The 72,089-nt window shown below is 39.2% G+C and overlaps 1 protein-coding gene across 1 annotated transcript; it reads right to left on the bottom strand.

The window, feature by feature from the left end:
* Positions 1 to 19,221: 19,221 nt before the first annotated feature.
* Positions 19,222 to 62,707, bottom strand: LOC124272834 (putative per-hexamer repeat protein 5). The gene is made up of 4 exons (XM_046708056.1): positions 62,658 to 62,707; positions 61,433 to 61,506; positions 54,131 to 54,250; positions 19,222 to 19,775 (listed from the first exon to the last, which is right to left on the bottom strand). The coding sequence occupies exons 1-4, from the start codon at positions 62,705 to 62,707 to the stop codon at positions 19,222 to 19,224; spliced, it is 798 nt and encodes a 265-aa protein (XP_046564012.1).
* Positions 62,708 to 72,089: the final 9,382 nt, after the last annotated feature.

Raw genomic sequence — 72,089 nt, 5'->3', positions numbered from 1 at the left:
ACTGAACTGTAGGTGACCTCTACTCTACAAGCAACATGGTAGTAACTGAACTGTAGGTGACCTGTACTTGACAAGCAACATGGTAGTAACTGAACTGTAGGTGACCAGTACTTTGACAAGCAAAACGGTAGTAACTGAACTGTGGGTGACCAGTACTTGACAAGCAACATGGTAGTAACTGAATTCTAGGTTACCAGTAATAGTCAAGCAGCATGGTAGTAACTGAACTGTAGGTGACCAGTACTTGACAAGCAACATGGTAGTAACTGAACTGTAGGTGACCAGTACTTGACAAGCAAAACGGTAGTAACTGAACTGTAGGTGACCAGTACTTGAGAAGCAAAACGGTAGTAACTGAACTGTGGGTGACCAGTACTTGACAAGCAACATGGTAGTAACTGAATTCTAGGTTACCAGTAATAGTCAAGCAGCATGGTAGTAACTGAACTGTAGGTGACCAGTACTTGACAAGCAACATGGTAGTAACTGAATTGTGGGTGACCAGTACTTGACAAGCAACATGGCAGTAACTGAACTGTAGGTGACCAGTACTTGACAATCAACATGGCAGTAACTGAAATGTAGGTGACCTGTACTTCACAAGCAACACGGTAGTAACTGAACTGTAGGTGAGCAGTACTTGACAAGCAGCATGGCAGTAACTGAACTGTAGGTGACCAGTACTTGACAATCAACATGGCAGTAACTGAAATGTAGGTGACCTGTACTTCACAAGCAACACGGTAGTAACTGAACTGTAGGTGAGCAGTACTTGACAAGCAGCATGGCAGTAACTGAACTGTAGGTGACCTGTACTTCACAAGCAACTTGGTAGTAACTGAAGTGTAGGTGACCTATACTTGACAATCAACATGGTAGTCACTGAACTCTAGGTGAACAGCACTTGGCAAGCAACATGGTAGTAACTGAACTGTAGGTGACCAGTACTTGACAAGCAACATGGAAGTAACTGAATTGTATGTGACCTGTACTTCACAAGCAACATGGTAGTAACTGAACTTGGGGTGAGCAGTACTTGACAAGCAACATGGTAGTAACTAAATTTCAGGTGACCAGTACTTGACAAGCAGCATGGTAGTAACCGAACTCTACGTGAACAGTTCTTGACAAGCAACATGGTAGTAACTGAACTGTAGGTGACCAGTACTTGATAAACAACATGGCAGTACCTGAACTGTAGGTGACCTGTACTTCACAAGCAACATGGTAGTAACTGAACTGTAGGTGACCAGTACCTGACAAGCAGCATGGTAGTAACTGAACTCTACGTGAACAGTTCTTGACAAGCAACATGGCAGTAGCTGAACGTTAGGCGACCTGTACTTGACAAGCAACATGGTAGTAACTAACCTGTAGGTGACCAGTACTTGACAAGTAACATGGAAGTACTGAACTCTATGTAACCAGTACTTGTCAAGCAGCATGGCAGTAACTGAACTGTAGGTGACCTCTACTCGACAAGCAACATGGTAGTAACTGAACTTTTGGTGACCAGTACTTGACAAGCAACACGGTAGTAACTGAACTGTAGGTGACCAGTACTTGACAAGCAATATGGCAGTAACTGAACTGTAGGTGACCTTTACTTGACAAGCAACATGGCAGTAACTGAACTGTAGGTGACCAGTACTTGACAAGCAATATGGCAGTAACTTAACTGTAGGTTACCAGTACTTGACACGTAACATGGCAGTAACTGAACTGTAGGTATCCAGTACTTGAGAAGCAACATGGTAGTAACTGAACTGTAGGTGACCGGTACTTGACAAGCAACATGGAAGTAATTGAACTCTAGGTGACCAGTACTTGACAAGCAACATGGTAGTAACTGAACTGTAGGTGACCAGTACTTGACAAGCAACATGGAAGTAACTGAACTGTAGGTGACCAGTACTTGACAAGCAACATGGTTTTAATTGAACTGTAGGTGACCAGTACTTGTGAAGCAGCATAGTAGTAACTCAACTGTAGGTGATCTGTACTTGACAAGCAACATGGTTTTAATTGAACTGTAGGTGACCTGTACTTGACAAGCAACATGGTAGTAACTGAACTGTAGGTGACCTCTACTCTACAAGCAACATGGTAGTAACTGAACTGTAGGTGACCTGTACTTGACAAGCAACATGGTAGTAACTGAACTGTAGGTGACCAGTACTTGACAAGGAAAACGGTAGTAACTGAACTGTGGGTGACCAGTACTTGACAAGCAACATGGTAGTAACTGAATTCTAGGTTACCAGTAATAGTCAAGCAGCATGGTAGTAACTGAACTGTAGGTGACCAGTACTTGACAAGCAACATGGTAGTGACTGAACTGTAGGTGACCTCTACTCTACAAGCAACATGGTAGTAACTGAACTGTAGGTGACCTGTACTTGACAAGCAACATGGTAGTAACTGAACTGTAGGTGACCAGTACTTGACAAGCAAAACGGTAGTAACTGAACTGTGGGTGACCAGTACTTGACAAGCAACATGGTAGTAACTGAATTCTAGGTTACCAGTAATAGTCAAGCAGCATGGTAGTAACTGAACTGTAGGTGACCAGTACTTGACAAGCAACATGGTAGTAACTGAACTGTAGGTGACCAGTACTTGACAAGCAAAACGGTAGTAACTGAACTGTAGGTGACCAGTACTTGAGAAGCAAAACGGTAGTAACTGAACTGTGGGTGACCAGTACTTGACAAGCAACATGGTAGTAACTGAATTCTAGGTTACCAGTAATAGTCAAGCAGCATGGTAGTAACTGAACTGTAGGTGACCAGTACTTGACAAGCAACATGGTAGTAACTGAACTGTATGTGACCAGTACTTGACAAGCAGCATGGTAGTAACTGAACTGTAGGTGACCAGTACTTGACAAGCAACATGGCAGTAACTGAACTGTAGGTGACCAGTACTTGACAAGCAACATGGCAGTAACTGAACTGTAGGTGACCTGTACTTGACAAGAAACATGGCAGTAACTGAACTGTAGGTGACCAGTACTTCACAAGCAACACGGTAGTAACTGAACTGTATGTGACCAGTACTTGACAAGCAACATGGTAGTAACTGAACTGTAGGTGAACAGTACTTGACAAGCAACATGGTAGTAACTGAACTGTAGGTGACCAGTACTTGACAAGCAACATGGTAGTAACTGAACTGTAGGTGACCAGTACTTGATACGTAACATGGTAGTAACTGAACTGTGAGTGACCAGTACTTGAGAAGCAACATTGTAGTAACTGAATTCTAGGTCACCAGTACTTTTCAAGCAGCATGGTAGTAACTGAATTCTAGGTTACCAGTACTTTTCAAGCAGCATGGTAGTAACTGAACTGTAGGTGACCAGTACGTGACAAGCAACACGGTAGTAACTGAACTGTAGTTGACCAGTACTTGGCAAGCAATATGGCAGTAACTGAACTGTAGGTGACCTGTACTTGACACGTAACATGGTAGTAACTGAACTGTAGGTGACCAGTACTTGACACGTAACATGGTAGTAACTGAACTGTGGGTGACCTGTACTTGACAAGCAACATGGTAGTAACTGAATTCTAGGTTACCAGTACTTGTCAAGCAGCATGGTAGTAACTGAGCTGTAGGTGACCAGTACTTGACAAGCAACATGGCAGTAACTGACCTGTAGGGGACCAGTACTTGACAAGCCACATGGCAGTAACTGAACTGTATGTAGCCAGTACTTGACAAGCAACATGGAAGTAATTGAACTCTAGGTGACCAGTATTTGACAAGCAACATGGTAGTAACTTAACTGTAGGTGACCTGTACTTCAAAAGCAACATGGCAGTAACTGAACTTCAGGTGACCTGTACTTGACAAGCAACATGGTAGTAACTGAACTGTAGGTGACCAGTACTTGACAAGCAACATGGCAGTAACTGAACTGTAGGTGACCTGTACTTGCCAAGCAACATGGAGGTAACTGGGCTGTAGGTGACCAGTACTTGACAAGCAACATGGCAGTAACTGAACTGTAGGTGACCTGTACTTGACAAGCAACATCGCAGTAACTGAACTGTAGGTGACCTATACTTGACAAGGAAGATGCAATTAACTGAACTGTAGGTGACCAGTACTTGACAAGCAACATGGTAGTAACTGAACTGTAGGTGACCAGTACTTCACAAGCAACATGGTAGTAACTGAACTGTAGGTGACCAGTACTTGACAGGCAACATGGCAGTAACTCAACTGTAGGTGACCTATACTTGAGAAGGAAGATGGTATTAACTGAACTGTAGGTGACCTGTACTTGACAAGCAACATGGTAGTAACTGAACTGTAGGTGACCAGTACTTGAGAAGCAACATGGCAGTAACGCAACTGTAGGTGACCTATACTTGACAAGCAAGATGGTATTAAACTGAACTGTAAGTGACCTGTACTTGACAAGCAACATGGTAGTAACTGAACTGTAGGTGACCAGTACTTCACAAGCAACATGGTAGTAACTGAACTGTAGGTGACCAGTACTTGACAAGCAACATGGCAGTAACTGAACTCTAGGTGACCTGTACTTGACACGTAACATGGTAGTAACTGAACTGTATGTGACCAGTACTTGAGAAGGGGCGGTGGGGTAGCCTAATGGTTAAAGCGTTGGCTCGTCACGCCGAAGACCCAGGTTCGAAACCCCACATGGGCACAATGTGTGAAGCCCATTTCTGGTGTCCCCCGCCGTGATGTTGCTGGAATATTGCTAAAAGCGGCGTAAAACCAAACTCAGTGAGTCAGTCAGTACTTGACAAGCAACATGGTAGTAACTGAACTGTAGGTGACCAGTACTTGACAAGCAACACGGCAGTAACTGAACTGTAGGTGACCTGTACCTCACAAGCAACACGGTAGTAACTGAACTGTAGGTGACCAGTACTTGACAAGCAACACGGTAGTAACTGAACTGTAGTTGACCAGTACTTGACACGTAGCATGGCAGTAACTGAACTGTAGGTGACCAGTACTTGACAAGCAACACGGTAGTAACTAAACTGTAGTTGACCAGTACTTGACACGTAACATGGCAGTAACTGAACTGTAGGTGACCAGTACTTGACAAGCAACACGGTAGTAACTGAACTGTAGGTGACCAGTACTTGACACGTAACATGGCAGAAACTGAACTGTAGGGTCCAGTACTTGACAAGCAACACGGTAGTAACTGAACTGTAGGTGACCAGTACTTGACAAGCAACATGGTAGTAACTGAACTGTAGGTGACCAGTACTTGACAAGCAACACGGTAGTAACTGAACTGTAGTTGACCAGTACTTGACACGTAACATGGCAGTAACTGAACTGTAGGTGACCAGTACTTGACAAGCAACACGGTAGTAACTGAACTGTAGGTGACCAGTACTTGAGAAGCAACATGGTAGTAACTGAACTGACCAGTGGATAGGAGGAACAGGTACATGTGTATAGGTGTATGGTACCATAGGGGCGTGTCACGCTTAGAAACAGCGTTAGAAAGACATATAGGTATATAGACCCTACTCTAGTACTATATAAAAGGAAAGGGATGTAACGACGGAACCACCCCCTCCTCAATCTAAGTTAGATTTCACCATCGTAAACTATTTTTAGGCCCCGTCGAGGCCTACGGATCAAAAGCGAGATGATTTCCCTACAAAATGAGCTATAAATAGTCATAATCGGATATTATTTCAAAAGTTATACGCCACGACTCACCGAAAACAGCTACCTCCGCAATTCCAAGCCAAAATCATGGATCACCCAAGACAGCGAAAACTCACCTATTAAATTCGTTTATTAATTCCAGCCACGTTGACAGCACCTATGTAGGGCTAGATTCGATCGACCCGTGGAATGGCGCTGCCGATCGAATCTAGCCCTACATAGGTGCTGTCAACGTGGCTGGAATTAATAAACGAATTTAATAGGTGAGTTTTCGCTGTCTTGGGTGATCCATGATTTTGGCTTGGAATTGCGGAGGTAGCTGTTTTCGGTGAGTCGTGGCGTATAACTTTTGAAATAATATCCGATTATGACTATTTATAGCTCATTTTGTAGGGAAATCATCTCGCTTTTGAACCGTAGGCCTCGATGGGGCCTTAAAAATAGTTTACGTGGTGAAATCTAACTTAGATTGAGGAGGGGGTGGTTCCGTCGTTACATCCCTTTCCTTTTATATAGTACTAGGGTAGGGTCTACATACCTATATGTCTTTCTAACGCTGTTTCTAAGCGTGACACGCCCCTGTGTATGGTACGGAGTTAATGAACGACTACAGCAGATATCGTGATCCTTGTGGGCACGGACATGAAGCAGGGTACGCTGAACATTGAACACTCCGGGGAAAGGGCATTGAAGAAAATATTTCTATCTGGGATATTTTGTTGTGATATATTGATTTTGAACTGTAAGCTGTGTAAGATACATGTGTTAAATCCGCATCTTTATCAGAAACTGACATATTGACAGCTAAAACCTTCTTGGTATGGATCCTGGTCGTTTCATCCCCAAGTAGTTTTAGCAGGGTCGTGTCAAGCGGGTTCTTTCATTCAAATTCCAAACTAGGTCAAATCATCCCATACTAGGAGTTGTTTCACCCCTAATCAAGAGTTGTTTCACCCCTTATCAAGAGTTGTTTCACCCCTAATCAAGAGCTGTTTCACCCCTTATCAAGAGTTGTTTCACCCCTAATCAAGAGTTGTGTCACCCCTAATCAAGAGTTGTTCAAGAGTTGTCTCACCCTCAATCAAAAGTTGTTTCACCACTAATCAAGAGTTGTGTCACCCCTAATCAAGAGTTGTTTCACCCCTAATCAAAAGTTGTTTCACCCCTAATCAAGAGTTGTCTCACCCTCCATCAAAAGCTGTTTCACCCCTAATCAAGAGTTCTTTCACCCCTAATCAAAAGTTGTTTCACCCCTTATCAAGAGTTGTCTCAGCCTCCATCAAAAGCTGTTTCACCCCTAATCAAGAGTTGTTTCACCCCTAATCAAAAGCTGTTTCACCTCTAATCAAGAGTTGTTTCACCCCTAATCAAGAGTTGTTTCACCCCTTATCAATAGTTGTTCACCACTAATCAAGTGTTGTTTCACCCTAATCAAGAGTTGTTTCACCCTAATCAAAAGCTGTTTAACCCCTAATCAAAAGTTGTTTCACCCCTAATCAAAAGTTGTTTCACCCCTTATCAAGAGTTGTCTCACCCTCCATCAAAAGCTGTTTCACCCCTAATCAAGAGTTGTTTCACCCCTAATCAAAAGCTGTTTCACCCCTAATCAAGAGTTGTTTCACCCCTAATCAAAAGTTGTTTCACCCCTAATCAAGAGTTGTTTCACCCTAATCAAGAGTTGTTTCACCCTAATCAAAAGCTGTTTAACCCCTAATCAAGAGTTGTTTCACCCCTAATCAAAAGTTGTTTCACCCCTTATCAAGAGTTGTCTCACCCTTAAAGGAAAAGCTGTTTCACCCCTAATCAAGAGTTGTTTCACCCCTAATCAAAAGTTGTTTCACCCAAGTACCCTAATCAAGAGTTGTTTCACCCTAATCAAGAGTTGTTTCACCCTAATCAAGAGTTGTTTCACCTTCTAATCAAAAGCTGTTTCACCTACCTTGTTTCACCCCTAATCAAGAGTTGTTTTCACCCTAATCAAAAGCTGTTTCACCCCTAATCAAAAGTTGTTTCACCCCTAATCAAGAGTTGTTTCACCCTAATCAAGAGTTGTTTCACCCTAATCAAGAGTTGTTTAACCCCTAATCAAGAGTTGTTTCACCCCTAATCAAAAGTTGTTTCACCCCTTATCAAGAGTTGTCTCACCCTTAAAGGAAAAGCTGTTTCACCCCTAATCAAGAGTTGTTTCACCCCTTATCAATAGTTGTTCACCACTAATCACGTGTTGTTTCACCCTAATCAAGAGTTGTTTCACCCTAATCAAAAGCTGTTTAACCCCTAATCAAAAGTTGTTTCACCCCTAATCAAAACTTGTTTCACCCCTTATCAAAAGTTGTTTCACCCCTAATCAAGAGTTGTTTCACCCTAATCAAAAGCTGTTTAACCCCTAATCAAGAGTTGTTTCACCCCTAATCAAAAGTTGCTTCACCCCTAAATCAAGAGTTGTTTTACCCCTAATCAAGAATTTTTTCACCCTAATCAAAATTTTATTCACCCCTAATCAAGAATTGTTTCACCCAACTAATTGAGTACATATGTAGAATGGTATTAATGCTTAAATCTGTTAAATCTATTTATGCAATGTTGTTACAACAGTCAGGTAAATGTTACTGTGTCTGTATTGAGAAGACACACATGACTTAAGCTTATATCTCATCTAATCTCATCTCATCACGCTTAAAACTTAAATGAACATATAAATAAGTCAACATTGAGTTAGACATTACACTTGCATTCTGCCAAGGTGACTGCATGTTTTGGGATCTGCCTCAGCTGCAAGAAGAAAGCAAGACCGCGTCAAGACGTCATCGCCATCAACACAGAATATGTGGTACAGGTAATACTTAGGCCTGCATATTAGTACAGCCAATGTAAACTGATAAAATTATTCAAACAATCTGAATATGTTGTTTCGACACTATACATAGATGAATAAAATATTGAAACAATTTTACAGTTGATAATAATAATTATTATTTGCTGGGTGAAACAACCTATAAACGGTGAAACTGTATAGGGTGAAACAACCAGGGTGAAACAGCTTCGAGTGAAACTGTGCTAAACGTGTTTGAAGTGGACGAACCCGTTATCTTTAGTATAGCGCACTGCTGACGGAACCACGTAACGCTCCGCAGACATCAACGTATTGTGGCAGGCGGTACATTTTGATAAAATTCATATTGAAATGTTAATCAAAATATGTAGGGTAAGATCCTTTCTACGATTTCAGTTTGAGAGTGTCTTTGCTTGTGTCTCAACAACCGGTGCACATTGTCGTGAACTATCGCCTTCATGTTGTCACGACAATGCTTTGAAACACTGAAACAGCACTCGCTGGTTTCCGCTCTGAAATTGAATCCTCGTAAAGATGGCGGAGGCAGCCAATGTATTGTCCTATTTGCGACCAAATACTACTTGCCCATGTCTCTGTCTAATTGAAACTAGACGCAAGGCTTTGAAATCACATAATCTTTAGTCAATATTTTGGCAACGGCTGTCGGCCCATCTTTAAGTCTGCTGCACGCACAACCAACTAGGAATAGAGAGTGTTGGCCTTTGAAGTCATTGAAGATGTCAGTATGGACATAACATACCCTTCTCTGTCCGCTATTACAGAGGAAATGTTTTATGATTAACAATAAATCGCTCTACTTGCAACATTATGTGAATGTGGCGTATGGAGGGGTACAGAGCAATGGAGCAGACATTTGCCCTGCATGTGGCGTGTTGCCGTGTGTTGGTTTTCTATTAGGCTTTCAGATTATTGCAGAATCCTGTGTGTTTATTTTTAGGCAATTGAAAATATTAACTCAGACAATCGCCAAACATGGATGAGACGATTTAGTATAGAGGTTTCATGTCCGTGAAAATTGGTCATCAAACAAAGCCGAAGTGTTTCCTAGAAAACACAACAACTTTTATTAAAAGAGAGATCACGGCCGGGACGTCGGTTGCGAATTGATTTATTTGTGTGGCCCGAATCCCGCTTGTCATTACTTTGCTAAGAATTATCAAACATATCAACAATACTTAAATCTATTGCAAACCTAAATATTATGTCTTCTTGAAATTAACTTTAGTTCAAACAGGCGTTTGAGGCGGAACTATCAAGCGTAGTCTTGTCACCCGACAGCTGCTCGTCTGAGACGTCGGGACATGTCATTGTCACCCTCAATACCATAACAGAGCAGTTACTACTAGTGAAGTTTTTTAAGGTTCAAAGATCAGTGGATAAACAATATTTGATTGAGAACGTTCACACGGCTATTGTATGCTGTGAACCGATGTTATCCCACTCCCGTGACATAAGCAAATAGTTAGATTTCTAACACTTTCAGTCTCGACTAACAGCAGGCGATCAAGAAGATATTATCGCTCCACAACTATTGTTGCCCACTTTAAATACGCTTCACTCGAAACAACTTTCCTAACAACTAAACAATAACTTTGGATACTAATTACATCTTGGATACAAATCTCTGTTGAGTTCTTAGCCGTATATTGTTGTACACCTCACTTAGTTGCATCTGAGAAGGCAAATTCCACTTTTGTCTGCATCCAGATTGGGCCAATTACTGTCATGGAGCCCCCACGGAGGACGCCAACCGGCTATTGAACTATTGCTTGTGTGTAGTTTGACTGTGAGGTATGTGTGCGTGTTTCTAATCGCAACAGGATCTGCTGGATCTTGATCCATGAAACTGCCTTCAACTGAGATCGGACATCGAGATAACAAGGTGTCATGCACTGCACACGACACTGTACATTTACAACACAGATACATTGTCATTCGTCAACATACAGACATACATTTACAACACAGATACATTGTCATCAGTTAACATACATATATACATTTACAACACAGATACATTGTCATCAGTCAACATACAGACATACATTTACAACACAGATACATTGTCATCAGTCAACATACAGACATACATTTACAGCACAGATACATTGTCATCAGTCAACATACAGACATACATTTACAACACAGATACACAGTCATCAGTCAACATACATATATACATTTACAACACAGATACATTGTCATCAGTCAACATACAGATACACATTTACAACACAGATACATGGTCATCAATCCACATACAGACATATATTTACAACACAGATACATTGTAATCAGTCAACATACAGACATACATTTACAGCACAGATACATTGTCATCAGTCAACATACAGACATACATTTACAACACAGATACACAGTCATCAGTCAACATACATATATACATTTACAACACAGATACATTGTCATCAGTCAACATACAGATACACATTTACAACACAGATACATGGTCATCAATCCACATACAGACATATATTTACAACACAGATACATTGTAATCAGCCAGCATAAAGACATACATTTACATCACAGATACATTGTAATCAGCCAGCATACAGACATACATTTACATCACAGATACATTGTAATCAGCCAGCATACAGACATACATTTACATCACAGATACACTGCCATCAGCCAGCATACAGACATACATTTACATCACAGATACATTGTAATCAGCCAGCATACAGACATACATTTACATCACAGATACACTGCCATCAGCCAGCATACAGACATAGATTTACATCACAGATACATTGTAATCAGCCAGCATACAGACATACATTTACAACACAGATACACTGCCATCAGCCAGCATACAAACATACATTTACAACACAGTATAAATGTAGAATAATCGTGTCATTTGTACACCGATGATATCGGAACAAGGTAAACTCATTACAAGGCCAAGTATATATTTTTTTCAAATAAAAAAGAGTTTGGGCAGTAAGGGCCGATTCAAGCATATATATAACATAGAGATATATTTGAGCTGGGAATCAGCTATAAAACACATGCACTGAATACCTGTACCCTGCAAGGCAATCTGCTCTGTCATCGCGTTTTACCTGTGAAATATGCCTGGAAGGCACGCAACCTTTTACTTAACGGAAATAAGTCAGTGATTTGCGTCAGATATTGTGTCGACTACTAACAGTCGTGGTTGAAAATTGCCTATCACAATGCTAACAATCTTGTTCTATAAATATATTTCCGTCAATGGCACGTTTAATTGTAGGAACATAACTTTATATAAAACAGCGCGTAACAAATGGAAGCTGCAAGATCAGTGTATATCTAGTATGTGCAGGTGTGTGGACTCATTCTTTCTGTGCATGCAGCTAAAGAAATTAGTATGTATGTGTGCGTGCGTGCGTGCGTGCGTGCGTAGGTAGGTAACGTAGGTAGGTTGGTAGGTACGTATGTAGGTACGTGGTTGGATGGTTGGATGGATGGACAATTACATTTCTATGTTAACGGAATTGTTTTAAACATAGTACAGTTGAACACACCACCAAATACTGATAAACGAACAGACTACAAAATATTTTTCAAATGAAAAAAACACAAAATTTGTGCATTTGAACACAGAACAAAAATATATAGACGAACGTGGCATTTAATACAATATACGTGAGCAAGCACAAATAGAACATGGTACATGTTAAAAACACTTAGTATAGTGTACATGATCAAGCACCAATTATAACATACGTGAATAGACACTGACTATCATATTGTTTGTGTTCACTAAGTGTAATATACGTGAATAGACACTGACTATCATATTGTTTGTGTTCACCAAGTGTAATATACGTGAATAAAAACTGATTAACATATTGTTTGTTTTCACCAAGTGTAATATACGTGAATAGACACTGACTATCATATTGTTTGTCTTCACCAAGTGTAATATACGTGAATAAACACTGACTACCATATTGTTTGTGATCACTACGTGTAATATACGTGAATAGACACTGACTGTCATATTGTTTGTGTTCATCAAGTGTAATATACGTGAATACACACTGACTATCATATTGTTTGTGTTCACCAAGTGTAATATATGTGAATAATCACTGAATATCATATTGTTTGTATTCACCAAGTGTAATATACGTGAATAGACACTGACTGTCATATTGTTTGTGTTCACCAAGTGTAATATACATGAATAGATACTGAATATCATATTGTTTGTGTTCACCAAGTGTAATATGCGTGAATAGACATTGACTATCATATTGTTTGTGTTCACCAAGCGTAATATACGTGAATAAATACTGACTATCATATTGTTTGTGTTAAACAAGTGTAATATACGTGAATAGACACTGACTATCATTTTGTTGTGTTCACTCAGTGTAATATAAGTGAATAGGCACTGACTATCATATTGTTTGTGTTCATCAAGTCTAATATAAGTGAATAAACACTGACTATCATAATGTTTGTGTTCACTAAGTGTAATATAAGTGAATAAACACTGAATATCATATTGTTTGTGTTCTCCAAGTGTAATATAAAATGAATAAACACTGAATATCATATTGTTTGTGATGACTAAGTATAATATAAGTGAACAAACAAAGAATACCATATTGTTTGTGTTCACCAAGTGTAATATACGTGAATAATCACTGAATATCATATTGTTTGTGTTCATCAAGTGTAATATAAGTGAATAAACATTGAATATCATATTGATTGTGATCACTAAGTGTAATATACGTGAATAATCACTGAATTTCACATTGTTTGTGTTCTCCAAGTGTAATATACGTGAATAATCACTGAATATCATATTGTTTGTGTTCACCAAGTGTAATATACGTGCATAATCACTGAATATCATATTGTTTGTGTTCACCAAGTGCAATATACGTGAATTAACAAAGAATATCATATTGATTGTGATCACTAAGTGTAATATACGTGAATAAACAAAGAATACCACATTGTTTGTTTTAAACAAGTGTAATATACGTGAATAAACACTGAATATCATATTGATTGTGATCACCAAGTGTTATATACGTGAATAATCACTGAATATCATATTGTTTGTGTTCATCAAGTGTAATATACGTGAATAAACACAGAATATCATATTGTTTGTTTTAACCAAGTGTAATATACGTGAATAAACACTGACTATCATAATGTTTGTGTTCACTAAGTGTAATATACGTGAATAAACACTGAATATCATATTGTTTGTGTTCTCCAAGTGTAATATACGTGAATAATCACTGAATATCATATTGTTTGTGTGAAAAAGTGTAATATAAAATGAATAAACACTGAATATCATATTGTTTGTGATGACTAAGTATAATATACGTGAATAAACAAAGAATACCATATTGTTTGTGATCACCAAGTGTAATATGCGTGAATAGACATTGACTATCATATTGTTTGTGTTCACCAAGTGTAATATGCGTGAATAGACATTGACTATCATATTGTTTGTGTTCACCAAGTGTAATATACGTGAATAGATACTGAATATCATATTGTTCGTGTTCACTAAGTGTAATATATGTGCATAAACACTGTCTATCATATTGTTTGTTTTCACTAAGTGTAATATAAGTGAATAAACCCTGAATTTCATATTGATTGTGTTCTCAAAGTGCAATATACGTGTATAAACACTAAATATCATATTGTTTGTGTTCACTAAGTGTAATATACGTGAATAAACACTGAATAACATATTGTTTGTGTTCACCAAGTGTAATATACATGAATAAACACTGAATATCATATTGATTCTTTTCTGCAATTGTAACATACGTGAAGAAACACTGAATAACATATTGTTTGTGTTCACCAAGTGTAATATACGTGAATAGACACTAAATTTCATATTCTTTGTGTTCACCAAGTGTAATATGCGTATATAAACACTTAATATCATCTTGTTTTTGTCCACTAATTGTAATATAAATGAATAAACACTGAATATCATATTGATTGTGTTCACTAAGTGTAATATACGTGAATAGACACTGAATATCATATTGTTTGTGTTAACCAAGTGTAACATAAAATGAATAAACACTGAATATCATATTGATTGTATTTTCCAAGTGTAATATATGTGAATAAACACTGAAAATAATATTGTTTGTGATGACTAAGAGTAATATACGTGAATAATCACTGAATATCATATTGTTTGTGTTCACCAAGTGTAATATACGTGAATAATCACTGAATATCATATTGTTTGTGTTAACCAAGTATAATATACGTGAATAATCATTGAATATCATATTGTTTGTGTTCACCAAGTGTAATGTACGTGAATGAACACTGAATATCATATTGATTGTGATCACTAAGTGTAATATACGTGAATAAACACAGAATATCATATTGTTTGTCTTCACCAAGTGTAATATACGTGCATAAACACTGAATATCATATTGTTTGTGATCACTAAGTGTAATATACGTGAATAAACACTGAATATCATATTGTTCGTCTTCACCAAGTGTAATATACGTGAATAATCACTGAATATCATATTGTTCGTGTTCACTAAGTGTAATATATGTGAATAAACACTGACTATCATATTTTTTGTGATCACTAAGTCTAATATATGTGAATAAACACTGACTATCATATTGTTTGTGTTCACCAAGTGTTATATACTTGAATAAACACTGAATATCATATTGTTTTTGTTCACTAAGTGTAATATAAGTGAATAAACACTGAATTTCATATTTATTGTGTCCCAAAGTGCAATATACGTGCATAAACACTGAATATCATATTGTTTGTGTTCACTAAGTGTAATATACGTGAATAAACACTGAATAACATATTTTTTGTGTTCACCAAGTGTAATATATATGAATAAACACTGAATATCATATTGATTCTTTTCTGCAATTGTGATATACGTGAATAGACACTGAATATCATATTCTTTGTGTTCACTAAGTGTAATATGCGTATATAAACACTTAATATCATATTGTTTTTGTTGACTAAGTGTAATATAAATGAACAAACACTGAATATCATATTGATTGTGTTCACCATGTGTAATATACGTGAATAAACACTGAATATCATATTGATTGTATTTTCCAAGTGTAATATATGTGAATAAACACTGAATATAATATTGTTTGTGATGACGAAGTATAATATACGTGAATAAACACTGAATATCATATTGATTGTGCTCTCCAAGTGATATATACGTGAAGAAACACTGAATATCATATTGTTTGTCTTCACCAAGTGTAATACATGTATACGTGAATAAACACTGAATATCATATTGTTTGTTTTCACTAAGTGTAATATACGTGAATAAACACTGACTATCATATTGTTTGTGATCACTAAGTGTCATATACGTGCATAAACACAGAATATCATATTGTTTGTCTTCACCAAGTGTAATATACGTGAATAAACTCTGAATATCATATTGATTGTGTTCTCCAAGTGTAATATACGTGAATAATCACTGAATATCATATTGTTTGTGTTCAGTAAGTGTAATATACGTGAATATGCACATGATCCATTTATGCGGAATATGGTGTACGATATATGATGTACGATATATGCTGTACGATATAAGTTGTACGATATATGCTGTATGGCATTTTGTTAAGGCATCTTTTTAATATATCCCGGTGTCAGGGGTTTCCGGCAATGTAAGACAAAAACGTATTTTTTTCACTTAATATCATTTTAAGTATAAATTTTACTAACATTGAATGATAAAGGATATACTTTTCTATTTCACGCAAAAATATCAAGTGTTCCCTGCAAAAATAGCGTTCATGACATTGTATCAGCGAAACTGTTGCCGCTCTCCACATTTTACAGGTATTTTGTATGGGTTTTCGACGATGATCCATACTTTTCGCTCTGCACTGCGAGGGAGTGTTGTGATCACGTGGCTTCCTATTTATATATTACCTGTCACTGGCAGACCACCGATCTCCCTGAAACTTCGCTTGCTTCTTGTTGTTATATAGGCAATTGATTTTGCATCTGAAGTGGTATTAACGATCTCGGGTAAACAATATTGACGTTTGTTTGCTTTTTATATAACTTAACTTCCGGATTTCCATTGTCAAAAGGGGAGAGGTAGGGAGACTGAGTGAGGGGAGAGGTAGGCACCCGCCCAGCCTATGAAACTGCTTGTGCACTCCGATCGTGCACGTACTCCCCCGATATAGCGCGAGCAATGCAATCGTCGAAATTACCAGAACGCCGAATTCAGCTCGCTTTGGGGTATATGGTGTACGATATATGTTGTATGGCATTTGTTAAGGCATCTTTCTTCTATATATGTTGTACGATATATGCTGTACGGAATGTTGTTAGGGCATCTTTCTTCTACATATGGATCTATGTTCGACATATGGTGTACGATATATGTTGTGTGAAGATGGAACAGATGGAGTCGACAAAGTGAAGGTAAAGGAACAAAGTGGAAAGACAAAGTCGACAGATGAAGTCAAAGAGACAAAGTGAAAATCAAAGGAACAAATTAAGTCGATCTCGAGAACTACGTGAATCTCGAAGAAGTAAAGGAAAATCAAAGAGACAAAGGTAAGTCGACAAAGTAAAGATAAAGTCGTCGACAAAATTAAAGTAAAGAACAAAGTGAAGTCGACAAAGTAAAGGGAAAATCGAACAATGAAGATAAAGGAAGATGAAATCAAAGGTAAAATGAAGTCTGGAAAGTCGAACAAAGTGAAGTCAGAACAAAGTCGAAGTCGAACGAAGATGGACAAGTGAAGTGAAATTAAAGAACGTCGAAGTCGTCGGACAAAGTCGAAGTCGATGAAGTCGACAAAGTCGTCGAAAGTCGGGAACAGGAAGTCGAAGTCGGAGACAAAGTCGTCGTCGAAGACAAGTGAAAGGTCGAAGATCTGGAAAGTCCGGAGACTGAGAGTCGGACTAGGTGAGGGGAGAGGTAAGGGAGACTGGGTGAGGGGAGGTAAGGTAAGGGAGGACTGGGTCGGAGGTGAGGGGAGAGAGAGTGGGGAGACTGAGTGAGTGGGGGAGAAGGGAGACTGAGTGAGGGAGAGGTAGGGAGACTGAGTGAGTGGAGTGGAGGAGTTAGGGAGACTGAGTGAGTGGAGAGGTAGTGAGGCTGAGTGAGTGGAGAGGTAGGGAGACTGAGTGAGTGGAGAGGTAGGGAGGCTGAGTGAGTGGAGAGTTATGGAGTCTGAGTGAGTGGAGAGGTATTGAGGCTGAGTGAGTTGTGAGTTAGGGAGGCTGAGTGTGTAGAGAGGTAAGGAGACTGGGTTAGTGGAGAGGTACGAAGGCTGAGTGAGGGGAGAGGATGGCAGTCTAACACTAACACCTGTCAATGGGATAACACTTCACACATTTTCGGTCAATGGGAAAACACACGTCACACCTTTCGGGTCATTGTGATAACACACGTCACACATTTCCGGTCAATGGGAAAACACACGTCACATATTACCATGTCACCGATATAGAGTGACATGTATTGAACCAAGCCTTTTTTTTGTCACCGTGAACCTTTGTTATAAGGATTATGTAATTTGCTCACAAAAAAATCCTCAATATTGATTCATATCGTGCTTCGGTTCAAATAGATCGTTCTCTTCTTTGTACATTTATGATATAATATAATCCCAGGAAGCCGGATAGTGGAGTTGATGGCCAAGCTGCACATTAGGTAACTATCATATTATCCTGGATTATATTAGTAACATGATTGTCGTCAACAGCTACATTCCTTTACCAATCTAGTTGAGGAATTAAGTGTTTCCCACAATATAATGAATAACTGAACGTGGTGCCATTACAGTGAAGCTAAGTGCCTCATGATTGCCCAGCCAAATTGTTAAAGCGCGTTGTCAAATACTTTCTAGCCTTTTTCACGCTATACGATTACTTGGGAGAGTTTAGGCGAATTGCTATCAGTACACAAGTCAATAAAATAAACATTTCCGTAATGGAATCTGATAAATCTTTAAAGCTAACAATTGTCTATCAATTACAATTATTTCGAGAGAGCAACTTCACTATTGATTTGTTGGCTGCCGACTCCACGAGACAATACCGTTTCATTTCCGCACTCAAACCCCACGTATTCCGTCACTTGGCGTAACATGTGCTTAAACCTTGTCTTCAAAGACAGGCGCCATCGGCTATACAATAACATGGGCGATACCACGGCAAATAACACCGAACTGCCATGCATCATTGATTCCACACTGAACCAGGGAGACTTGCAGCCAAATATTTGTTGCATCCTTTTAACAATAATTCTGTTATGCTGTGATTTTGTTTTAAGCGAATTCTGTATGAAAGCTTTTGGATGAACACATATACGTTGTTCTGTGTCTAGTCCTATATCATGCTCTGTGTCTGGTCCTATATCATGCTCTGTCTCTGGTCCTATATCATGCTCTGTGTCTGGTCCTATGTCATGCTCTGTGTCTGGTACAATATCATGCTCTGTGTCTGGTCCAGTGGCTTGCTCTGTGTCCGGTCCTATATCAAGCCCTCTGTCTGGTCCTACATCAAGCTCTGTGTCTTGTCCTATATCATGCTCTGTGTCTGGTCCTATATCATGCTCTGTGTCTTGTCCTATATCATGCTCTGTCTCTATTCCTATATCATGCTATGTGTCTTGTCCTATAGCATGCCCTGTCTCTGGTCCTATATCATGCTCTGTGTTTGGTCCTATAGCATGCTCTGTGTCCCTGTTAGTGTGGGATGTTATAGCACGAGCTGGGTCTAATCCTATAGCACCCCCTGTGTCGAATCCTGTAGCACTCCCTGTGTCTAATCCTGTAGCACTCATTGTGTCTGATCCTGTAGCACTCCCTGTGTCTAATCCTGTAGCACTCCCTGTGTCTAATCCTGTAGCACTCGCTGTGTCTGATCCTGTAGGACTCCCTGTGTCTAATCCTGTAGCACTCCCTGTGTCTAATCCTGTAGCACTCGCTGTGTCTGATCCTGTAGGACTCCCTGTGTCTGATCCTGTAGCACTCCCTGTGTCTAATCCTGTAGCACTCCCTGTGTCTAATCCTGTAGCACTCGCTGTGTCTAATCCTGTAGCACCCCCTGTGTCTAATCCTGTAGCACTCGCTGTGTCTAATCCTGTAGCACTCCATGTGTCTAATCCTGTAGCACTCCCTGTGTCTAATCCTGTAGCACTCCCTCTGTCTGATCCTGTAGCACTCCCTGTGTCTTATCCTGTAGCACTCCATGTGTCTAATCCTGTAGCACTCCCTGTGTCTCATCCTGTAGCACTCCCTGTGTCTGATCCTGTAGCACTCCCTGTGTCTGATCCTGTAGCACTCCCTGTGTCTCATCCTGTAGCACTCCCTGTGTCTCATCCTGTAGCACTCCCTGTGTCTCATCCTGTAGCACTCCCTGTGTCTGATCCTGTAGCACTCCCTGTGTCTAATCCTGTAGCACTCCCTGTGTCTAATCCTGTAGCACTCCCTGTGTCTCATCCTGTAGCACTCCCTGTGTCTACTCCTGTACCACTCCATGTGTCTGATCCTGTAGCACTCCCTGTGTCTAATCATGTAACAACATTCCCTGTGTCTAATTCTGTAGCACTCGCTGTGTCTAATCCTGTAGCACTCCATGTGTCTGATCCTGTAGCACTCCCTGTGTCTAATCCTGTAGCACTCCATGTGTCTGATGCTGTAGCACTCCCTGTGTCTAATCATGTAACAACATTCCCTGTGTCTAATTCTGTAGCACTCCCTGTGTCTAATCCTGTAGCACTCCCTGTGTCTAATCCTGTAGCACTCCCTGTGTCTAATCCTGTAGCACTCCCTGTGTCTAATCCTGTAGCACTCCATGTGTCTAATCATGTAACAACATTCCCTGTGTCTAATTCTGTAGCACTCGCTGTGTCTAATCCTGTAGCACTCCATGTGTCTGATCCTGTAGCACTCCCTGTGTCTAATCATGTAACAACATTCCCTGTGTCTAATTCTGTAGCGCTCCCTGTGTCTAATCCTGTAGCACTCCCTGTGTCTAATCCTGTAGCACTCCATGTGTCTAATCCTGTAGCACTCCCTGTGTCTAATCCTGTAGCACTCCATGTGTCTAATCCTGTAGCACTCCCTGTGTCTAATCCTGTAGCCCTCCCAGTGTCTAATCCTGTAACGCTCCCTGTGTCTAATTCTGTAGCACTCCCTGTGTCTAATCCTGTAGCACTCCCTGTGTCTAATCCTGTAGCACTCTCTATGTTTAATCCTGTAGCACTCCCTGTGTCTGATCCTATATCACCCCGTGTGTCTAATCCTGTAGCACTCACTGTGTCTAATCCTGTAGCACTCTCTGTGTCTAATCATGTAGCACTCCCTGTGTCTAATCATGTAGCACTCCCTGTGTCTCATCCTCTAGCACTCCCTAAGTCTAATCATGTAGCACTCCCTCTGTCTAATCCTATAGCACCCCCTGTGTCTAATCCTGTAGCACTCACTGTGTCTAATCCTGTAGCCCTCCCTGTGTCTAATCCTATAGCACTCCCTGTGTCTAATCCTATAGCACTCCCTGTGTCTAATCCTGTAGCACTCCCTGTGTCTGAATCCTGTAGCACTCCCTGTGTCTGATCCTGTAGCAATCCCTGTGTCCAATTCTGTAGCACTCCCTCTGTCTAATCCTGTAGCACTCCCTGTGTCTGATCCTGTAGCACTCCCTGTGTCTCATCCTGTAGCACTCCCTGTGTCTAATCCTGTAGCACTCCCTGTGTCTGATCCTGTAGCACTCCCTGTGTCTGATCCTGTAGCACTCACTGTGTCTAATCCTGTAGCACTCCCTGTGTCTCATCCTGTAGCACTCACTGTGTCTCATCCTGCAGCACTCCCTGTGTCTCTTCCTGTTGCACTCCCTGTGTCTCATCCTTTTGCACTCCCTGTGTCTATCCCTTTAGCACTCCCTCTGTCTAATCCTGTAGCACTCCCTGTGTCTCATCCTGTAGCACTCCCTGTGTCTGATCCTGTAGCACTCCCTGTGTCTCATCCTGTTGCACTCCATGTGTCTCATCCTGTTGCACTCCCTGTGTCTAATCCTGTAGCACTCCCTGTGTCTCATCCTGTAGCACTCACTGTGTCTCATCCTGCAGCACTCCCTGTGTCTCTTCCTGTTGCACTCCCTGTGTCTCATCCTTTTGCACTCCCTGTGTCTATCCCTTTAGCACTCCCTCTGTCTAATCCTGTAGCACTCCCCCTGTCTATTCCTGTAGCACTCCCTGTTTCTAATCCTGTAGCACTCCCTGTGTCTGATCCTTTATCTCGCATTGTATCTCTCCCTATAGCAGACCTTGCTTTGTCTGTCAGGTCCCAAAGTAGTCCACAATGTTCTATACACATCAGCCTCTGTGTATCGCAGTAAACAAAAACTATACACATAAGTCTCTGTTTATCGCCATCAACAAAATCTATACACATCAGTCTCTGTGTATCACAATAAACAAAACTACAGACCTCAGTCTCTGTGTATCGCAATAAACAAAAACTATACACATCAGTCTCTGTTTATCGCCATCAACAAAATCTATACACATCAGTCTCTGTGTATCGCCATCAACAAAATCTATACACATCAGCCTCTGTTTATCTCAATAAACAAAATCTATACACATCAGTCTCTGTGTATCGCAATAAACAAAAACTACAGACCTCAGTCTCTGTGTATGGCAATAAACAAAAACTACAGACCTCAGTCTCTGTGTATCACAATAAAAAAAGACTATACACATCAGTCTCTGTTTATCGCAATAAACAAAAACTACAGACCTCAGTCTCTGTGTATCGCAATAAACAAAAACTACAGACCTCAGTCTCTGTTTATCGCCATCAACAAAATCTATACACATCAGTCTCTGTGTATCGCAATAAACAAAATCTATACACATCAGTCTCTGTGTATCACAATAAAAAAAGACTATACACATCAGTCTCTGTTTATCGCAATAAACAAAAACTACAGACCTCAGTCTCTGTGTATCGCAATAAACAAAAACTACAGACCTCAGTCTCTGTTTATCGCCATCAACAAAATCTATACACATCAGTCTGTGTGTATCGCAATAAACAAAATCTATACACATCAGTCTCTGTGTATCGCAGTAAACAAAAACTATACACATCAGTCTCTGTGTATCACAATAAACAAAAACTACAGACCTCAGTCTCTGTGTATCGCATTAAAAAAAAACTATAGACATCAGTCTCTGTGTATCGCAATAAACAAACACTATACACATCAGTCTCTGTGTATCACAATAAACAAAAACTACAGACCTCAGTCTCTGTGTATCGCAATAAACAAAAACTATACACATCAGTCTCTGTGTATCGCAATAAACAAAATCTATACACATCAGTCTCTGTGTATCGCCATCAACAAAATCTATACACGTCAGTCTCTGTTTATCGCCATCAACAAAATCTATAGACATCACTCTCTGTGTATCGCAGTAAACAAAAACTATACACATCAGTCTCTGTGTATCACAATAAACAAAAACTATACACATCAGTCTATGTTTATCGCAATAAACAAAAACTATACACCTCAGTCTCTGTGTATCACAATAAACAAAAACTACAGACCTCAGTCTCTGTGTATCGCATTAAAAACTATAGACATCAGTCTCTGTGTATCGCAATAAACAAAAACTACAGACCTCAGTCTCTGTGTATCGCAATACACAAAAACTATACACATCAGTCTCTGTGTATCGCCATCAACAAAATCTATACACATCAGTCTCTGTGTATCGCCATCAACAAAATCTACACAAATCAGCCTCTGTTTATCGCAATAAACAAAATCTATACACATCAGTCTCTGTGTATCGTAATAAACAAAATCTATACACATCAGTCTCTGTGTATGGCAGTAAACTAAAACTATACACATCAGTCTATTCATCGCCATAAACAAAATCTATACACATCAGTCTCTGTGCATCGCAATAAACAAAATCTATAAACATCAGTCTCTGTTTATCGCAATAAACAAAATCTATAGACATCACTCTCTGTGTATCGCAATAAACAAAAACTACAGACCTCAGTCTCTGTTTATCGCCATAAACAAAATCTATACACATCAGTCTCTGTGTATCGCAATGAACAAAATCTATACACATCAGTCTCTGTTTATCGCAGTAAACGAAAACTATACACATCACTTTCTGTGTATCGCAATAAACAAAAACTACAGACCTCAGTCTCTGTGTATCGCAATAAACAAAAACTATACACGTCAGTCTCTGTGTATCGCAATAAAGAAACTCTATACTCATTAGTCTCTGTGTATCGCAATAAACAAAATCTATAAACATCAGTCTCTTTGTATCACAATAAACAAAAATCTATACACATCAGTCTCTGTGTATCGCAATAGACAAAATCTACAGACCTCAGTCTCTGTGTATCGCAATAAACAAAATCTATACACATCAGTCTGTGTGTACTACAATAAACAAAATCTATACACATCAGTCTCTGTGTATCGCAATAAACAAAATCTACAGACCTCCGTCTCTGTGTATCGCAATAGACAAAATCTACACACATCAGTCTCTCTTTATCGCCATGAACAAAATCTATACACATCAGTCTCTGTTTATCGCCATAAACAAAATCTATACACATTAGTCTCTGTTTATCGCAATAAACAAAAACTATACACATCAGTCTCTGTGTATCGCAATAAACAAACACTATACACATCAGTCTCTGTAATTTCAACATAATAAAACTATACTCCTCAGTTTCTGTGATTTCAACATAATATAACTATACTCCTCAGTTTCTGTGATTTCAACATAATATAACTATACTCCTCAGTTTCTGTGATTTCAACATAATATAACTATTCACCTCAGTCTCTGTGATTTCAACATAATTTAACTTCACACCTCAGTCTCTGTGATTTCAACATAATATAGCTTCACACCTCAGTCTCTGTGATTCAAGATAATATAACTACACACCTCAGTCTCTGTGATTTCAACATAATATAACTTCACACCTCAGTCTCTGTGATTTCAACATAATATAACTATATACCTCAGTTTCTGTGATTTCAACATAATATAACTATTCACCTCAGTCTCTGTGATTTCAACATAATATAACTTCACACCTCAGTCTCTGTGATTCAACATAATATAACTTCACACCTCAGTCTCTGTGATTTCAACATAATATAACTATATACCTCAGTCTCTGTGATTTCAACATAATATAACTATATACCTCAGTCTCTGTGATTTCAACATAATATAAGTATACACCTCAGTCTCTGTGATGTCAACATAATATAACTTCACACCTCAGTCTCTGTGATTTCAACATAATATAACTATACACCTCAGTCTCTGTGATTTCAACATAATATAACTTCACACCCCAGTCTCTGTGATTTCAACATAATGTAACAGTACACTTCAGCTGTTGCGTGTTGTAATAAAAAATAACCGTACACTTCATTTATGTGCTGCAACAGGACCTTACTGTACATGTTAACATCTTTATATCCCAGTCAAACACATATTTCAGTCTCTCTGTGTTGCATTAAAACATAACTCGCACATTCCAGACCACTAGCGAGGAGGACTATACATAATATAGTGGAAGCCTTCAATGGAAATGAAACACCATTTGACAAAATTGTTCTGGCAAGTTAACAACCTGTACACATTGAACAATGATAACATCAACGGACAGGTAAGTATACCCTGGTATTCAGTTCAGGTAATGTTCAATAGACCTTATTCATCACAGGTGTTTTAAACTCGTCAACCTTGACAGAAAACCTGCGCTGGTGCGCACCAGAGCCTATTAACAAGTATACTTTCAAAGTGATATTGCTTTACGGGAAGTTAAATGTGTTGAGAAAGGAATTCCTGGAAGCAATCACAGCGTGACATCATTATCATTTCTCCTAGAATGGCCACAGGTCAGTTATAAGTCTCTTTCTTCCAGAAAACCTTCTGCACGAATAAGAAGAAACAAATTTGTTGAAAGCTTTGCAAATGCCCACAAAACTGATCACGTCTCAACTTACCCAGATGACTGTAACAAATAAAACAAGTTCCTATCAGAAACGCGTATGCGTCCATAGTAGAACATAGTCGAAGAGAGCTGAACAAAGTTGGACATGGTAGTCAATAGTAGAACAGAGCTGAACAAAGTTGAACATAGTAGTCCACAGCAGAACATGGTAAACAAAGTCGGACACAGTAGTTGTTGCTCAGTGGAATTGAAAACTAAAGTAACTGAAATATGAAGTATGGAAATTAAATGTTTTCCAACAGATTTCCACAGTAACGTTATAACAACAATAACCAGGGCGTTTCAAGCCATTACATGTACATATACTCAGCAGCAAAAAAAAAGCAAAGTCAGTACGAATTCAAAATTAAATAGGCACTGTAATCAAATCATTACAGAAATGGACAAAATAAGCGGATCAAAAACATTTGCTGTGTACAATATCTTGACACATCAATGAATAACTCAGCACAATTCCAAGACATTACGTGAACGTTTGCAGTCCATTCAGACTCTTGCCTTCAGCATCTAGTGTGACCACCACGAGCGGCAATAACTGCAGCACAGCGTCTATGCATGGAGTGCACCAATCGATTGATGAAGGCCATTGGCACCTTGAACCCAACTCTGAGAAAGAATTGGCGCAATAAATCAGCTGTGTTCGGCTTTGGTATGACATTATTCAGTCTCCTCTGAATTTCATGCCAAAGATGTTCAACTGGGTTTAAATCAGGACTAAGGCCTGGTCACTGCATAATGCTGACACCGTTCTGCTGTAGGAAGTCCCGTGTAGCTCTGGCAGTATGGGCCCGGGCGTTATCATGCTGGAAAATGTTGTTCCGGTGACGTGCGAAATGTGGTATGACGTGGGGTCTGAGAGCTTGGACGATGTAGCGCACTGCTGTGATGTCGCGTCCTCTCCCTGGACCAAGGTTCTGGAACACCACAGGACCCACTCTCTGTTTCAGGCATACTCCAACCCATACCATGATGCATGCACCTCCTCATGAGTCTCTTTCCATAACACATTGGTCTGAGTAACGCAGGCCACGTCGTCGCCATATTCGTGTTCTGCCATCTGCAGTTGATACGCAGTACCGACTCTCATCTGTGAACAGAACAGTTCTCCATTGCCTGTATCGCCAGTTTTGGTGTTGTAGGGAAGATTTTAGACGTTCACGCCGACGACGAGGGGTGATGATAGGTGCCACGGTAAGGTCTACGGCAATGGAGGTTCCCGCTGTTAAGACGTCGGCGTACTGTATCAGTACTGATTGGTCTTCCGTGTGTTCCCACTGTCTGGCGTGCTGTTTCGGATGCCTGCATGAAGGAATTCTGTACATGCTGTCGCATAACATGGCGGTCTTGTTGTCTTGTGGTCACCCTTGCTCTGCCAGTACGGGGGCGATCATTTGTGGTGTTGGTGGCCCGGACACGTTGCTGCAGCCTGTAGATGGTCCGAAAGTTGACCTGGAAGTGATTGGCAACGACTTGTGCAGTGTGGCCAGCTTCAAGTCTTCCTAGCGCCTGGTTCCTCTGAGCTGTCGTGAGAAGGGGCATCCTGCTGACATTTTATAGGGCTGGTCCGTGTGAACAGCACATGCAGCATGAGTAGCATGGAAAACATAGAGAACACCGTACCAGATCAGGTTACGGTTGTTTTAGATCATTTCCTGGGTTCTATTCTTTGCTCAGGCAAAGTTGGTGAAGTTGTCAAAAATATAGAATCAAAACATTAAATGAGTTTACAGTTATCCGTTGTCTGTGAAGGAAATTCCAAACTGACGTTTCTTTTGCTGCTTAGTATATATGCACAGTATGGCCGTAGAGCTGCAATAACAACACACATATTGACTAGGTTAACCAATTCCTTTTCCGAGAACAGGAAGCTGACGACACCCACCCCAGTTCCGCACCAAATGTCACCAACTTGAAAATATCTGTGCACACATTCAGCATAAGACATCGTGGCAGCACCAGATATTAAACACGTGGTCAGTTTCAATTACTATATTGATGTACATTTACAAACATAGATGTCTTTTACAATATCAGCACATCTGCCACAGGCCTCCATCAAAACTAAAGTTTACATACGATACTCGTTTAGGGAGCAAATGATGCTGTAGTGACATCACTTGCTGATATTATAGATGCTGTAGTGACATCACTTGCTTATATTATAGATGCTGTAGTGACATCACTTGCTGATATTATAGAAGCTGTAGTAGAAGAGTTTGCTGATATTATAGATGCTGTAGTGACATCACTTGCTTATATTATAGATGCTGTAGTAGAAGTGTTTGCTGATATTATAGATGCTGTAGTAGAAGTGTTTGCTGATATTATAGAAGCTGTAGAAGAAGTGTTTGCTGATATTATAGATGCTGTAGTGACATCACTTGCTTATATTATAGATGCTGTAGTAGAAGTGTTTGCTGATATTACAGAAGCTGTAGTAGAAGTGTTTGATGATATTATAGAAGCTGTAGCAGAAGTGTTTGCTGATATTATAGATGCTGTAGTGACATCACTTGCTTATATTATAGATGATGTAGTAGAAGTGTTTGCTGATATTATAGAAGCTGTAGTAGAAGTGTTTGCTGATATTACAGAAGCTGTAGAAGAAGTGTTTGCTGATATTATAGAAGCTGTAGCAGAAGTGTTTGCTGATATTATAGATGCTGTAGTGACATCACTTGCTTATATTATAGATGATGTAGTAGAAGTGTTTGCTGATATTATAGTAGCTGTAGTAGAAGTGTTTGCTGATTTTATCGAAGCTGTAGTAGAAGTGTTTGCTGATATTATAGAAGCTGTAGTAGAAGTGTTTGCTGATATTATAGATGCTGTAGTGACATCACTTGCTTATATTATAGATGCTGTAGTAGAAGTGTTTGCTGATATTATAGATGCTGTAGTAGAAGTGTTTGCTGATATTATAGAAGCTGTTGTAGAAGTGTTTGCTGATATTATAGATGCTGTAGTGACATCACTTGCTTATATTATAGATGCTGTAGTAGAAGTGTTTGCTGATATTATAGATGCTGTAGTAGAAGTGTTGGCTGATATTATGGATGCTGTAGTAGAAGTGTTTGCTGATATTATAGAAGCTGTAGTAGAAGTGTTTGCTGATATTATAGATGCTGTAGTGACATCACTTGCTTATATTATAGATGCTGCAGTAGAAGTGTTTGCTGATATTATAGAAGCTGTTGTAGAAGTGTTTGCTGATATTTTAGAAGCTGTAGTGACATCCCTTGCTGATATTATAGATGCTGTAGTAGAAGTGTTTGCTGATATTATAGAAGCTGTTGTAGAAGTGTTTGCTGATATTATAGAAGCTGTAGTAGAAGTGTTTGCTGATATTATAGATGCTGTAGAAGAAGTGTTTGCTGATATTATAGAAGCTTTAGTAGAAGTGTTTGCTGATATTATAGATGCTGTAGTGACATCACTTGCTTATATTATAGATGCTGTAGTAGAAGTGTTTGCTGATATTATAGAAGCTGTAGTAGAAGTGTTTGCTGATATTATAGAAGCTGTAGTAGAAGTGTTTGCTGATATAATAGAAGCTGTAGTAGAAGTGTTTGCTGATATTATAGATGCTGTAGTAGAAGTGTTTGCTGATATTATAGAAGCTGTAGTAGAGGTGTTTGCTGATATTATAAAAGCTGTAGTAGAAGTGTTTGCTGATATTATAGATGCTGTAGCGACATCACTTGCTTATATTATAGATGCTGTAGTAGAAGTGTCTGCTGATATTATAGAAGCTGTAGTAGAAGTGTTTGCTGATATTATAGAAGCTCTAGTAGAAGTGTTTGCTGATATTATAGATGCTGTAGTAGAAGTGTTTGCTGATATTATAGATGCTGTAGTAGAAGTGTTTGCTGATATTATAGAAGCTGTAGTAGAAGTGTTTGCTGATATTATAGATGCTGTAGTAGAAGTGTTTGCTTGATATTATAGATGCTGTAGTAGAAGTGTTTGCTGATATTATAGATGCTGTAGAAGTGTTTGCTGACATCAGATGCTGTAGTGTTTGCTGATATTATAGATGCTGTAGTAGAAGTGTTTGCTGATATTATAGAAGCTGTAGTAGAGGTGTTTGCTGATATTATAAAAGCTGTAGTAGAAGTGTTTGCTGATATTATAGATGCTGTAGCGACATCACTTGCTTATATTATAGATGCTGTAGTAGAAGTGTCTGCTGATATTATAGAAGCTGTAGTAGAAGTGTTTGCTGATATTATAGATGCTGTAGTAGAAGTGTTTGCTGATATTATAGATGCTGTAGTAGCATCATTTGCTGATATTGTAGATGCTGTAGTAGAAGTGTTTGCTGATATTATAGATGCTGTAGTAGAAGTGTTTGCTGATATTATAGAAACTGTAGTAGAAGTGTTTGCTGATTTGCTGATATTATAGATGCTGTAGTAGAATCATTTGCTGATATTATAGATGTTGTAGTAGAAGTGTTTGCTGATATTATAGAAGCTGTAGTAGAAGTGTTTGCTGATATTATAGATGCTGTAGTAGAAGTGTTTGCTGATATTATAGATGCTGTAGTAGAAGTGTTTGCTGATATTATAGATGCTATAGTAGAAGTGTTTGCTAATATAATAGAAGCTGTAGTAGAAGTGTTTGCTGATATTATAGATGCTGTAGTAGAAGTGTTTGCTGATATTATAGATGCTGTAGTAGCATCATTTGCTGATATTATAGATGCTGTAGTAGCATCATTTGCTGATATTATAGATGCTGTAGTAGAAGTGTTTGCTGATATTATAGATGCTGTAGTAGAATTGTTGGCTGATATTATAGAAGCTGTAGTAGAAGTGTTTGCTGATATTATAGAAGCTGTAGTAGCATCATTTGCTGATATTATAGATGTTGTAGTAGAAGTGTTTGCTGATATTATAGAAGCTGTAGTAGAAGTGTTTGCTGATATTATAGATGCTGTAGTAGAAGTGTTTGCTGATATTATAGAAGCTGTAGTGACATCCCTTGCTTATATTATAGATGCTGTAGTAGAAGTGTTTGCTGATATTATAGAAGCTGTTGTAGAAGTGTTTGCTGATATTATAGAAGCTGTAGTAGAAGTGTTTGCTGATATTATAGATGCTGTAGAAGAAGTGTTTGCTGATATTATAGAAGCTTTAGTAGAAGTGTTTGCTGATATTATAGATGCTGTAGAAGAAGTGTTTGCTGATATTATAGAAGCTTTAGTAGAAGTGTTTGCTGATATTATAGAAGCTGTAGTGGCATCATTTGCTGTCATGTCGGTTACTGTAGTGACATGCTGATGTTTTATGTGTATCCATGGACATTGTTGAGTCCGAAATGACACCAAGATGCCGGGCACGCCCATGGGGCATCACTTTAGTGTCACCCAAATGCAGTGATGAAGATGTATCAGTTGATGCTGTTCTGGCCAATGAACAGGAACAAAGCTTCGTTATCATTGAATATCAGATTGTTTGCAATCATCCAAACGCTGATTTCAGGAGTGCAATGCACGAGTCATTAAATGGATTCAACTCCAGACAGTGGTGAACATCTGCAACCTGTTTGACACAAAAGAAAGACTGCCGACAGGACGAACGTTCTCGAAATCATTGAGCTCAGATCCCAACTTCATTTAAAAAATTTCTCACGAACTTGTCCTGTGGAGAGAAATGAATTAATGGTGTTCCACACCGAAGTAGCCCGGTAGGCTAACTCTGACTGACTGACTGAGTTTGGTTTTACGCCGCTTTTAGTAATATTCCAGCAACATCACGGCGGGGGACACCAGAAATGGGCTTAACAAATTGTACCCATGTGGGGATTCGAACCCGGGTCTTCGGCGTGACGAGCCAACGCTTTAACCATTAGGCTACCCCACCGCCCCAGGTAGGCTAACAACAACGTAGGGCCAGGATTTAGTGGCTTTTGGTACCTTTAATCCACCATGTTTAGGGAGAGCTGTATTACTGTCCCTTTTAACTGTGTCTGGTTTTCCTTTCCAAATAAATCTAAAACATAGCTTTTGAAGTTTATCTAAAACATGATCTGGAGGATTTGGGAGTGTAGCAAATAGGTAATATCATTTAGGAAGCAAGAGTGATTTCAAAACTGTATGAGGGAGTGAGTGTTTGTCCTGACCAGGTGTTCATTTCTTTCGTAATTTGAGACAATTTATCAGAATATTTTTTTCAGAATAATTCTATGTCAAAATGAATACCTACAAGTGTAAATTTAGTGTGAGACCAGTCAAAATTCCAGTCTTTACATAATTTTAGTCGTGATGTCTTTTTTAATCCTATCCAAATTAGCTTTGTTTTTCAATATTAATTTTTAGCCCAGAGAATCTTACAAAGAACTGTAATGTACTTAAGGCAGCATAAAGACATCTTTCACAACCGTCAAGTGTCATCGTCATATCAGCAGCAAATTGGGACATAATGTATTCAGTAGTGTCAATGTTCATTCCTCTTATATGGTTATTATTATCTTTAGACACAGCAGAAATGCAACTGTACCCTTTATCAGTCATGTGAAAAGGGAGATAATCAAGAATTATGACATTACAAAATATGTTAATTCCTCTTCTTGTGGTGCTGACAAATTCTTCTCCTTTTGGTAATCTCTGCATGCACTCTTTAAGCACTATAAGGAGAGGGAGGAATGATTTTATGGACGTCAACTTCTTTATTATGAATAACACGACGTTTCGGAGTGTATGCTTGCTCCTTCATCAGGTGAAATCCACCTGATGAAGGAGCTAGCATACACTCCGAAACGTCAATAAAGAAGTTGACATCCATAAAATCTTGCTTTTCCTATGTATTCCACTTCTAAATGCCCTTCACAGATTTGATGAATGATTTTGCCTACGTTTATCCTTCTTTCATATGGATACAATGTATACCCCCACCTCCGCCCTCAACACACATACACACATACGCACATACATATATACACACACACATACATAATCACACATTACACACACTTATACACACATATACACACATATATACATACATACATACATACATACATACATACATACATACATACATACATACATACATACATACATACATACATACATACATACATACATACATACATACATACATACATACATCTGTACCTATCAACGTCACACATTGACTACTAATGTATGTATTGTACCTATAAATATGTTTAGTTATGGTGGCATCTGATGGCATTTGCAGACTGTTTCCATAGAAATATCATTGATTGTTTTGTATACCTTGTATATCAGCACCCTGATTACATGTACTGTACCTATAAATGCGTTAAAATGGTAAATAAATAAAAAGATTTAGTAGAAATGATTTTGAGTGAGCTTTTTGCATAGTATCAAATATAGCTTCGACGGATAAATGATTGAAACACTGCACACTTTAGTAACAACATCCTACTGATCTTTTCCTCTACATTATGAAGACTGCACACTTTAGTAACAACATCCTACTGATCTTGACCTCCACTTGATCAACACTACACACTTTATCAACAATATCATACGTATCTTTTTCTCCACATCATCAACACTGCACACTTTAGTAACAACTTCTTAAAGAGCTTTTCCTCCACATTATGAAGACTGCACACTTTAGTAACAACATCCTACTGATCTCTTCCTCCACATTATCAACACTGCACACTTTAGTAACAACATCTTACGTATCTTGTCCTCTACATTATCAACACTGCACACTTTAGTGACAACATCCTACTGATTTTTCCTCTACATTATCAGCACTACACACTTTATTAACAACATCATACGTATCTTTTCCTCCACATCATCAACACTGCACACTTTTGTAACAACATCCTACTGATCTTTTCCTCTACATTATCAGCACTACACACTTTATTAACAACATCCTACTGATCTTTTCCACAACATTATCAACACTGCACACCATAGTAACAACATCCTACTGATTCTTTCCTCCACATTATCAGCACTACACACTTTATTAACAACATCATACGTATCTTTTCCTCCACATCATCAACACTGCACACTAAAGTAACAACATCCTACTGATCATTTCCTCTACATTATCAGCACTACACACTTTATTAACAGCATCCTACTGATCTTTTCCACCACATTATCAACACTGCACACCATAGTAACAACATCCTACTGATTCTTTCCTCCACATTATCAGCACTACACACTTTATTAACAACATCATACGTATCTTTTCCTCCACATCATCAACACTGCACACTTTAGTAACAACATCCTACTGATCTTTTCCTCTACATTATCAGCACTACACACTTTATTAACAACATCATACGTAACTTTTCCGCCACATCATCAACACTGCACACTAAAGTAACAACATCCTACTGATCTTTTCCTCTATATTATCAGCACTACACACTTTATTAACAACATCCTACTGATCTTTTCCACCACATTATCAACACTGCACACCATAGTAACAACATCCTACTGATCTTTTCCTCCACATTATCAGCACTACACACTTTATTAACAACATCATACCGATCTTTTCCTCCACATTATCAGCACCACACACTTTATTAACAACATCATACCGATCTTTTCCTCCACATCATCAACACTGCACACATTAGTAAAAACATCATTCCGAGCTTTTCCTCCACACTATCAACACTGCACACTTTCGTAACAACATCCTACTGATCTTTTCCTCCACATTATCAGGACTACACACTTTAATAACAACATCCTACTTATCATTTCCACCACATTATCAACACTGCACACTTTAGTAACAACATCCTACTGATCTTTTCCTCCACATTATCAGCACTTCACACTTTATTAACAAGTGTTTTGAATGTTTAAACGGTTAAGAGAATTTCAGCTTTACATGATTACAGAGGACTCAGACCAGATGATTATCCAGTCAAACCATCACACTCTTTAATAACAACATCCTACTTATCATTTCCACCACATTATCAACACTGCACACTTTAGTAACAACATCCTACTGATCTTTTCCTCCATTATCAGCACTTCACACTTTATTAACAACACTGCACACTTTGAGTAACAAACATCCTTACTGATCTTTTCAGCTCCACATTATCAGCACTTCACACTTTATTAACAACATCATACCGATCTTTTCCCCCTCATTATGAGCACTGCACATTTTATTAACAACATCATACGTAACTTTTCATCCACATCATCATCACAGCACACTTTAGTAACAACATCATTCCGATCTTTTCCGCCACACTATCAACCCTGCAGACTTTAGTAACAACATCCTACTGTTCCTTTCCTCTACATTATCAGCACTACACACTTTATTAAAAACATCATACGTAATTTTCCTCCACATCATCAACACTGCACACATTAGTAACAACATCATTCCGATCTTTTCCGCCACACTATTAACACTGCACACTTTAGTAACAACATCCAACTGATCCTTTCCTCCACATTATCAACACTACACACTTTAGTAGCAACTTCCTACTGATCTTTTCCTCCACATTATTAACACTGCACACGTTAGTAACAACATCCTACTGATCTTTTCCTCCACATTATCAACATTGCACACTTTACTAATAACATCACACTGATCTTTTCCTCAACATTACCAGCACTACACATTTTATAAACAACATCATACGTATCTTTTCCTCCACATTATCAACACTGCACACTTTACTAATAACATCACACTAATCTTTTCCGCCACATTATCAACACTGCACACTTCAGTAACAACATCATACGAATCTTCTCCTCCACATTATGAAAACTGCACACTTTAGTAACAACATCTTACGTATCTTGTCCTCTTCATTATCAACACTGCACAATTTCGTAACAACATCTTACGTATCTTGTCCTCTACATTATCAACACAGCACACGTTAGTAACAAAATCCTACTGATCTTGTCCTCTACATTATCAGCACTACACACTTTATTAACAACATTATACCGATCTTGTCCTCCACATTATCAACACTGCACACTTTAGTAACAACATCATAGAGATCGTTTTCTCCACATGTTCAACACTGCACACTTAAGTAACAACATCCCTACTGATCTTTTCCTCTACATTATCAGCACTACACACTTTATTAACAATATCCTACTGATCTTTTCCTTCACATTATCAACACTGCACACTTTATTAACAACATCATACGTATCTTTTCCTCTACATTATCAACACTGCAAACCTTAGTAATAACATCCTACTGATCTTTTCCTCAACATTATCAGCACTACACACTTTATTAACAACATTATACGTATCTTTTCCTCCACATTATCAACACTGCACACTTTAGTAACAACATCCTACTGATCTTTTCCTCCACATTATCAGCACTGCACACTTTACTAATAACATCACACTGATCTTTTCCACCACATTATCAACACTGCACACTTTAGTAACAACATCATACTGATCTTGTCCTCCATATTATCAGCACTACACACTTTATTAACAATATCATACGTATCCTTTCCTCCACATTATCAACACTGCACACTTCATTAAATACATCATACGTATCTTTTAATCTACGTTATCAACACTGCAAGCCTTAGTTATAATATCGTAATGATGTTTTACTCCACACTATCAGCGCTCGAGACATTAGTAACAACATTATACCGATCTTTAACCTCTACATTATCAAAAATGCACACTTTCGTAAGAACATCCTACTTATCTTTTCCTCCACATTATCAGCACTGCACACTTTAGTAACAACATCCTACTCATCTCTTCCTCCACATTATCATAATTACACACCTTACTAACAACATCTTAAGTATCATTTCCGCCACATTATCAGCACTCCACACGTTCGTAACAACATCATACCGATCGTTTAATCCACATGTTCAACACTGCACACTTTAGTGACAACATTATACCGATCTTTTCAACACATTATCAAAACTGCACACTTTAGTAACAACATCCTACTGATCTTTTCCTCCACATTATCAGAACTACACACTTTATTAACGATATCATACGTATCTTTTCCTCCACATTATCAACACTGCACACTTTAGTAACAACATTCTACTGATCTTTTCCTCCACATTATAAACACTGCACACTTTACTAATAACATCACACTGATCTTTTCCTCCACATTATCAAAACTACACACTTTATTAACAACATCATACGTATCTTTTCCACAACATTATCAATACTGCACACTTAAGTAACAACATCATACCGATCTTTCCCACCACATTATCAACACTGCACACTTTAGTAACAACATCCTACTGATGTTCTCCTGCACATTATAAACACTGCACACTTTACTAATAACATCACACTGATCTTTTCCTCCACATTATGAAAACTACACACTTTATTAACAACATCATACGTATCTTTTAAACAGCATTATCAATACTGCACACTTAAGTAACAACATCATACCGATCTTTCCCACCACATTATCAACACTGCACAGTTTACTAATAACATCCTACTGATCTTTTCCTCCACATTATCAACACTGCACACTTTAGTAACAACATCCTACTGATCTTTTCCTGCACATTATAAACACTGCACACTTTACTAATAACATTACACTGATCTTTTCCTCTACATTATAAACACTGCACACTTTACTAATAACATCACACTGATCTTTTCCTCCACATTATAAACACTGCACACTTTACTAATAAAATCACACTGATCTTTTCCTCCTCATTATCAACACTGCACAGTTTACTAATAACATCCTACTGATCTTTTCCCCCACATTATCAACACTGCAAACTTTAGTAACAACATCCTACTGATCTTTTCCTCCACATTATCAACACTGCACACTTTACTAATAACATCACACTGATCTTTTCCTCCACATTATCAACACTGCACACTTTAGTAATAACATCCTACCGATCTTTTCCTCCACATTATCAACACTGCACACGTTCGTACCAACATCATACCGATCGTTTCCTCCACATGTTCAACACTGCACACTTTAGTGACAACATCATACCGATCTTTTCCACAACATTATCAACACTGCACACTTTAGTAAAAATATCCTACTGATCTTTTCCTACACATTATCAGCACTACACACTTTATTAACAATATCAAACGTATCTTTTCCTCTACATTATAAACACTGCACACTTTACTAATAACATCACACCGATCTTTTCCTCCACATTATCAAAACTACACACTTTATTAACAACATCATACGTATCTTTTCCACAACATTATCAATACTGCACACTTAAGTAACAACATCATACCGATCTTTTCCACCACATTATCAACACTGCACACTTTACTAATAACATCCTACTGATCTTTTCCTCCACATTATCAACACTGCACACTTTAGTAACAACATCCTACTGATCTTTTCCTGCACATTATAAACACTGCACACTTTACTAATAACTTTACACTGATCTTTTCCGCCACATTATCAACACTCCACACGTTCGTAAGAACATCCTACTTATCTTTTCCTCCACATTATCAGCACTGCACACTTTAGTAACAACATAATACCACCTTTTCTCCACGTAATCAACACTGCACACTTTGGTAAGAACATCATACTGATCTCTTCCTCCACATTATCAACACTCACACTTTACTAACAACATCTTACGTATCATTTCCGCCACATTACCAACACTGCAACACCTACTGATCTTTTCCTCGACATTATCAACACTGCACACTCGTAATAACATCGTACTTGATCTTTTCCTCCACATTATCAGCACTCACACTTTATAACAGCATCATATGTATTTTTTCCTCCTCATTATCAGCAGTGCACACTTTAGTAACAACATCATACTGATCTTTTCCTCCACATTATCAGCACTACACACTTTACTAACAACATCTTACGTATCATTTCCGCCACATTATCAGCACTGCACACTTTAGTAACAACATCCTACTGATCTTTTCCTGCAAATTATAAACACTGCACACTTTACTAATAACATTACACTGATCTTTTCCTCTACATTATTAACACTGCACACTTTACTAATAACATCACACTGATCTTTTCCTCCACATTATCAACACTGCACACTTTTGTAACAACATCCTACTGATCTTTTCCTGCACATTATAAACACTGCACACTTTACTAATAACATCACACTGATCTTTTCCTCCACATTATAAACACTGCACACTTTACTAATAACATCACACCGATCTTTTCCTCCACATTATCAACACTGCACAGTTTACTAATAACATCCTACTGATCTTTTCCCCCACATTATCAACACTGCAAACTTTAGTAACAACATCCTACTGATCTTTTCCTGCACATTATAAACACTGCACACTTTAGTAACAACATCCTACTGATCTTTTCCTCCACATTATAAACACTGCACACTTTACTAATAACATCACACTGATCTTTTCCTCCTCATTATCAACACTGCACACTTTAGTAATAACATCCTACTGATCTTTTCTTCCACATTATCAACACTACAGACTTTAGTAACAACATCCTACTGATCTTTTCCTGCACATTATAAACACTGCACACTTTAGTAACAACATCCTACTGATCTTTTCCTCCACATTATAAACACTGCACACTTTACTAATAACATCACACTGATCTTTTCCTCCACATTATCAACACTGCACACTTTAGTAATAACATCCTACCGATCTTTTCCTCCACATTATCAACACTGCACACGTTCGTACCAACATCATACCGATCGTTTCCTCCACATGTTCAACACTGCACACTTTAGTGACAACATCATACCGATCTTTTCCACAACATTATCAACACTGCACACTTTAGTAAAAATATCCTACTGATCTTTTCCTACACATTATCAGCACTACACACTTTATTAACAATATCAAACGTATCTTTTCCTCTACATTATAAACACTGCACACTTTACTAATAACATCACACCGATCTTTTCCTCCACATTATCAAAACTACACACTTTATTAACAACATCATACGTATCTTTTAACCACAACATTATCAATACTGCACACTTAAGTAACAACATCATACCGATCTTTCCCACCACATTATCAACACTGCACAGTTTACTAATAACATCCTACTGATCTTTTCCTCCACATTATCAACACTGCACACTTTAGTAACAACATCCTACTGATCTTCTCCTGCACATTATAAACACAGCACACTTTACTAATAACATCACACTGATCTTTTCCTCCACATTATGAAAACTACACACTTTATTAACAACATCATACGTATCTTTTCCACAACATTATCAATACTGCACACTTAAGTAACAACATCCTACTGATCTTTTCCTCCACATTATCAACACTGCACACTTTACTAATAACATCCTACTGATCTTTTCCTCCACATTATCAACACTGCACACTTTAGTAACAACATCCTACTGATCTTTTCCTGCACATTATAAACACTGCACACTTTACTAATAACATTACACTGATCTTTTCCGCCACATTATCAACACTCCACACGTTCGTAAGAACATCCTACTTATCTTTTCCTCCACATTATCAGCACTGCACACTTTAGTAACAACATAATACCGATCTTTTCCTCCACGTAATCAACACTGCACACTTTGGTAAGAACATCATACTGATCTCTTCCTCCACATTATCAACACTACACACTTTACTAACAACATCTTACGTATCATTTCCGCCACATTACCAACACTCCACACGTTCGTAGCAACATCCTACTGATCTTTTCCTCCACATTATCAACACTGCACACTTTCGTAATAACATCGTACTGATCTCTTCCTCCACATTATCAGCACTACACACTTTACTAACAACATCATATGTATTTTTTCCTCCTCATTATCAGCAGTGCACACTTTAGTAACAACATCATACTGATCTTTTCCTCCACATTATCAGCACTACACACTTTACTAACAACATCTTACGTATCATTTCCGCCACATTATCAGCACTGCACACTTTCGTAACAACATCCTACTGATCTTTTCCTGCACATTATAAACACTGCACACTTTACTAATAACATTACACTGATCTTTTCCTCTACATTATTAACACTGCACACTTTACTAATAACATCACACTGATCTTTTCCTCCACATTATCAACACTGCACACTTTTGTAACAACATCCTACTGATCTTTTCCTGCACATTATAAACACTGCACACTTTACTAATAACATCACACTGATCTTTTCCTCCACATTATAAACACTGCACACTTTACTAATAACATCACACTGATCTTTTCCTCCACATTATCAACACTGCACAGTTTACTAATAACATCCTACTGATCTTTTCCCCCACATTATCAACACTGCACACTTTAGTAACAACATCCTACTGATCTTTTCCTCCACATTATAAACACTGCACACTTTACTAATAACATCACACTGATCTTTTCCTCCACATTATCAACACTGCACACTTTAGTAATAACATCCTACTGATCTTTTCTTCCACATTATCAACACTACAGACTTTATTAACAACATCATACGTATCTCTTCCTCCTCATTACCAATACTGCACACGTAAGTAACAACATCCTACTGATCTCTTCCTCCACATTATCAGCACTACACACTTTATTAACAACATCATACCGATCTTTTCCTCCACATTATCAACACTGCACACGTTCGTACCAACATCATACCGATCGTTTCCTCCACATGTTCAACACAGCACACTTTAGTAACAACATCCTACTGATCTCTTCCTCCACATTATCAGCACTACACACTTTACTAACAACATCATATGTATTTTTCCTCCTCATTATCAGCAGTGCACACTTAAATAACAACATCATACTGATCTTTTCCTCCACATTATCAGCACTACACACTTTACTAACAACACCTTACGTATCATTTCCGCCACATTATCAACACTGCACTCTTTCGTAACAACATCCTACTGATCATTACCTCCACATTATCAACACTGCACACTTTAGTAACAACATCCTCCTGATCATTGTCACCACATTATCAACACTGCACACTTTAGAATAACATCCTACTGATCCTTCCCTCTACATTACCAAGACTGCACACTTTAGTAAGAACATCCAACTGATCATTTCCTCTACATTATCAACACTGGACACTTTAGCAACAACACCTTACGTATCTTTCCCTCCACATTATCAACACTGCATACTTTAGTTAGAACACCCTACCGATCTCTTCCTCCACATTATCAGCACTGAACACTTTAGTAACAAAATCATTCTGATCTTTTCCTCCACATTGTCAACACTGCACACTTTAGTAACAACACATTAAGTATCTCTTCCTCCACATTGTCAACACTGCACACTTTAGTAACAACACCTTAGGTATCCTTTACTCCACACTATCAACACTGCACACTTTAGTAACAACATCCTTCTGATCATTGTCACCACATTATCAACACTACACACTTTAGTAAGAACATCCTACTGATCCTTCCCTGTACATTATCAAAACTGCACACTTTAGTAAGAACATCCAACTGATCATTTCCTCCACATTATCAACACTGCACACTTTATTAACAACATCCAACTGATCATTTCCTCCACATTATCAACACTGCACACTTTATTAACAACATCCAACTGATCATTTCCTCTACATTATCAACACTGCACACTTTATTAACAACATCCAACTGATCATTTCCTCCACATTATCAACACTGCACACTTTTATTAACAACATCCAACTGATCATTTCCTCTACATTATCAACACTGCACACTTTATTAACAACATCCAACTGATCATTTCCTCTACATTATCAACACTGCACACTTTATTAACAACATCCAACTGATCATTTCCTCTACATTATCAACACTGCACACTTTATTAACAACATCCAACTGATCATTTCCTCTACATTATCAACACTGCACACTTTATTAACAACATCCAACTGATCATTTCCTCTACATTATCAACACTGCACATTTATTAACAACATCCTACTGATCTTTTCCTCTACATTATCAACACTGCAAACCTTAGTAATAACAACCTACTGATCTTTTCCTCCACAATATCAACACTGCACACTTTAGTAACAACATCCTACTGATCTTTTCCTCCACATCACCATCACTTCACACTTTATCAACAATATGATACGTATCTTTTCAGCTACCTTATCAACACTGCACACTTTAGTAATAACATCCTACTGATCTCTTCCTCCACATTATCAACAATGGACACTTTAGTAACAACATCATGCTGATCTTTACCTCCTGATTATCAACACTGCATAATTTAGTAACAACATTTTACGTATCTATTCCTCTACATTATCAACACTGCACACTGTATTAACAACATCCTACTGATCCTGTCCTCCACATTATCAACACTGCACACCTTATTAACAACGTCCTACTAATATTTTCCACTACATTATCAACACTGCAAACCTTAGTAATAACAACCTACTGATCTTTTCCTCCACATTATCAGCAGTGGTCACCATAGTAACAACATCATGCTGATCTTTTCCTCCACATTATCAACACTGCACACTTTAGTAAGAACACCCGATTGATCTTTTCCTACACATTATTAACACTGCATACTTTAGTAACAACATCCTTAAGATCCGTGCCCTAGATGAAAGTACTCACGTCGATGTTTTCTGTCTTTCAGTAGGTTTAAGATTTCCTAACATGTCCAGGTTACAAAGATCGATGCATGTATCAAACAGAAACTTATCTGATGTATGCTTGTCGGAGACATCCTTACTGTGATGTGTGGCCCATAGCAGAACATAGCAGGAACATAGTACACAAAATAACAAGGTATACTCATGTGGATTCATTCTCTTATCTATGAGTGTATTCCTTGGTCAAACTACTTCCCATATTCGGATACATATGTCTAAGGTCTACGAAAACTGACTAATTAATGAATACTGTTGTCTATCATAACACATTCAACAGCTGCATGTAGCGGTTTCAGACAGGTGAAAGGTTCCAACTGCCTCGAGGGATGCGCTGGAGTCTGAATAATTCACATTCCTACTCTGAGGCATGAGGACTGAATCCCTGTCTAACCACGCCAACATTGTGTTTCATGTTATAGGAGTATTCCTTGTCGCACTAATACATTTCAAATTTGTATATTACTGAATCATCCAATTCCAGACAACGATCATTGACATGCAGCACTGAAGAACGATTTCTTGATCTAATAACGCAGAGCTCAATAAATAGCAGTGCTGTTTAATTTTGATATTGATTCACTATAGAAACCGGATATTAGATAATTATATTTTGTTAACCTCTCAGTAAAACGGAAAGGATGTGGGTATCGTTCAAGTAAAATATTGACTCATCACTCAATGTATGTCAAAATATAAATGGTCTCAGCATAACATCGACTTATAACTCACTGGATTTCAAAATGACCTCAGTCATAACATCGACTTTTAACTCAATGTATGTCAAAATGACATCAGTATAACATCGACTTATAACTCACTGCATGTCAAAACGCTTTCAGCATAACATCGACTTATAACTCACAGCATGTCCTAGTGACCTCAGTATAACACCGACTAATAACTCACTGCATGTCAAAATGATCTCAGTATAACATCGACTTATAACTCACAGCATGTCAATATAATCTCACTATAACATTGACTTCACTGGATGTCAAAATGATCTCAGTATAACATCGACCTTTAACTCACTGTATGTCAAAATGACCTCAGTATAACATCGACTTATAACTCACTGCATGTCAAAATGACCTGCGTGTAACATCGACTTATAACTCACTGCATGTCCAAATGACCTCAGTATAACATCGAATTATAACTCACTGCATGTCAAAATAATTTGAGCACAACATCAGCGTTTAAGTCACTACAGCCGAGTCGGAGGCAACTGTGGACAATTTGGCAGAATCTAGAACCATAATTCAAGTCCAGGTTATTCATAATTCAGAACGATTACTTAAGGATTTATCCTTTAAAGAGCGTGCATTAGTTAATTCATCAGGTAGATTATTCCACAAATTGATTGTGTCCGGAAGGAATGATTTGACATAAGACCGGGTTCTATATGTGATTGTCTGTAAGTTAGATATATTTCTAAGATTAAAATCGTTATTTTCAGAGGCTTGAATTAGTATGAATTTGTTGAGATATTCAGGTATCATAGTTGATGATCATACCTCCGCAGTAAGCTGCATCAATAACGATTTAACAAATTGGGCCCGCAAATATCAAGTAGAATTCAACCCCGATAAGACCAAAACTATAACATGAAGCCATAAAGTCGGATCTAGTGTCACAGCAAACATACATGGAGGATACTCTTATTAATGAAGTACAAAGTCATAAACTTTTAGGAATTAATCTTCAAAGTGATTATTCGTGGAAACTAGAAATCAGTTGATCATTGGGGAAGTAAGTCCAAAGATAAAGTGCTTAAGAAGCTTAAGTACAGACTGACCAGAAATACACTTGATAGACTGTACGTGTCTTTTATCCTGCCTAGCATTGACTGCTGTTGTCATATCTGGGACAGCTATACAAACCAACAATCATTACTCGAAACGTTGCACAACTTCTATGGGGTCGTTCGTGGTACTAACCTTGCTAAAATATATAACAAAACAAATTTTCAACGTTAAAAAGAACGATGACATCGCTTCAAATTGAATTACTTTGTCCAAATGGGAAATGGTATTACACCTGAATACTGCAAGTATGCCACGTATGTATGACATATATATCTGATATATGTTCTATATATCTGAAGTGTATTTCTGTATTGCGCATACATATCAGATATATATATATATATCACGTACAGTCCACATATACACAGCATGTGTCTCAGACACGTCTCGCGTATATCTCGGACATAGTTTGCATAATCAATGACTACCTTATTTCTTTGTCGCATATATCTCTCATATATCTCATCGATTTCACGCGCATCTATCTCATGTTGACTTATCAGACATCTGACAACCTGTATAGGACATATATCATTCATGTACCACATGTATATAACGTATATATACGCACATGTTGTATCAAAGGTATCCCACGGAAATTCCAAGCATAGATTTCATACATATCTCATATTCATCTCCTATATCTCACATCTTTTGTATCTGGTAATATCGCGGATTTTTCTCAAATACATCTCACGAATTTGGCACACTTCACGCATATGCCTTATGTTGTTCTCACATAAATCTCTGAAATGTCTCACATATATCACGCATATATTTTAAATACATATCACATATACCACACATGTATCTCAAATAAATATCACATATATCACACATATATCTCGATGCGTATCTATATGACACATATATCTCAAATACATATCACAAATACATACCACATATATCACACATATATCACATATACATACCACATATATCACACATATATCTCAAATACATATCACATATATCACACATATATCTCACACATATCTCAATGCATATCACATATATCACACATATATCTCAATACATACCACATATATCACATACATATCTCAAATACATATCACATATATCACACATATACCTCACATATATCACACAGATATACCAGAGTTTACTGTTATAGTTGTCGCACTCCTCTTTACATCTCTCCTATTGAGCACACAAGCATCTCCCATATACAGTCAGATCTTTTTGTTGTTCTGAACTGTTACAGACAAGTTATAGACTGAGGTTAAATTAGCTGCTTTGACCAGTTTATTCAATGAAGGCTTTGCAGGGTATATTGAGTGGATGAGGTACTGTGACTGCCAGTAGCTAGGTGTCTTCCCTGGATTAGTTAATTCCGCCATCAGAGGGTGGAGACGCGGTGTTGAACATAACACTGGAGTGGGACCTTGAATGCAGGATAATGTCCTCGTGTTCTCCTTACAGTAAGCAGGCTTGACTGACGGCGGGGGTAAATAGGCTATTGAAGTCTTAACTCAGTCACAACAAAAACTGTCAAACCTTTACCAGACGATTAACACATAAAAGCCAGCAATGTTTAGTCTGTTCCTTGGTGCAAGATTAATTCCGGGATCAATTCGGCGGACGTGAATGTGTGAGAAGAAGGAACAGTTAATGTGTGAGAAGAAGGAAAGGTTGATGTGTGAGAAGAAGGAATAGTTAATGTGTGAGAGGAGGGATAGTTAATGTGTGAGGAGAAGGAATAGTTGATGTGTGAGAAGAAGGAATAGTTAATGTGTGAGAAGAAGGAATAGTTAATGTGTGAGAGGAGGGATAGTTAATGTGTGAGGAGAAGGAACAGTTAATGTGTAAGAAGAAGGAATGGTTATTGTGTGAGAAGAAGGAATAGTTAATGTGTAAGAAGAAGGAACAGTTAATGTGTGAGAGGAGGGATAGTTAATGTGTGAGAAAAGGAATAGTTAATGTGTGAGAGGAAGGAATGGTTATTGTGTGAGAAGAAGGAAAGGTTGATGTGTGAGAGGAGGGATAGTTAATGTGTGAGGAGAAGGAACAGTTAATGTGTGACAGGAGGGATAGTTAATGTGTAAGAAGAAGGAATAGTTGATGTGTAAGAAGAAGGAATAGTTAATGTGTGTGAAGAAGGAATAGTTAATGTGTGAGGAGAAGGAATATTTAATGTGTGAGAAGAAGGAATAGTTAATGTGTAAGAAGAAGGAATAGTTGATGTGTGAGAAGAAGGAATAGTTAATGTGTGTGAAGAAGGAATAGTTAATGTGTGTGAAGAAGGAATAGTTAATGTGTGAGAAGAAGGAATAGTTAATGTGTGAGAGGAGGGATAGTTAATGTGTGTGAAGAAGGAATAGTTGATGTGTGAGAAGAAGGAATAGTTAATGTGTGAGTTAATGAGTGAGAAGAAGGAATAGTTTATGTGTGAGAAGAAGGAAAGGTTGATGTGTGAGAGGAGGGATAGTTAATGTGTGAGGAGAAGGAATAGTTGATGTGTGAGAAGAAGGAACAGTTAATATGTGAGAGGAGGGATAGTTAATGTGTGAGAAGAAGGAATAGTTGATGTGTGAGAAGAAGCAATAGTTAATGTGTGAGAAGAAAGAATGGTTAATGTGTGAGAAGAAGGAATAGTTAATGTGTGAAAAGAAGCAAAGTTTGATTTGTGAGAGGAGGGAATAGTTAATGTGTGAGAAGAAAGAATGGTTAATGTGTGAGAAGAAGGAATAGTTAATGTGTGAGAAGAAGGAATAGTTAATGTGTAAGAAGAAGGAACAGTTAATGTGTGAGAAGAAGGAAAGGTTTATGTGTGAGAGGAGGGATACTTAATGTGTGAGAAGAAGGAATAGTTGATGTGTGAGAAGAAGGAATAGTTATTGTGTGAGAAAATGGAAAAGTTAATGTGTGAGAAGAAGGAAAGGTTGATGTGTGAGAGGAGGGATAGTTAATGTGTGAGGAGAAGGAATAGTTAATGTGTGAGAGGAGGGATAGTTAATGTGTGAGAAGAAGGAATAGTTAATGTGTGAGAAGAAGGAACAGTTAATGTGTGAGAGGAGGGATAGTTAATGTGTGAGGAGAAGGAATAGTTGATGTGTGAGAAGAAGGAATAGTTAATGTGTGAGAAGAAGGAATAGTTAATGTGTGAAAAGAAGCAAAGTTTGATGTGTGAGAGGAGGTAATAGTTAATGTGTGAGAAGAAGGAATGGTTAATGTGTGAGAAGAAGGAATAGTTAATGTGTGAGAAGAAGGAATAGTTAATGTGTAAGAAGAAGGAACAGTTAATGTGTGAGAAGAAGGAAAGGTTGATGTGTGATAGGAGGGATACTTAATGTGTGAGAAGAAGGAATAGTTGATGTGTGAGAAGAAGGAATAGTTATTGTGTGAGAAAATGGAAAAGTTAATGTGTGAGAAGAAGGAAAGGTTGATGTGTGAGAGGAGGGATAGTTAATGTGTAAGGAGAAGGTATAGTTGATGTGTGAGAAGAAGGAATGGTTAATGTGTGAGAGGAGGGATAGTAAATGTGTAAGAAGAAGGAAAGGTTAATGTGTGAGAGGAGGGATAGTTAATGTGTGAGAAGAAGGAATAGTTGATGTGTGAGAAGAAGGAATAGTTATTGAGTGAGAACATGGAATAGTTAATGTGTGAGAAGAAGGCAAGGTTGATGTGTGAGAGGAGGGATAGTTAATGTGTGAGGAGAAGGAATAGTTGACGTGTGAGAAGGAGGAATGGTTAATGTGTGGGAGGAGGGAATAGTTAATGTGTGAGAAGAAGGAATAGTTGATGTGTGAGAGGATGGATAGTTAATGTGTGTGAAGAAGGAATAGTTGATGTGTGAGAAGAAGGAATAGTTAATGTGTGAGAAGAAGGAATAGTTAATGTGTGAGAAGAAGGAATAGTTGATGTTTGAGAGGAGGGATAGTTAATGTGTGTGAAGAAGGAATAGTTGATGTGTGAGAAGAAGGAATAGTTAATGTGTGAGAAGAAGGAATAGTAAATGTGTAAGAAGAAGGAACAGTTAATGTGTGAGAAGAAGGAATAGTTAATGTGTGACAGGAGGAATAGTTAATGTGTGTGAAGAAGGAATAGTTGTTGTGTGAGAAGAAGGAATTGTTAATTTGTGAGAGGAGGGATAGTTAATGTGTGAGAAGAAGGAATAGTTAATGTGTGAGAAGAAGGAATAGTTTATGTGTGAGAGGATGGATAGTTAATGTGTGTGAAGAAGGAATAGTTAATGTGTGAGAAGAAGGAATAGTTAATGTGTGAGAAGAAGGAATAGTTAATGTGTAAGAAGAAGGAATAGTTGATGTGTGAGAAGAAGGAATAGTTAATGTGTGAGAGGAGGGATAGTTAATGTGTGAGAAGAAGGAATAGTTAATGTGTGAGAGGAAGGAATAGTTAATGTGTGAGAGGAGGGATAGTTAATGTGTGTGAAGAAGGAATATTTGTTGTGTGAGAAGAAGGAATAGTGAATGTGTGAGAGGAGGGATAGTTAATGTGTGTGAAGAAGGAATAGTTGTTGTGTGAGAAGAAGGAATAGTTAATGTGTGAGAGGAGGGATAGTTAATGTGTGTGAAGAAGGAATAGTTGTTGTGTGAGAAGAAGGAATAGTTAATGTGTGAGAGGAGGGATAGTTAATGTGTGTGAAGAAGGAATAGTTGTTGTGTGAGAAGAAGGAATAGTTAATGTGTGAGAGGAGGGATAGTTAATGTGTGAGGAGAAGGAATAGTTGATGTGTGAGAAGAAGGAATAGTTAATGTGTGAGAGGAGGGATAGTTAATGTGTGAGGAGAAGGAATAGTTGATGTGTGAGAAGAAGGAATAGTTAATGTGTTAGAAGAAGGAATAGTTAATGTGTGAGAAGAAGGAATAGTTAATGTGTTAGAAGATGGAATAGTTAATGTGTGAGAAGATGGAATAGTTAATGTGCTGATATATCACTCTACTTCTTTAAATATAAACAACATACATATCATTTCGTCATGTTGTATATCAATAAACGTGTAAAATAGAAATATAAACATTCGAGTTGTCAGACGTACAGATGGGTGACAAACATACCGTTGTTTTGCAGTAGTACACATCCTCTTCCTAGCCCCACACACACACACACACACACACACACTCAGTTAGGTTTATTAATGCGTATGTTTTGTGAAATACCCGGATACAAACATATCTACAGAGTAGTTGACAGACATATACATCTGTTATGTTCCTGTTCTTTGAGGAGATGTAAGGTTAAAGATCAATTTGTAATTATGCCCCAGCGATATGTCGGCGTCCAACAACGCGACTTCGCCCTGTCGGGTATTCTGCTATAAACATATTGGTCAAGCCAGCGCATACCTGTGGCAATGTTCACGTGACCAAGTCAATTTTCACGTTTTTCTGTTTGTGACGAACCCTTTAATTAACGCTTTATCAACGTGCTTGGGTGTACACAGCCATTATCCTGATCAAATATGTCACATTCTCAGCACAATAGAATTATAGTTTCAGCACCTCCTTGTTCTTTCTACACTCTGTCTGAAGACGCTCAGACGGTGTAAACATCAGCAGCGGGAGTCTAGCACAGACAGACTGGATTTGCTCCAACAGGACGTCCTCCAACATTGGTTTGGTAACATACAATAATGCTCCAACATTGGTTTGGTAACATACAATAATGCTCCAACATTGGTTTGGTAACATACAATAATGCTCCAACATTGGTTTGGTAACATACAATAATGCTTTATCTTCAACCTAATGCTGTTACTTTAAAAAAAATATACTAAAGGGATACCACTAGATGCCAAACAGAACCGATCAGCAACATTCTGAACAACTGAAATGAGAATTCTATCTGGACCATTTTCCACAGCGCTGATGTGTTGATGATATTACTTACAATTGCTGATATAGTATAGGGCGTGGCTTATCAGGCGTAGTTCACTAATCAATCAATTTGATTGATAGGTAGTGACGGGTGAGGTGACAGGTGAACGTCAATCAGGTCATCTTGAGGCGTATCTACATGATGAGGTCAACGGTATATGGTCCATGATAGTTACACTATGATTAGAAGCCATGCGACATGAACGTGCAAACGACATCTGGGTCCAGGCGAATGTATGTGAATGTGTGTTTGGTGCACAGAGCGACGTTTCGGTGTAGATTCTTACACTGTTATCAAGCTAAGGGAATGCCGATACAAAGTTTCGTAGAATCATTTTTGCTGTTAAACTTAAACAAAACGTTTGAATATATTGATGGTAATATGACTAGTCCCTCAAACTAAGTTTAATACAGTTAAATTAGTTAATTATGATTACTTTTAGTAAATAATCGCTCGAGGGAAACTTCAAGAAGGATCGGGTACGTGCATCGGCAAAACAATCGCGATGGGAGAGGAAGTGTGTGTGCGTGCGTGCGTGCGGGGGAAGAGCAGGTTTCGGTTGTGGTACGTTACGTTGTGTTTTATCAGGGCGAAATGAGGATGTGAAGCGGTAGTGTTGCAATTCGCGTGGAGATGGCAACATATACAGATGTTTTGTATTCGTGTGGAGGGGGCAACAAATACAAATGTTCTGTATTCGTGTGGAGGGGGCAACATATACAGATGTTCTGTATTCGTGTGGAGGGGGCAAAATATACAGATGTTCTGTATTCGTGTGGAGGGGGCAACATATACAGATGTTCTGTATTCGCGTGGAGGGGGCAACATATACAGATGTTCTGTATTCGCGTGGAGGGGGCAACATAAACAGATGTTCTGTATTCTCGGTGGCGGGCAACAGAAATAAGTGGTCTGTATTCTCGGTGGGGGGCAACATATGCAAATGTTCTGTATTCGCGTGGAGGGGGCAACATATACAAATGGTCTGTATTCGCGTGGAGGGAGAAACATATACAAATGGTCTGTATTCGCTAGGAGGGGGCAACAAATACAAATGGTCCGTATTCGCGTGAAGGGTCAACATATACAGATGTTCTGCATTCGTGTGGAGGGGGCAACGGATGCAAATGGTCTGTATTCGCGTGGAGGGGGCAACATATACAAATGGTCTGTATTCGCTTAGAGGGGGCAACATATACAGATGTTCTGTATTCTCGGTGGCGGGCAACAGATATAAGTGGTCTGTATTCGCGTGGAGGGGGCAACATATGCAAATGATCTGTACCCGTGTGGAGGGGGCAACATATACAAATGGTCTGTATTCGCTTGGAGGGGGCAACAGATACAGATGTTATGTATTCGTGTGGAGGGGGCAACGATACAAGTGGTCTGTATTCGCTTGGAGGGGGCAACAGATACAGATGTTATGTATTCGTGTGGAGGGGGCAACATAAACAAATGGTCTGCATTCGCGTGGAGGGGGCAACAGATACAGATGTTCTGTATTCGCTTGGAGGGGGCAATATATACAGGTTTTATGTATTCGCGTGGAGGGGGCAACAAATACAAATGTTCTGTATTCGCGTGGAGGGTCAACATATACAGATGTTCTGTATTCTCGGTGGCGGGCAACAGATATAAGTGGTGTGTATTCTCGGTTGGGGCAACATATACAAATGGTCTGTATTCGCGTGGAGGGGGCAACATATACAAATGGTCTGTATTCGAGTGGAGGGGGCACATATACCGATGTTTTGTATTCGTGTGAGAGGGGCAACATGTATCAATGTTATCTTTTGCGTGAAGACGACAACATAATATATCCATGTTTTGTAGTTTGCGTGAAGACATTAACCAATGTTAGACATGGTGTGAGGGCAGTCTCTCGGCATCTGCACCTACAGTGTCCACTGGAAACGTTGTATGGCATATCGAATGTAGATGCTAATTACCTTCAACACTAAGTTAACAAAGAATCGAAAACGGACCTTCCTGACTAGAACCAATAAATAAACAGCTTGTCTCGCCAGCAGAGATTCCCTTACCACGTGTGACGGCTAAGTTTATTGTAAAAGACGAAGTTGAAAGGGGTCTGAAAACATATATCCCGTTAATGCGAGTAGCAGTGAAATTCGGGTTAGATCTGTAAGAGCTCCTTGTATCGAATTAGCAACACCGACGAACCTTTGGCCCCCTAAACTGTACGCTCGCCATATATTAGCCTATTCCTACCCAGACAGTGCGAGGCTGCTTGCATTATCTAGTACGTCTTAGCTTTCGTTTTTATTTCTATTGTTGGAAAAGAAGTTGAGGAATGCTGTCCGCTGCCGTGTGTTGTCGTGACACCTAGTTGGCTGCTGACGGAGGTGTATTTTACCAACTAGAATATATCTGCAGCAATTAATCCTTCACGTCGGCTTCTGTGACACTTGGTCTATTGCTTGCAAGGGCTTTCTCGCAGCTTTTTTGTCCTTCCGAAACCATGGGAGAGTTAAGATATTGCGTTTGATGCTAGAAGTCAAGGTATGTTTTGGCAAAGGTACAGTATAGATTACAGCAAATAGGTGAGTTGTCTAATGTTGACAAGGCTTAAAGTGGAGATGTCCAGGTGGTGACATGGAACAGCAGCCCAGTGGAAGGCTAGACGCGACATGTCACTGTACAAATCAATTTCGAGACTTTTTTCTTCGAATGAATGTGTTTAGCATCAGTCTTATTCCAGGAAGACTTAGCTCAGTGTACATGACAGTGTATGTCATCTTAATCCTCCCGTGTAATGGAGGAGCACTGAGAACCCCGATATGGAAACATTACCTTTCAGGTTAAATACATGAACATAGCATCTGAATGAGTTGAGAACATACGCCAGTATCTAACGGTTTGCCTACCTTCCGTCCGGCTCTGTTATTATGAAGATTCATCAACGATCTCGCACTCTCAGCTATTTCCCGAGCATCCATAAATTTACGTGCTAATTTCAATCCATATTTAATATCGGCACTACAGCCGCCCCACTTCCAGCCTTCGGGGGCGAGTTTACCGTCCATTTTGTCTTTATCACAGCTACAGTTAGTGAGGTTCCCTAGGCTGCACGCCTGGGTGATGGCGTACGTGACTCCAGCCGAACTAATGGCGTAGCTGAAGGCAGCCTCACGACTTCCTGCAACAAGGAAAGTGTACATCATTAGGAATCAGTTAAAGTTCAAGGTTAGTATGAAGGTAACTTGCTGTGCAATACATAAGTTCATTTTACTGCTGTGTCTGGCTACATACAAAACGCTGGTGAGCTGAGATGATTTCAACGTAAACTTCATTCTAATTAATGGTTTATGTCCCCAACACACAGATACAGATGTCGCCTACGTTGGAAGCAAGGAAACTAACGGCCGTTATGTGTAACACACAACTACTTCAAGGTAATTGCATAGCAGGTGTCCTAGGTAGCCTATTTACTTGAACAATAAATTACTGAATACAGTCAAAATATCGCAGGGGTAACAAATAACATATTTACTTGAAAGGTGAATTACTGAATACAGTCAAAATATCGCTGAGGTAACAAATAACATATTTACTTGAAAGGTGAATTACTGAATACAGTCAAAATATCGCTGAGGTAACAAATAACATGTTTACTTGAAAGGTGAATTACTGAATACAGTCAAAATATCGCTGAGGTAACAAATAACATGTTTACTTGAAAGGTGAATTACTGAATACAGTCAAAATATCGCTGAGGTAACAAATAACATATTTACTTGGAAGGTGAATTACTGAATACAGTCAAAATATCGCTGAGGTAACAAATAACATATTTACTTGAAAGGTGAATTACTGAATACAGTCAAAATATCGCTGAGGTAACAAATAACATATTTACTTGAAAGGTAAATTACTGAATACAGTCAAAATATCGCTGAGGTAACAAATAACATATTTACTTGAAAGGTGAATTACTGAATACAGTCAAAATATCGCTGAGGTAACAAATAACATATTTACTTGAAAGGTGAATTACTGAATACAGTCAAAATATCGCTTACTAAATAGACTGATGACTACAGTTGAAATAGTTGAGGAAACAAGCAGGTTATTAACATATTATTTACCTTCTAATTACAGTTTTAATATGTTTCGGTTCATAGTCAATATATCGTAGATATTAAATAGCTCGCTTACATCAAATATATTCCTAACAGTTACCTGATTATTGTAGATGAAGCAATGCTCAGTTCATATGAATAAGAAACTACTGACCACAGTTATGCGACTGTATATTATACAACAACCGCTTTGTATACAAAATAAATTACTGATTATTTCCTGAACATCGAAGAATATTTTAGCATTGTCACTTTTTACATGTGTCGACAGGGGAACTAGCTCAGAATTATACGTCAAGGAAGCCGGACTTCCTCAGTTGATAAACAGTATTTACACAACGAGCAGAACACACTCAGACAATTGTGAGGTGAGCGGATTTCTAGCTCAACCTCAGGGTGTTGGCGGCACGTATGAGGTCGCCCCTATACAGGCAGTCGGAATACCGGACTGACAGACAGTATAGGTGTCAACACATAGATACTTAAAGGCAACAGTGGACAGATAAAGGAAGAGTGGCCTGGCCCTGGACTTATTGACAGCCTAGGCCAAGGGGGTGACCAATTAAGGCTATTAATTTCATACCCAGTAATTAATGAAAGTGATAGAGTGACGCTGGTTGGCTGACCATGTATAACATGGTGGTGGTGAGGATTGGAAAGGGGAAGATAAGCGTCATATGCATAATTACAACTAAGTGATGCTTGTCTAGACTACATGTGGCTTAGTCTTTGAAATTATTTGGACAGTGGCTATCCTGAATTAATCACCATGACAACTTCCCAATAATCCGTAAAGTTTAGACCCCAAGTCAAAATAATCAGAATTCAACCAAATACGGTTGAAGTTGAAGAAGAACATTGAAGAAAAGAACACAGCATACCAGTACATTATCATTGAGGACCGGGACGGTGGGATAGCCGAGTGGTTAAAGCGTTCGCTCGTCACGCCGAAGACCCCGGGTATTCCGACCCACATGACTACATTGTGTGAAGCCCATTTCTGGTGTCCCCCGCCATGATATTGCTCGAATATTGCTAAAAGCGGCGTAAAACCCCACTCACGAACTCATTATCATTAAGGACCAGTCCATAATGTGGCTGAAATCAGCTAAAAAAATATGTATAATGCCATGACCTGACCATGGCGGAGTAGATGCTATGAAGCAGAAATAACCCGACAATGGCGTGGTAGATGCTATGAAGCAGAAAGGACCTAACAATGGCGGGGTAGATGGTATGAAGCAGAAATGACCTGACAATGGCGGAGTAGATGGTATGATCAGAAATTACCTGACAATGGCGAGGTAGATGCTATGAAGCAGAAATGACCCGACAATGGCGGGGTAGATGGTATGAAGCAGAAATGACCTGACCATGGCAGAGTAGATGCTATGAAGCAGAAATAACCCGACAATGGCGTGGTAGATGCTATGAAGCAGAAAGGACCTGACAATGGCGGGGTAGATGGTATGAAGCAGAAATGACCTGACAATGGCGGAGTAGATGGTATGAAGCAGAAATTACCTGACAATGGCGAGGTAGATGCTATGAAGCAGAAATGACCCGACAATGGCGGGGTAGATGGTATGAAGCAGAAATGACCTGACCATGGCAGAGCAGATGCTATGAAGCAGAAATAACCCGACAATGGCGTGGTAGATGCTATGAAGCAGAAAGGACCTGACAATGGCGGGGTAGATGGTATGAAGCAGAAATGACCTGACAATGGCGGAGTAGATGCTATGAAGCAGAAAGGACCTGACAATGGCGGAGTAGATGATATGAAGCAGAAATAACCCGACAATGGCGTGGTAGATGCTATGAAGCAGAAATGACCTGACAATGGCGTGGTAGATGCTATGAAGCAGAAATGACCTGACAATGGCGGGGTAGATGCTATGAAGCAGAAATGACCTGACAATGGCGGGGTAGATGCTATGATCAGAAATGATCCGATAATGGCGGGGTAGATGCTATGATCAGAAATGACCTGACAATGGCGGGGTAGATGCTATGAAGCAGAAATGACCTGACAATGGCGGGGTAGATGCTATGATCAGAAATGATCTGATAATGGCGGGGTAGATGCTATGATCAGAAATGATCCGATAATGGCGAGGTAGATGCTATGATCAGAAATGATCTGATAATGGCAGGGTAGATGCTATGATCAGAAATGACCTGACAATGGCGAGGTAGATGCTATGATCAGAAATGATCTGATAATGGCGGGGTAGATGCTATGATGCAGAAATGACCTGATAATGGCAGGGTAGATGTTATGAAGCAGAAATGATCTGATAATGGCGAGGTAGATGCTATGATCAGAAATGACCTGATAATGGCAGGGTAGATGCTATGATGCAGAAATGACCTGATAATGGCAGGGTAGATGTTATGAAGCAGAAATGATCTGACAATGGCGAGGTAGATGCTATGATCAGAAATTATCTGATAATGGCGGGGTAGATGCTATGATGCAGAAATGACCTGATAATGGCGAGGTAGATGCTATGATGCAGAAATGACCTGATAATGGCAGGGTAGATGTTATGAAGCAGAAATGATCTGATAATGGCGAGGTAGATGCTATGATCAGAAATGACCTGATAATGGCAGGGTAGATGCTATGATCAGAAATGTACGGAAGCGTAGTAGGGCCACGTTGAAAAATTGTTTTGGTCTTACTATCTCCTACGTAGTACTTAATATCTCCTACGTAGGACATAGTATCTCCTACGTAGGACTTAATATCTCCTACGTATATTAAGTCGACTTAATATCTACGTAGGACTTAATATGTCCTAAGTAGGACTTAGTATCTCCTACGTAGGACATAGTATCTCCTACGTAGGACTTAGTATCTCCTACGTAGGACATGGTATCTCCTACGTAGATGTTAGTATCTCCTACGTAGGACTTAGTATCTCCTAAGTGGGTATCTCCTACGTAGGACTTAGTATCTCCTACGTAGGAGTTAGTATCTCCTACGTAGGACTTAGTATCTCCTAAGTAGGACATAGTATCTCCTACGTAGGACTTAATATCTCCTACGTAGGACTTAGTATCTCCTACGTAGGACTTAATATCTCCTACGTAGGACTTAGTATCTCCTACGTAGGACTTAGTATCTCCTACGTAGGAGTTAGTATCTCCTACGTAGGACTTAATATCTCCTACGTAGGACTTAGTATCTCCTACGTAGGACTTAATATCTCCTACGTAGGACATAGTATCTCCTACGTAGTACTTAATATTTCCTGTAGGAGATGATCGATATACGTTTATATGGATTAATCTGAAACTGTCGACTTAAAGCCCCAGACACGCACACAATCTCCTGTTTCACTGTTTCAGTCACTGTAAGAGTCTACAGTCATTCGTTTCATTCACTATTAGAGTCTACAGTTATGTGTTTCATTTACTGTTAGAGTCTACTATCATGTGTTTCAATTTACTATTAGAGTCTACTGTTTCCTTCACTATTAGAGTCATTTGTTCAACTAAGTGTTGCACATCAGTACTGAGTTGGACCGACTGTTATACTTTACTGCCTTGCGTTCAGTTTGCTCTACTATTACGCGTTGCAGTTAGTTCACTGTTATATGTTGCACTTTGTTACACTTTACTATTATGCATTGGATATTTCAGAGGTCGTTGCACATGAATCATAATCTGCGTGTACACTATAGGTGGCAATCTATGTGTACGTATCCCCTTATATTTATACAAATAACTATAATGACAATTCTTTGCCTTTTTGAATTTCGTATTGTTTTACGCCGCACTCAACACTTGTCCACCCCAGTCTAGTCAACCTGTAAAGAATTACGAATAAAACCCCAAACGAGCGTTGCATCCGATCCAACCTAGCCCCATCAAGACAAACAACAACTTGCGGAGGTCGTGTTATAACCCGAGTTTCATATCACAACCTCACCCCAACCATCCCATCCCCTCTGTGTGTGTGTGTGTGTGTTTGTGTGTGTTTGTGTGTGTGAATAGATGTATGTATGATAGATTAAACATAACCATACCCAAACCTCCATAACTGCAATCAGAACAGGGTCCACGTCACCCTAACGTAATACACACACAATAACACTGTACAGTAACACTATGTTAATGTCATGAATATTCACTGACTCACATTTCGACTATCTAACGTCCTGCATAGCCAAACATTTCTCAACGTAGGAGATACTAAGTCCTACGTAGGAGATAGTATGTCCTACGTAGGAGATACTTACTCCTACGTAGGAGTTATTAAGTGCTACGTAGGAGATAGTGACCCCCCAAAAAAATTTCACCGTGGCCCTACTACGCTTCCGTAGAAATGACCTGATTATGGCGGGGTAGATGTTATGATGCAGACGTGACTTGCTCATGGCGGAGTGGATGCTATGAAACAGACGTGACCTGACCATGCCGGGATAGATGCTATGACATGCTGTACGTTTCTGGCTTATGCTCGTAATGCTTATAACTACTCATGATCCCCCTACGCAACAAACCTCGAGCACAGTCAACGATCCCTGGTCGTTATGGAAACATTTGTTTTAGAAAATAGGGAATGTCTGAATGATATTGAAGATGAAATACATGTACTGTTTCACTGTGTATTATTACTGTTTCATTACTTTAAATGATTGTGTTAGTTTATGTCCGGAATTTTTAGATAAAGCCGATATCGACAAATTATGTTTTATATTCAACAATCCTAATCTTTGTTATGTTTTAGCCAAAATCTGCTTTTTAATTCTCAACAGAAGGAAAGCACTTTTTATGCTTAATAACCTTTTGATCATTTTGGGGTTTCATAATGATGTTTGTCTCTCATGATTCTCTTTTGAATGGTTCTGTACATTTTACTTGTTGAATGTTTGTAAATATCAGTTGTATGTACGTATATATCAAATATTGTCCCCAAATCTGGCGTCACGCACGTTATCCAACTGCTAAAACAAATGCAATCTTTCCATTGAAGCTACTGGGTAAACTGAACCTAGAATTTCTAACTGAATTTAGATTTGAAAATGCTTGCCACAGTATGCAACTTCTGTTTGAAAACAGATCGGCAAGACACGTCAATCGTCAATTGTAATTATTTGGTTACAGGTAATTAAAGACCTTCTTTGATCACCATCTTTCGTGATATCGTGAAAGCGATATTTGATCTGAAGCAAGGCATTATTGACAGAGGGACCGCAGCCTCTCCTCACTGTTGACAAATTATCCACCATGTTTGTTACACAAGAAATGCTATGATTACTGGTGACAGTGACAAATTGTCCATGTTTGTTATACATGCTATGATCACTGGTGACGTTGACAAACTGTCCACCATGTTTTTCACACATGCTATGATTACTGGTGACGTTGACAAACTGTCCACCATGTTTATTACACATGCTATGATTACTGGTGACGTTGACAAATTTGGTCAACCATGTTTATTACACATGCTATGAATACTGATGGCGTTGACAAACTGTCCACCATATTTTTTACACATGCTATGATTACTGGTGACGTTGACAAACTGTCCACCATGGTTTTTACACATGCTATGAATACTGGTGGCGTTGACAAACTGTCCACCATGTTTATTACACATGTTATGAATACTGGTGGCGTTGACAAACTGTCCACCATGTTTATTACACATGTTATGATTACTGGTGACGTTGACAAATTGTCCACCATGTTTATTACACATGCTATGAATACTGGTGGCGTTGACAAACTGTCCACCATGTTTATTACACATGTTATGAATACTGGTGGCGTTGACAAACTGTCCACCATGTTTTATTACACATGTTATGATTACTGGTGACGTTGACAAATTGTCCACCATGTTTATTACACATGCTATGACTACTGGTAGCGTTGACAAACTGTCCAGCATATTTGTTATACATGAAATGCTATGATTATTGGTGACGTTGACAAATTGTCCACCATGTTTGTTACACATGAAATGCTATGAATACTGGTGACGTTGACAACATGTCCATTATATTTTTTTACACATGCTATGATATGATTATGGTTGACGTTGACAAACTGTCCATCATGTTTGTTACACATGATATGTAAACTATCCACCGTGTTTGTTACATGAAATGATTACTGGTGACGATGACAAACTGTCCACCGTGTTTGTTACAATGCTATGATTACTGGTGACGTTGATGAACTGTCCACCGTGTTCGTTACACATGATATGATATTACTGGTGACGTTGACAAACTGTCCACCATATTTGTTACACTTGATATGATTACTGTTGACGCATTCATGTCCGCAACTGCAACCACATACAGGGACACATATATAAACGATACAATGCATATACAGAAATCTACAGATTATTGACTTGATACAACACGAAAATCCCCCTAGTGCGTTTTTTGTGTGATTAGTTTCACAACCGTGCATAATAACACACACATCATATAACATCCCATACCTCATCTTACTGACCTGGGACAGAACTAGGTGTTATTAATCTCGATATTTCTATAGGATGCTAGGGTGTCCTTCTACCTTGTGTATTCTAATCCTAGGTGTTAATCTGAAGCGGCCCCCATAAGCCTAGATAAATGTTTATAGAAAACACTGAGCACAAAGAGATCATTCGGCGTTATTGGTGTCAACAGAAATTCACCATGGTGTCCAGACCATCCGCACCTCATCGGCATGACCACCCGTAGCATTTGGGTCAACAACGGGTTCAACTTTCAGCACAGGAGCGATATCATCAATGCCTACAGCAATGTGTGCATGCAGAAGGCTGTACTTGCACATCAAAGGCAACAGGGGCCCGAATACCAGCCCTAAACATGGATTACTTCATACCCTAATCTTCACATGTCATTTGTGGGCAAGGGTGAGCCGCTGTATCCAGTCCGTGTTAATGACGTATGTGTGTCTTATCTGCTCCTCCGTCGTAATACCAGGGGGAACTAATGTCCTGCTAAAGGTCATGTTAAGGTGATTAGCCGAATGCCGGGATACATACAGGGGTTTCTTTGTCAGACGAGACCGTTTACAGGATGGATTAGCGGCTAAAGGGATTAACTGTTAGACGGTTCAACATAGCCCAGTTACATACTTTACAGTTTAAACGTTGTGTACGATAGTTCATGCAGAGGGAGAGCCGCTGGGAAATCTCACTGAGTGTAACGCCATGTACAAAAACAAATGTGGTCGTTTGAAATTCCAAAAATGACAACATATTATCGTGGCTACCTTTGCTTGTAGGTTCGTCAGTTTATGACTTTTAGGCGGTCCAGAAAGCCAAAACTGATGACTGTAAAATTGGTTCACGTCATATACAATGTTGATTACAATACGTAACGTGGGATATATTCCTAGGATTATTTAGGTATTGTAGCATAAAGTAAAGCATGTGTCAGTGCATAGAAGGCAATATTATGTATATTATGTACTTATTACCTTAAGGTGGAAACAAGGAAGGACTTCAAGTAGACAAGATTCTGCACCATTGTATTGGAGGGAAAGCAAAGCCATGTATTACTATCCACATTCTGACTGCTACGTGACGCTGATGCCAAATGTGTCTGCCGTTTTGTGGACGTTAATAAAGAATATATCTTTGCCGTAAAATGTCCTTCTTAGGAAAAACATATCGCCATTTTCTGGAGGGCAGAGGGGCGTGGGGCAATGTCCTAGCTCGGACAAAGGAGTTCCGGCGGTGTAGGGGGTGGGGTGGGACTGGATGAATTATTAAATCAATATTTTCACGTGGTGTATTCAGTTGGAAGGCCCCGTCCTCGGTTGTCATATCACACTACACCATGGTTGGGCGACTCTGAATCGGGGACCACTGTTTGGCGGACTAATAGATGGTCTAAGACAGGTCCCGAAAAGGATTCAAGGAGTTTCAAATGATCAAGTATTTAAAGCGTTCACCCGTTGTCTCGTTCTGTTGCAGTGTATGTATAAATAAGGCGGTCTGGCGTCTGGGTACCTCCTGGAGGAGCAGTTCTTTTGATTCGCCGAATCTTCATTTTTTATTTAACCGAAGTAACCTAGATACTGAGGGTACATTCCAAGTCGAGATGCAACTGAATCATTTATGCACGAGGATGATTTTTACCATTATAAAAGTATTGTATCTAGATGAGAGTTTCAGGTTGATTCATCACTGTGACGCATACCGTTAGAAGAAACACAGAGCCTATATACACGCTGAATGTATCTGGTGTACATCACTGTGACCAATACCGCCTATATATCCAGCTGGAAGTACATGTAACAGACGAAACACTGAGCATATCTACATGCTGAATGTATCTGGTGTTCATCACTGTGACCAATACCGCCTATATATCCAACTAGAAGTACATACGAAACACTGGGCCTATCTACATGCTGAATGTATCTGCTGTACATCACTGTGACCAATACCGCCTATATATCCAGATGGAAGTACATGTAACAGACGAAACACTGAGCATATCTACATGCTGAATGTATCTGGTGTTCATCACTGTGACCAATACCGCCTATATATCCAACTAGAAGTACATAAGAAACACTGAGCCTATCTACATGCTGAATGTATCTGGTGTACATCACTGTGACCAATACCGCCTATATATCCAGCTGGAAGTACATGTAACAGACGAAACACTGAGCATATCTACATGCTGAATGTATCTGGTGTTCATCACTGTGACCAATACCGCCTATATATCCAACTAGAAGTACATAAGAAACACTGAGCCTATCTACATGCTGAATGTATCTGGTGTACATCACTGTGACCAATACCGCCTATATACCCAGCTGGAAGTACATGTAACAGACGCAACACTGAGCCTATCTACATGCTGAATGTATCTGGTGTTCATCATTGTGACCAATACCGCCTATATATCCAGCTAGAAGTACATACGAAACACTGGGCCTATCTACATGCTGAATGTATACGGTGTTCATCACTGTGACCAATACCGCCTATATATCCAGCTAGAAGTACATACGAAACACTGGGCCTATCTACATGCTGAATGTATCCGGAATTGATCACTGTGACCAATACCGCCTATATATCCAGCTAGAAGTACATACGAAACTCTGGGCCTATCTACATGCTGAATGTATCTGGTGTTCATCACTGTGACCAATACCGCCTATATATCCAGCTAGAAGTACATACGAAACACTGGGCCTATCTAAATGCTGAATGTATCCGGTGTTCATCACTGTGACCAATACCGCCTATATATCCAGCTAGAAGTACAGACGAAACACTGGGCCTATCTACATGCTGAATGTATCCGGTGTTCAACACTGTGACCAATACCGCCTATATATTCAGCTAGAAGTACATACGAAACACTGAGCCTATATACACGCTGAATGTATCTGGTATTCATCACTGTGACCAATACCGCCTATATATCCTGCTAGAAGTACATACGAAACACTGGGCCTATCTACATGCTGAATGTATCTGGTGTACATCACTGTGACCAATACCGCCTATATATCCAGCTAGAAGTACATACGAAACTCTGGGCCTATCTACATGCTGAATGTATCCGGTGTTCATCACTGTGACCAATACCGCCTAAATATCCAGCTAGAAGTACATACGAAACACTGAGCCTATATACACGCTGAATGTATCCGGAATTGATCACTGTGACCAATACCGCCTATATATCCAGCTAGAAGTACATACGAAACTCTGGGCCTATCTACATGCTGAATGTATCTGGTGTTCATCACTGTGACCAATACCGCCTATATATCCAGCTAGAAGTACATACGAAACACTGGGCCTATCTAAATGCTGAATGTATCCGGTGTTCATCACTGTGACCAATACCGCCTATATATCCAGCTAGAAGTACATACGAAACACTGGGCCTATCTACATGCTGAATGTATCCGGTGTTCAACACTGTGACCAATACCGCCTATATATTCAGCTAGAAGTACATACGAAACACTGAGCCTATATACACGCTGAATGTATCTGGTATTCATCACTGTGACCAAAAACCGCCTATATATCCTGCTAGAAGTACAGACGAAACACTGGGCCTATCTACATGCTGAATGTATCCGGTGTTCAACACTGTGACCAATACCGCCTATATATTCAGCTAGAAGTACATACGAAACACTGAGCCTATATACACGCTGAATGTATCTGGTATTCATCACTGTGACCAATACCGCCTATATATTCAGCGAGAAGTACAGACGAAACACTGAGCCCATCTACATGCTGAATGTATACGGTGTACATCACTGTGACCAATACCGCCTATATATCCAGCCAGAAGTACAGACGAAACACTGAGGCGATCTACACGTTGATTGTATCTGGTGTTCATCACTGTGACCAATACCGCCTATATATTCATCTAGAAGTACATACGAAACACTGAGCCTATCTACATGCTGAATGTATCTGGTGTACATCACTGTGACCAATACCGCCTATATATCCAGCTAGAACTATATACGAAACACTGAGCCTATCTACATGCTGAATGTATCCGGTGTTCATCACTGTGATCAATACCGCCTATATATCCAGCTAAAAGTACATACGAAACACTGAGCCTATCTACATGCTGAATGTATCCGGTGTTCATCACTGTGACCAATACCGCCTATATATCCAGCTAGAAGTACAGACGAAACACTGGGCCTATCTACATGCTGAATGTATCCGGTGTTCATCACTGTGACCAATACCGCCTATATATCCAGCTAGAAGTACATACGAAACACTGAGCCTATCTACACGCTGAATGTATCCGGAATTGATCACTGTGACCAATACCGCCTATATATCCAGCTAAAAGTACATACGAAACACTGAGCCTATCTACATGCTGAATGTATCCGGTGTTCATCACTGTGACCAATACCGCCTATATATCCAGCTAGAAGTACAGACGAAACACTGGGCCTATTTACATGCTGAATGTATCCGGTGTTCATCACTGTGACCAATACCGCCTATATATCCAGCTAGAAGTACATACGAAACACTGGGCCTATGTACATGCTGAATGTATCTGGTGTACATCACTGTGACCAATACCGCCTATATATCCAGCTAGAAGTACATACGAAACACTGGGCCTATCTACATGCTGAATGTATCTGGTGTACATCACTGTGACCAATACCGCCTATATATCCAGCTAGAAGTACATGTAACAGACGAAACACTGAGCCTATCTACATGCTGAATGTATCCGGTGTTCATCACTGTGACCAATACCGCCTATATATTCAACTAGAAGTACATAAGAAACACTGAGCCTATCTACATGCTGAATGTATCTGGTGTACATCACTGTGACCAATACCGCCTATATATCCAGCTAGAAGTACATACGAAACACTGAGCCTATCTACACGCTGAATGTATCCGGTGTTCATCACTGTGCCCAATACCGCCTATATATTCAAGTAGAAGTACAGACGAAACACTGGGCCTATCTACATGCTGAATGTATCTGTTGTTCATCACTGTGACCAATATCACCTATATATTCAGCTAGAAGTACATACGAAAGACTGGGCCTATCTACATGCTGAATGTATCTGGTGTACATCACTGTGACCAATACCGCTTATATATTCAGCTAGAAGTACAGACGAAACACTGGGCCTGTCTACATGCTGAATGTATCTGGTGTTCATCACTGTGACAAATACGGCCTATATATTCAACTAGAAGTACAGACGAAACACTGGGCCTATCTACATGCTGAATGTATCTGTTGTTCATCACTGTGACCAATATCACCTATATATTCAGCTAGAAGTACATACGAAAGACTGGGCCTATCTACATGCTGAATGTATCTGGTGTACATCACTGTGACCAATACCGCCTATATATCCAGCTAGAAGTACATGTAACAGACGAAACACTGGGCCTATCTACATGCTGAATGTATCTGGTGTACATCACTGTGACCAATACCGCCTATATATCCAGATAGAAGTACATGTAACAGACGAAACACTGGGCCTATCTACATGCTGAATGTGTCTGGTGTTCATCACTGTGACCAATACCGCCTATATATTCAGCTAGAAGTACATGTAACAGACGAAACACTGGGCCTATCTACATGCTGAATGTATCCGGTGTTCATCACTGTGACCAATACCGCCTATATATCCAGCTAGAAGTACATACGAAACACTGAGCCTATCTACATGCTGAATGTATCCGGAATTGATCACTGTGACCAATACCGCCTATATATCCAGCTAAAAGTACATACGAAACACTGAGCCTATCTACATGCTGAATGTATCCGGTGTTCATCACTGTGACCAATACCGCCTATATATATCCAGCTAGAAGTACAGACGAAACACTGGGCCTATTTACATGCTGAATGTATCCGGTGTTCATCACTGTGACCAATACCGCCTATATATCCAGCTAGAAGTACATACGAAACACTGGGCCTATGTACATGCTGAATGTATCTGGTGTACATCACTGTGACCAATACCGCCTATATATCCAGCTAGAAGTACATACGAAACACTGGGCCTATCTACATGCTGAATGTATCTGGTGTACATCACTGTGACCAATACCGCCTATATATCCAGCTAGAAGTACATGTAACAGACGAAACACTGAGCCTATCTACATGCTGAATGTATCCGGTGTTCATCACTGTGACCAATACCGCCTATATATTCAACTAGAAGTACATAAGAAACACTGAGCCTATCTACATGCTGAATGTATCTGGTGTACATCACTGTGACCAATACCGCCTATATATCCAGCTAGAAGTACATACGAAACACTGAGCCTATCTACACGCTGAATGTATCCGGTGTTCATCACTGTGCCCAATACCGCCTATATATTCAACTAGAAGTACAGACGAAACACTGGGCCTATCTACATGCTGAATGTATCTGTTGTTCATCACTGTGACCAATATCACCTATATATTCAGCTAGAAGTACATACGAAAGACTGGGCCTATCTACATGCTGAATGTATCTGGTGTACATCACTGTGACCAATACCGCCTATATATTCAGCTAGAAGTACAGACGAAACACTGGGCCTGTCTACATGCTGAATGTATCTGGTGTTCATCACTGTGACAAATACGGCCTATATATTGAACTAGAAGTACAGACGAAACACTGGGCCTATCTACATGCTGAATGTATCTGTTGTTCATCACTGTGACCAATATCACCTATATATTCAGCTAGAAGTACATACGAAAGACTGGGCCTATCTACATGCTGAATGTATCTGGTGTACATCACTGTGACCAATACCGCCTATATATCCAGCTAGAAGTACATGTAACAGACGAAACACTGGGCCTATCTACATGCTGAATGTATCTGGTGTACATCACTGTGACCAATACCGCCTATATATCCAGATAGAAGTACATGTAACAGACGAAACACTGGGCCTATCTACATGCTGAATGTGTCTGGTGTTCATCACTGTGACCAATACCGCCTATATATTCAGCTAGAAGTACATGTAACAGACGAAACACTGGGCCTATCTACATGCTGAATGTATCAGGTGTTCATCACTCTGACCAATACCGCCTATATATTCAGCTAGAAGTACAGACGAAACACTGGGCCTATCTGCATGCTGAATGTATCTGGTGTACATCACTGTGACCAATACCGCCTATATATCCAGCTAGAAGTACAGACGAAACACTGAGCCTATCTACATGCTGAATGTATCTGGTGTACATCACTGTGACCAATACCGCCTATATATCCAGCTAGAAGTACATGTAACAGATGAAACACTCAGCCTATCTACATGCTGAATGTATCCGGTGTTCATCACTGTGACCAATACCGCCTATATATCCAACTAGAAGTACAGACGAAACACTGAACCTATCTACATGCTGAATGTATCTGGTGTACATCACTGTGACCAATACCGCCTATATATCCAGCTAGAAGTACAGACGAAACACTGAGCCTATCTACACGCTGAATGTATCCGGTGTTCATCACTGTGACCAATACCGCCTATATATCCAGATAGAAGTACACAGGAAACACTGGGCCTATCTACATGCTAATTGTATCAGTGGTTCATCACTGTGACCAATACCGCCTATATATCCAGCTAGAAGTACATGTAACAGACGAAACACTGAGCCTATCTACATGCTGAATGTATCTGGTATTCATCACTCTGTCCAATACCGCCTATATATTCAGCTAGAAGTACAGACGAAACACTGGGCCTATCTGCATGCTGAATGTATCTGGTGTACATCACTGTGACCAATACCGCCTATATATTCAGCTAGAAGTACATGTAACAGACGAAACACTGGGCCTATCTACATGTTGAATGTATCTGGTGTACATCACTGTGACCAATACCGCTTATATATTCAGCTAGAAGTACAGACGAAACACTGGGCCTATCTACATGCTGAATGTATCTGGTGTTCATCACTGTGACCAATACGGCCTATATATTCAGCTAGAAGTACATACGAAAAACTGGGCCTATCTACATGCTGAATGTATCTGGTGTACATCACTGTGACCAATACCGCCTATATATTCAGCTAGAAGTACATACGAAACACTGGGCCTATCTACATGCTGAATGTATCTGGTGTACATCACTGTGACCAATACCGCCTATATATCCAGCTAGAAGTACATGTAACAGACGAAACACTGAGCCTATCTACATGCTGAATGTATCTGGTGTACATCACTGTGACCAATACCGCTAATATACCCAGCTAGAAGTACATACGAAACACTGGGCCTATCTGCATGCTGAATGTATCTGGTGTACATCACTGTGACCAATACCGCCTATATATTCAGCTAGAAGTACATGTAACAGACGAAACACTGATCCTATCTACATGCTGAATGTATCAGGTGTTCATCACTGTGACCAATACCGCCTATATATTCAGCTAGAAGTACAGACGAAACACTGGGCCTATCTGCATGCTGAATGTATCTGGTGTACATCACTGTGACCAATACCGCCTATATATTCAGCTAGAAGTACATGTAACAGACAAAACACTGGGCCTATCTACATGCCGAATGTATCTGGTGTTCAATACTGTGACCAATACCGCCTATATATTCAGCTAGAAGTACAGACGAAACACTGGGCCTATCTGCATGCTGAATGTATCTGGTATTCATCACTGTGACCAATACCGCCTATATATCCAGATAGAAGTACAGACGAAAGACTGAGCCTATCTACATGCTGAATGTATCTGGTGTACATCACTGTGACCAATACCGCCTATATATTCTTCTAGAAGTACATGTAACAGACGAAACACTGGGCCTATCTACACGCTGAATGTATCCGGTGTTCATCACTGTGACCAATACCGCCTATATATCCAGCTAGAAGTACAGACGAAACACTGAGCCTATCTACATGCTGAATGTATCTGGTGTACATCACTGTGACCAATACCGCGTATATATCCAGCTAGAAGTACAGACGAAACACTGAGCCTATGTACACGCTGAATGTATCCGGTGTTCATCACTGTGACCAATACCGCCTATATATTCAGCTAGAAGTACATGTAACAGACGAAACACTGGGCCTATCTACATGTTGAATGTATCTGGTGTACATCACTGTGACCCATACCCCTTATTTATTCAGCTAGAAGTACAGACGAAACACTGGGCCTATCTACATGCTGAATGTATCTGGTGTTCATCACTGTGACCAATACGGCCTATATATTCAGCTAGAAGTACATACGAAAAACTGGGCCTATCTACATGCTGAATGTATCTGGTGTACATCACTGTGACCAATACCGCCTATATATCCAGCTGGAAGTACATGTAACAGACGAAACACTGGGCCTATCTACATGCTGAATGTATCTGGTGTACATCACTGTGACCAATACCGCCTATATATCCAGCTAGAAGTACATACGAAACACTGGGCCTATATACATGCTGAATGTATCTGGTGAACATCACTGTGACTAATACCGCCTATATATTCAGCTAGAAGTACATACGAAACACTGGGCCTATCTACATGCTGAATGTATCTGGTGTACATCACTGTGACCAATACCGCCTATATATTCAGCTAGAAGTACATGTAACAGACGAAACACTGATCCTATCTACATGCTGAATGTATCAGGTGTTCATCACTGTGACCAATACCGCCTATATATTCAGCTAGAAGTACAGACGAAACACTGGGCCTATCTGCATGCTGAATGTATCTGGGGTACATCACTGTGACCAATACCGCCTATATATTCAGCTAGAAGTACATGTAACAGACAAAACACTGGGCCTATCTACATGCTGAATGTATCTGGTGTTCAATACTGTGACCGATACCGCCTATATATTCAGCTAGAAGTACAGAAGAAACACTGGGCCTATCTGCATGCTGAATGTATCTGGTATTCATCACTGTGACCAATAGCGCCTATATATCCAGCTAGAAGTACATGTAACAGACAAAACACTGGGCCTATCTACATGCTGAATGTATCTGGTGTTCAATACTGTGACCAATACCGCCTATATATCCAGCTAGAAGTACAGACGAAACACTGGGCCTATCTGCATGCTGAATGTATCTGGTATTCATCACTGTGACCAATAGCGCCTATATATCCAGCTAGAAGTACAGACGAAACACTGAGCCTATCTACATGCTGAATGTATCTGGTGTACATCACTGTGACCAATACCGCCTATAAATCCAGCTGGAAGTACATGTAACAGACGAAACACTGGGCCTATCTACATGCTGAATGTATCTGGTGTACATCACTGTGACCAATACCGCCTATATATTCA

The sequence above is a fragment of the Haliotis rubra genome, unplaced genomic scaffold, assembly GCF_003918875.1.
Source record: "Haliotis rubra isolate DU_JTF1 unplaced genomic scaffold, ASM391887v1 Scf1733, whole genome shotgun sequence".
NCBI classification, from domain to species: Eukaryota; Metazoa; Mollusca; class Gastropoda; order Lepetellida; family Haliotidae; genus Haliotis; species Haliotis rubra.
The sequence above is the reverse complement of the archived record's forward strand: the minus strand, read 5'-3'. Positions and strand labels throughout refer to the sequence as shown.

Bases quoted from the DNA above. Each gene is read 5' to 3' on its own strand.
- LOC124272834 (XM_046708056.1), bottom strand. From the start codon at position 62,707: ATGGTGCAGAATCTTGTCTACTTGAAGTCCTTCCTTGTTTCCACCTTA. The intron at 61,507-62,657 runs GTAATAAGTACA...ATGTGGTTGCAG, and splicing joins TTCCTTGTTTCCACCTTAAG to TTGCGGACATGAATGCGTCA. The intron at 19,776-54,130 runs GTAAACTCGCCC...GGAGTGCTACAG, and splicing joins TGATAAAGACAAAATGGACG to GATCAGACAGAGGGAGTGCT.